This window comes from Callospermophilus lateralis, chromosome 7, assembly GCF_048772815.1.
Source record: "Callospermophilus lateralis isolate mCalLat2 chromosome 7, mCalLat2.hap1, whole genome shotgun sequence".
In the NCBI taxonomy this organism is placed as follows: Eukaryota; Metazoa; Chordata; class Mammalia; order Rodentia; family Sciuridae; genus Callospermophilus; species Callospermophilus lateralis.
In genome coordinates, this window is record NC_135311.1 from 38,294,348 (window position 1) to 38,355,295 (window position 60,948).

The window sequence follows — 60,948 nt, forward strand, 5'->3', positions numbered from 1 at the left end:
CTCTCTTTTTCTCTCAACATCTCTAGATAAAAATATGATATTTCAGGTAATTTTTTGTTTGTTTTTACAAGAAACTGTTACTCTGTACAATAGGGGAACCAATTCCTGTTATAGAAATAGCGAAAAGTTAAAAGGAGCCATTTAATATGTTTTTTTTAAAAAACTATTTAATGAATGAAAACAATTCTCTGTTTAACCCATTATGTCCCTTCTTCCTATACAGAATTGAAAACTTAGGATTAATAGATTAAGAACAATTAGCTTCAATAAGCAAATTAAAAAATTAAATTGTTTTTCTTGTCCTGTATGGTTCTCCAGTGTTCTTGCATGTCCAGGCTCCTAGCACGATGATTTCTTTTCCTTCTATCTCAACCCATTTAGTTATCCCTGGAGTACCATGACTCCAGTCCTGAGCTTGGAAGCTAGAAGATTGGAGTTGGAATCTTTCCTTGATCAGTTAGATCCATAAAGTTCAGTGTGATTGGTTTTTGCCATTTGTAAAACATAAATAATAATACAGTCTCATAAAGAAGATAATTAAAGTAAGTAAAATGCTTGAAACAGTGCTTCACATATAGTAATCACAGTCCCTTTCTTAAACATTTTTACCTTTATCTTGCACACCCATTACCAAAATATTTGAGAAGAAAACATCTGATCTTTGCCATCTCAATGCTAGAAAATCCTTGATCTCTGAATCAGAACAAAGTAGTCCTGCATTTGACTCATGTTTTCTATATTTTTGCACTTCCTTGTTTTATTTTAATTAAGTGAAGAAATTTAAATATGTAGGGTTAAAAGATTATCATTTTTCATATTTGTTAAAATAAGCTTTATTTTATTTTTAATGGTAAATCATAATTTTATGTATGTATGGACTTCAGTGTGATTTTTTCTATCTTTCTTTTTGTGTGTGTGTGTGTGTGTGTGTGTGTGTGTGACACTGGGGATTGAACCTAGGGCCTGACACTTGCTAGGTAAGTGCTACACCACTGAGCTAATACCCAGTCTTTTAAAAATTTTATCTTGAGTCAAAATTTGTGATCCTTCTGTCTCAGTCTCCTGAGTCAATAGGATTACAGGCATGTGCCACCTTGTCAGGCTTAGCATGTAATATTTTGGAATAGGTAGACTTTTTAGAATTGGTCAAATCAATGGCTCTTCAACGTTTCTCTCTGTTTCTCATCCAAAGAGTTCTCGGTTCTCCAGATTTTGACTTTTCTTTCACGATTTGACTACAGCTGTGCTCTGTGTTTATGGAGTTGGGAAGCAGAGCAGGCATAACATATGGGTCCCAGGGTTAGGGCATTCCTCCCTGTGAAACAAAAGGCCTTGAGGATCTTTGGGATGGGGGCAGAGCAGGAAATACTAGGCTAGGATAATACAAGAAGAGGAAATAGAATGCAATTTGAATTTATGGCAATTAATAGCCAGAAAATGTTAGTGTTCAGGAAACAAAAACAGATTATCTCAGAAACCTCCTATTATCTTACTGTCTAGGACTTCCCTCCCTACAGAGTCCTAAGCATTGTTACTCTCACAATTAGTATAAGAGATTCAGTAGAAATCAGGTGTAGTATTGGTTCTACTCAATATCTCCCAACTTGTTGGCTACTTTATTTTATGTTATTTAATTTTTTTGAGTTTTAATTTTATGTTAACTCATACATAAATTGTACATGTACATAAGTTGCATGTATACATTGTATCTGTTTATGGGGCACCTTGTGATGATTTGATGCATAGCTAAAAAATGGAAAGAGCTGTCCCACAGGACACACTTGTGCGTGCTCACTGTCATCATGCCTGGCATAGTTCATTTGCTTACAAAGCTCCCCACACCTGCCTCAATACTCTTTCCCTTATATCAGACTTTGCAGAAAATAAAATGCTTTCATGTAAGCTACCTCGTTTTGATCCAAACAATCTGGTTGATGCCACAAGTGTTTTTGTCTTTATTTCTCAGGTAAGGCAAGTATACTATGACCTCTCTCCTGAGCATGGGAACCTAAGAGCATCCTCATTGTTTTATTTAACATGTTAAATTGAATTCATGTCTGCTAAGAGCCACAGCCAATTAATATGATGCATGGCATTTTTGATTGAAAGGTGATGCCAGCTAGCCATTGAGATGATATGATTATGTTAAAAATCACATTCATATGGATACCGGACTCCTGCTGCTTTCCTGACTTTCTCTTCATTCTCTCCACCTTTGACCAAACTCTGTTCTGCTGTTCTCTCCCTGATGCTTCCTGGGTGGTGGGGTGTGGGGTGCTTCCCTTCTTCATGTGGGAACTGTGAGTAATAAACCACCTGTCAATGGCAGTCTTTTTCTGACCTGTTGGTCTCAGCATTCCTTCATAAATATAAATAAAAAAGGTTGTATGCAGTAAGGTAGGAGTTCAAATAGGTAAGAAAATTCCAATACAGTTATCAACATAGTCAAAACATGGATAATAAAAAAAAACTAATAAAACTGGTTAATCTACAATGACACTGATTAGAGAGAGAACCCCAAAAAACATCAAAAATAATAAAGGGGATATAACAATTCATTCACAGTCCAACTCATACCATTACTCTAACCACGGATGCCACAGAGTAACCAGTTAATAAGGACAGACTGAGAAGAATATCTGTATAGATATGTGAAATTTAGATGACAGTCAATAAATGCCAAGTAAAATAAACCTTAACATGATTCATTCTAAAATAAATTGAGTATTTATATGAACATTAAGCAACTTAATAATTCACCGCCATGTCATTCAGCAAAGAAACATGCGGGTCCCAATAGCTTCAACAAAAATACTGTACATTCAATAATTCATAAGTTGTTCAAAGACCATAAAGAAAGGAAAAATCCCCAGCTCTTTCTTGAGAAAAATAGTGAGATCAAATCTTAATAAGAATTGTGAGAGAAAAGAAAATTTCATATCATTTCCACTGAGAACACACACACAAATATTAGCTTATAGCAAATATTAGCACATATGGCAAAAAGATAACAGAAAATGGAGTAAATTAAGTTCAATTCCCAAAATGAAAGTGATTATTTGTTTGGCATTATAAAAATTTTACTGTAATTCTTTACCTTAACTGATTAAAGAAGGGCATTCTTGATCATGCATATATGTATATATTTTTAACCAATGAAGAATAGAAAGCTACTTTATTAATCAGAGGACATTTGCTTACAAAGAAGCTGGAACAAATATTAAACCTAAAAGTAAAATATTGAAAGTTTTTCCTTTGAGATATAAACAATAGCTCATTAATACTCCTTCTTTTCAATATTTTACTTAAGGTCCTGGGTACATCATAAGTTGATTTTAAAAATAAACATTTTGAAAGACAAATCAAATTTTTTTATGTTATTGTATTTGTAGGAGATGGAAATAATTTTTAAAAATGTATTTGAATTAATCAGTGTTTAGTAATTTTACTAGATAAAAAATTTGTAGTAGAGATTGTTTTTCTAAATATCACAAGAAAAAATTTTAAAAAATATAAAATATACTACTACAAAAGCATTTAAATAGAAATGAATCTTAAAAAAATATATAGCTGAACTCTGTTGGAAAAATTTCAAAATTTATTGAAATAATAAAGAAGACTTACTTGAATGAAGACATAGATCTACATATATTACAATACAGAATTAAGTTGAAGTTGTATTTCATATTAGTTGATGAAAGGAGAGATGTTGAGGGCAAATGGCTAAGATTTATAGAGTAACACTAGTTATATTTGCATAAAATATATTCAAGGCACTATTGTCACACAAATTGCAGTGCAAATATTAGATCAGTACAATTCTCACTTTTACTTATTATTTACATAATAATTTATTACAATTTAAATGATGATATAAGTGATAGACAAAGAAATTAAGTAATCTACCCAAGGTCACACCACTAAATTAGAGTTTAATCCAGGCAGAAAGTTTACAGAACTCATACTCTTTTACTATGCACTATTTGTGTAAGTTATGAAAAGTATACTAGAAATATAAACTAAAATAAGGTACTTATATTTTATTTGATTGGTTCAAAAAATAACAATCTTTTTTTATGTTTGGCAAGAACTGAGAAATATACTATTATTTTATGTTACTGGGAGTGGACAAAACTGATACTTTTAAAAAATTATTTTGAAAATTATTTAAAACATGATCTTATTCTTATGTTTATTAATTCCACTTCTATCATTTAATTCCACGAAATCACTTATGTATTTTGTAGAAGGTATATGTGCAAAAATTTCTTCATTACTGTTATATTTATATTGACAAAATGCCCTTAAAGAGTTAGATAATCAACTTGTATATTTATTTAGTAACTCTGGAGTCATATACTTTTGATGTTATTATTGGCTCTATTTCTTTCTATTATTTAATCATGGACAATTTATTACTCTGTTCCTTAATTTCTTTATCAATAAAACAGAGGTAATAGAAATACCAGAGAAAAGGGATATAATGTGGGGATAAAGATATATCTTGTAAAAAGTGCTCAAAATACATTATCTACTCCTATTTTTCCTATTATTATCATTCTAGGTGTTATACAGGGGTTTAAAGAATTAAGTTCATACCGAGTATGGAGGCACATGCCTGTAATCCCAGCTACTGAGAAGCTGAGAAGGATGAGTTAGAAGGACCCCAAGTTCTATAGTTGCTAGCCTAAGTAATTCAGTGATATCCTTTTTCAAAATGAAATATAAAAGGCTGGGGATGTAGCTCAGGGATAGAGTTCCCCGGTTCAATCCTCAGTACTGCAGGAAAAAAAAAATAAAGTCAGGTTCCTAAAAAGAACCTAAAAAGAAAATAGATAAATTAAACGTAATAGTTAAAACTATATGCTTCAAAAGATACTATTAAGAAATGAAAAGACAACCCAGAAAATGAGAGAACATATTTGTAACAAATGTCTGATAAGAATCTAGGATTCAGAATATACAAAAAATTTTTACAACTCTACAATTATCATCACATAGACAGGACAAATGTTAAAGATGATTGATATGCTAATTACTTTGATTTAATCATTATACATTGTGTTGAAACCATTGTACAACAGGTTGTAACCATTATACAGGTGTTGAAACCATTAACATGTGATATGGGTCAATTGAAAATGAAAAAAAAAAAAAGCAGTTAAAAAACAAACATCCCAGTTTAAGAAGTGGGCAAAGGATTTAAACAGACAATTTTCACACAAATTACCAATAAATGTGGGAAAATATGGTTAATATTATTGGTCATTAGGGAAATGCAAATTAAAACCACAATAACATATGGCAACACATTTACAAGGTTAATACTACTACTACTATTAAGAATAGTAACAATATGGGGAAATATGTTGCCAAGAATGAGGGAGAATCAGAATTCTTATATCTTGCTGGTGGCAGATTCTGGGGACAGCAATTTGATATTTTCTCAAGACCCATTAGAGATTCAGGGCTGAGGGTGAGAAATGTAGGTTTGTTTGAGGGAACAGGAGACTGGCCATAATTGAAGAAAGATTTGGGAAAAGATACATGAAAGTGATATTTGGAGTAGAATGTGACATATTTCATGATATATGTCACTTTTATATCTCTTTAATTCTTAGTAAATTAGTAATTTTTTTAAAAATTAGAGCATTATAGTTACCCAGAGTAGCTGAGTTCATACCTAAATGACTTTTTTAAAAGTAATGATTTCTTTGAGGGTCAGTCAATATGTTGGTCAGCTTTGTGTTGCCATGACCACAATACCTGAAGAGAACAATTTAGAGGAGGGCAAGTTTATTTTGGCTCACAGTTGAAGAGTTTTGCCCATGGTTGGCCAACTCCGTTGCTCTGGGCCAAGGAACATCATGGTAGAAGGGCTTGGTGGAGGAGTGCTGCTCACCTCTTGGTGGGCCAAGAAGCAGAGAGGGCAAGGAGGAGGGGCTACAGGAAGAACAGCCCTTGCTGTCCCAGACTCCTCCAGGCATACCCCCACCTTTCTATAGTTATCACCAAGTAAATCCATTCAAGCAAAGATGGCTGATTGGGTTGTAGCTGTCACAATCCAAACATGCCTCCAAACACTCCTGATTCAGCACAGGAGCTTTTGCGGGGCACCTGGTATCCAAACCTTAACAGTGTAGATACTGAGTTAAATAGGGAGCTAGAAACAACTAACGTGCGGGGGGGGGGGGCTTCCTTCTCCCAGGTACAAGTTGGACTTGCTAATTTACATCAAGCAATTGATGAGCACTGTGCCCTTACTTCAGTTGTGATGGGTCTGCTTAAAGGTGAACTTCCTAGGAAATGTGTCCTAATATACAAAGTCAGTCTGGTGGGCTAATAGTATTTGTGGCTAGGTAACAGAATTGTCATAATCCTGCCTTGGTTGAACCTTTTCTCTTTACCACTATGCATTCAAAATACATAATACATATGATGAATGGAAAAGCAAACTAGCAATTTATTATTATTGATTGAGTTTATGCCTGAAGCTCAAGTGCAGATTTCCCTGTGAACCTGGCTGCACTATGTGGCCTAAAGGACTTCGCTGTCTTGGTCAAGCCAACTCCAAATCTCCAAATCTTATCACTCTTCTACAGGTTACATTTAGAGAGGAGAGATGAAATTAACCAAAGTGTGTGGGGTGTGTGTGTGTGTGTGTGTGTGTGTGTGCGCGCCTGTGCGTGTGTGTGCATTTATGTAAGGAAAGAGGAACAGAGTGAGTAGGAAGTCCAGTTTTAACCAATAGGAGAGTGTGTCTGAGGTCAACTTAGTTTTTCAGTCATGACATTAATAACAGGAAGGATAAAATGTCAGGAGAGTCATTCTGACATTCATGACCTTTCCACACACAGTGATCTCGCCCACTTGCATGTACTCTAGCATGTGACCCCAAAATAATAGCATCCGCAACTCTGAAAAAGAAACAATTTGAAGGCCATTTGTCTAATGTTAAGAGTACATCTTTTCCACTGGTGTCACATGGCTTAGTCTTGCATTATTAAAGATGAATACTTACATGTTGTGCTCTTGCAAAGTCCCAGTCTTTGCAAGGGGTCATATGTGGGTATCGTAGGCGTTAACTAAGGAAGCAACTCCTGTGTGCTCAGTATCGGTTCTGTTTTTCAGTAGGAAAGTCATTTCATTCTTCGAGTTTCAGTTTCTCACGTACACATTTGGATCATAATATGTACTAGCCAAGGCTGCTCTCAAGTGTAAATGAAGTAGCATTTTTAAATAACAGCACAGTGCAGGTGTAAACAACTAACACATTAAACGGATTCGTGTTAGAGGTTATCAGTTAATTTCCCTTTCATGAGACAATTTGATAGGCTAGGGGCCTGAAATAAGCAAGGAAGCCAAAACAAGTGAGAATTTGGTGACTACATAAATGATCTTGCTTTAGTTTTCTTTATCTCCACGACCTATCCTCCGCAAGTCTCAAGTTTCATAAAAGAAAGGCAGTTGACTAACCTCACTGGGAGATATTTTTGTCATCAACCAAAAACAGGGCCTCTGAATGAGAGGTCCAGCTTTATTCCTTCTTGCTTCATTGGTGAGGAGATTTGCGAAAGAAAAGGAAAACATGGAAAATCAAAGTTAATCAATCAGGAGACCTTTATTTATAAGTGGATCTTGAAAAGAAATGTAATGTGAGGAGGCATCTCTTGCAGAGCTTCCTATTTGCTCTCACTCCTGCAGGCAGAAGGGTTCCTAAAATGTTTCACTAAAGTTCTACACACACACACACACACACACACACACACACACACACACACACAGTCTCCTAAGGTGCATGAATAACAACAGAAGACTGGTTTCTCTTTACACAGTTTACCATTCGGTGAATGTCTGAAGAAATGGATTTCAGTTTAGCTTGCCTTTCTTGGCCAATCTTTGTGATTTTAGATTTTTTTGCTTCAACATATGTGGCTGGAATATCTCCAAGGTATGCCCACCAAATTTAGATATGTTCTAGTGTATAAAAAAATTAGAAAAATATCATCTCCTGTTAATCCATTAGAAATAGAGAAAGTGTATAATTTTCTTACTTGACAATTAATTGAATATATCTTATGCACCAAACTTTGTAACATGCATTTGAAAAATATTACGTCATTTAAGGACTGAGATGCAGAAAATATTCAGAAAGAGTGCAAGGGAGAGGCGGGGATTTCCTGGGTTCCTAGAACAGAGTTAGGTATCTGCTTATATTTTCCAGGGTTGGTTTCTAGTTTGGTTGAGATTGTGATAGTATTTGCCAGGCCTAGAATTCTGAATGAATGTATGTTTTCTTATAGTTTCCATCTATTATTTTTCATTCAATTGAGAAGAAAAACTTGACATTGGAAATAATTCATGTGATCAAGTCAAGATGTTACTTTTTTTAGAACTTTGTATTTGGAAACAAGGGAGTAATATTCTCTGTCCCTGAACATGGTGCTCAATTGCTTGATCAATTTCACTTTGGGGATTATTTCCCCCTGAATGAGAGGTCCACCTTAATTCTAACCTTGTGCTTCACTGTTTAGAAAGGAAGGATCCACATTAATGTGGCAGAGAAATTGTTCTTCCCACAACTCTATGAAGCACTGATTTGAACTCTTTATTTCTTAAGCTGTAAATCATTGGGTTGAATAATGGAGTTAGGATAGTGTAGGATACTGATATCAGAGCATCCTGGCTTGATGAGTAGTGGACTTAGGCCTTAGGTAGATAAAAGAGGCACAGCCATAGTGGACAATGACAATCATAAGCCATAGTGGACAATGACAATGAAGCACAGGTGGAGAAAGCTTTGTACCTGCCCAGGGTGGAAGGAAACTGGACTATGGCTGAGATGATACGAATGTAGGACACCAAGATTAACAACAGAGGAGCAACCAAGACCAAAGCACAGAGCATGAAGATGATAATTTGACTGAAGTGGGTATGGTAGGATGCCAGTTTGAGGACAGGAGAGATGTCACAGAAGAAGTGATGCAGTTGGTTGGAGGAGTGGAAGGGCAGGTGGAATACCAATGATGTGATGATCTGAGCCACAGTGAAGCCACAGGCGCAGGCAGCAGCCACTAATCCCAAGCACACCCCGTGGCCCATGAGCACAGTGTAGCATAGCGGGTTGCAGATGGCCACGTAGCGGTCATAACCCATGGCTGCCAGCAGGAAGGAGTGAGAGCAGCCCAGGAAGAGGACGGTGAACATCTGGATGGCACAGCCCAGGAAGGAGATGGTCTTCTTCTGAGCCAGCAGGTCCACCAGCATCTTGGGCACAATGACAAAGGTGTAGCAGGTCTCAGAGCAGGAGAGGACTGAGAGGAAGAAGTACATGGGGGTATGAAGGGCTCTGTCCAGCACAATGGTGGACATGATGATGGCATTGGTGCCCAGTGTGAAGAGGTAGAGGAGCAGGAAGACCACGAAGAGCAGCTGCTACAGCCCAGCCAGAGCAGAGAAGCCCAGGAAGACAAACTTTCTCACCACGGTGTCATTGGTCCACTCCATGGAGGGTACATCCTCAGAAAACAGTCCAGGAGAGAGGAAGAGAAAGTGGCAAAAGAGCTCCCTGAAAATTAGTAGAATCACTGGAAATTAATCATGGCGGAGCAGGTATTCTCATATTTGGGGTTCAAAATACATCATTCCTTCTCCCTTCTAATTTTTCAATAAATGAAATACCTAAAATTGAGTCAGTGTACATTTGCTTTTAGGTCTAACAACCACAGCCAAGAAGTTCTTGCCGTTTCAGATTCAACCATGTCTCCATCCCCACAAGGAGGCTGACATTTCAATTTTTCCACTTGTTCATTTGACACTTGTTCATTTGGCTTTCTTGCATCCACACTATTTTAGGGAAAGATTTCCCACAGTTGCAAAGAAAATAGACCATCTGAAATTTATATATATATATATCTATATATATCTTCATATTCTTTTTGTTTGTATTTCCTTATATCAAAACTCCTACTCTTAAACTCTTAAATTTAATCTCTCCGTATCCTCAAACTATATTCTCTTCTACACTCCTCACCTTACTTCTTGGCAGGAATCATTATTTCTATTTTCTCATATTCTCTTTATGCTGACTGTTGCCTCTGTATTCTTATTCTGCTCCAACAGCTGGAAACATTCACTTCTTATTTACGTGCCTCTAGCCCAAGATGGAGGAGGCCATACACCCTCCAGTGCAGGTCTGAGAGCCTTTTCTACCACAGCAGAACCACAATCTTTTTTCAGGACTTTTTTGCATGTCCCTCACTCCCCTTAACCACTACAGAAATTATGTTGTGTCTCTCCTGCCCACTATTACTCACATCTCTTTGATTTATCTTTCCCCTGAAGCCAGATAAAACTTCTGGTATATAAATTGCATGACAGTTCTCCCATCCTCAAAAATTTTACTCTTGCCTGTTGAATAAAGTTTAAACCCTACAGTTTTTCAAAGTCTTTCATCCGGGAAACCAAACTATATTTCTAATCTTCTTCTGTACCATTATATGTTAGTATTAGGAAAAGAAGTTTTGGCCTTCTTTTCTTTATTTCTTCTCAAAATTGTTTATTACCCATTTATACTTGTAGATATTATATAGTCCACACTTTCTGGAAGTTTCCATGGCTCTAGTAAGAGAAGTTCTTTCTTCTTCAGAACTCACATAAGACATCAAAAGATAATTTAATAAGACATTCACTTAATTTTAAAGTATTAGATTGAATTGTTCTCATCTCTCTCTTCTCCACTAGATTTTGTATTGTTGATGGAAAGATGGGAATTTTATGTGTCTTCACCTGATTTCTATTTAGTCACTAGTATTTAATAACCTCTCAATAAATAATTACTAGATAAATTTAAAAAAAACTAACTTGTTAAGCTATTACTGATCTCATTGATGGCATCAAATTCATGAAGAAAGAGAATCCTGAGTGTTACCCTGGGAATGAAGATTGCTCAATATCAAGAATTTTTAAGGATTTATGTACCACATGTCCTAGTGATAATTCATTCAAACCTAAAAAAAATATTTTTGGTTTAAAATAAGAAAATAGTTCTGAATAGGATAGCTGGTCATTGGAACTCCATCCACCTAATATTATTCCCAATTTCTAGTACATTTGCAGCTCTCTAAAGCATATTGGAATACAGATATTATAGAAATAACACTTTATTCATCCCCTTTAAAAATATCACTAATTATTACCTTAATTGATAGTAATAACAAAAACTTTGGCAATGTGTTCTACCTTAACACAGAACAATTGTCTCAAGAATATCAGTCAGTACACAATGAATATTAAGCAGTATGATTATAATCATGTGTGAGGAGCTGTATGTGATAATGATACACATATAAATAAGTCCCAGCCCAAGGCTTCATGTTGACTTTGGTTCAAGAATCAGACATATTCAGAAGAGATTATTATTTAAAATATATTGATTTACATGATTGATATTCATTTGGAATTATATGAGTACTATTAAGACAACTCTTGTATATATCCATAGAAAAGAATTTTTAATGTTTTTATTAATGCTTTATAGCTATATAGAATGACAGTGTTCATTTTGACCTATTCAGATATTTCTCAAAATAAGAAATAAAATGCCCCACAAATATAAGAAAAAATGTCCACTATTTCTATCCCCAGCAATCAGGGAAATTCCAATTCAAATTGCATTTAGATTTCTTTTCACTCAAATTAGAATAACAATCATCAAGAATACAAATACTAATAAATGCTGGTGATGATATGAGGGAAAAGATACAATCATATATTGCAAATTAGTACAACCACTTTGGAAAACTGTATGGAGATTCCTCAAAAAACTACCCCACTCTTCAACATTTAGAAAAAGAACAAAAATCAGCATTTTATATGTGATACAGACACATCAATATATATCACAGTGCAATTCACAATAGCCAAGTTATTATGGAACCAGCCCAGGTGCCCATCAATAGATGAATGGAATTTTTAAAACTTATTCCTGGGTTTCTTTACATCTGTTACAGACAGGGTGAACTAAATAATGCTTGGCACAATATCACGAGAATGGTAGTATTGCGTTTCTGTGAATTTAAATTCAGATATAAGCACCAATATAGGCAAGCACCATTGCTTCTCCTAAAGGAGTGCTGCCTTATCTCTGATGTTTCTATTTCCATAATTATATTTAGACTTCCCCAGCTCTGTGAAAGGGACAAATATACTCTTCTTGCTCCATGTTGTTTCTCTGGTTATTTGCCAAAAACTAACATAAGACTTTTTATTGCCTAGTAAGTTCATAGATTTATCTCAGACACACTGTTATCTTTCTCTAATTTTAGATTCCATAATTCTCAATACTACTAATGAGTTTCTACACATGTGATCTGAAATTTTCCCCTAAGAAGCCGGGTAATGCAGGGATCAAATGGGTTTTGAGTTGAGACAGATGTAGGTTTTAATCTGAATCTGGCATCTTATAGTGGTAAGGCCTTACAACTTCATGGCCCATTTCCTCCCTTGTATGATGAGAAGAGTAATTTCTGCTTCCCAGGGCTATTGGAGGGGATTCATTGGGATCAACTATATGAAAGAGATCATTTTGATAATCAGGAAGTGCTTACTAAATACTGCCCTTTTATTACTTTATTATTATGTTTTATGTACTTTCCCAGATAGGGGAAACTTAAGAGGGATCCTTGTTCTCTGAGGTTCTCCACCCTAAGTGTAAATAACTTCGTTTTCCATGAAGTTCTGGTCTGCATTTGTAAGATGCAAGCATTACCAACCTTGAAATACCACACAAATAATTTGGTACCTGGTTGTTCTGTAGGTAAAGTCCTATATGTAGGATATTTAGACTCTGGTCGAAGGGAAAGGAATTCTCCCGTTTTCGACTTTGGGGGCAGGATGGGAGAAACCACAGAAGTCTAATTATAAGTATTCTTAGTCACATACATCAGTTTCCCCTTACAGATGTTTTGTAATTATTGAGCATGCATATTATACAAAGCTGGTTTTATCTACATTTGTAGACATCAACTTCAACTGTTTATTGAGCTCCCAAAGACTGGAGCAGTTTGTCTAATAATTCACATGTTTTATGATTTCTCTTATGTTCTAAGTACTACAGATATAAAAATAAAATTATTATTCATTTTGCAGGGAAAACAGAAGCAAATGGCTGTCCAGAGTATAAGAAAATTATCATGAATCTTATTTAATATGGTTCAAAGCTAACAAAATGTCCTGAAAATCTTGAGGAAAAAAAACCAGAAAACTTCAGGGAAGGCTTTGAACAACGAGTGATATTTTAATACCACATGTGAGCATTTTGACAAAGATATAGACTGAGTCTAAATGACATCACGGATGTAGACAATTTGATTGAATTGATTAATTTTTTTATTAATATTGATTGGTCCTTTGGAATTGAAAAGAAAAAAACACCCCATTGTTTTACTGCATGTGCACATTTATAAAGGAAAAGCATTACTTCACAGAGGCCTGTGAAAGACACCCACTTTCTCCCTTTCCCTCTTCTCTTTCCTTACAAATAAACTTCATGATGAGGTCACAGATTCACAGATAGTGATGATGTATAAAATACAGTAAATCAATACATTGTATTCTTGGAAAATTCTAAGACCGTGGGTGTTAAATATTCTCACCACAGAAAATGATAACTATATGAGTTAGTGCATGTATGGATTAGGGAGCTGTAACCATTCCACATAATATTTATACTTCAAAACATCATGTTTCAAACGATGAATATGAAAAGTTTTATCTGTTAATATAAAAATAAATAAAGAAAAATACTTCAGCAAGCAAATGAACAAAACAAACCATAAGTAAATTTAACCAAGTTCTCCGAGGAACATCATTCCAGTCTACTGGCTATTGATATTGTTTTTGATGTTTCCAGAAAGAAGAAAAAATAGGGCAAATTTTGTACCATATTTTTCAATCGATTTAGATTTATTTTATAGAAAGGTAACATAAGCTAATATTTATTATAAGTTCTTTATATTCTGAGTAGGGTGAAAATACTGTTATGTATGTTGTCTTAGTTGGTTCTCTCAATGACCTTGTGAGGCAGTTATTTATTTAGCTTTTTCAGACTCTCCATCATTAAGATGAAAAACTTGAGATTCAAAGACATTGGGGACGCCCTTTAGGTTTCCAGAGCTGATGGAACCTGCACTAGACTAAGGTGCAATCTGTGTGTGTGAACACATGTGCTTACACACGAGAAAGGAAAAGAAGCATCTGCCACCCTCCTTCCACACAAAAGTACTTAAAGGATAAGATTCCAATGCAATTTGTTAAGAGTTCAGGTCCCAGCTCCATCATGTTTTAACTTCCCAAAATTCTTTAAAATGGACAAGACAATGTTTTTTGCAATGGTTAAATCTCAACACAGATATTAGTTCTGAAATGATAACCTAGAGTTGAAAGGGGCTGGGAGAGCTGAGGTTTTGAGATGAGGACTTTCACACTGTCTCCTGCATCTCCATTGGTTTGGAGAAGGATTTAATTAGATAAAGATGGTTTCCCTTTGCAGGACGGGAAAGGTGTGGTGTGGTGGTCCTCATCACTCACCCGGGTGGAGCTGCAGAAAGCCAGTGTGGCAAATGTTACAGCTGTAGATGATCTTAAAGATCTAGCCTAGTAGTCTCCATTGACAGATGAAAAACTGGGGCTCTAAGAATTCTAGGAAGATCCAAGACCAGCAAGCAACTGAATGGATGTTTAGTAACAAAAAAGAGAGAGATTTCTTGTCTTTCAGATGAATGTGGTTCCATGACATGATGCTGCCTGAAAAAACAACTTTCCCTTTTTGCATAGCACTCACACCTGTGTTTCTCCCAGTACCTACCTACTTTCTGTCTGCTTTTGCTAGTGGTTTTGCCAGATTCTGATTTTTTTGTTCCCACAAGGCAGGGTTTCTTTGTGTCTTTATACCCATTTGCAAAGCAATCACTAAGTTCTCAGCCCTGCATTGGGTAGTATAACTTTGTCTACTTTGCATCCAATAGAGCTCTTTCTAAAAAAAAGGTCATTATTTAAGATTTTTGTAATTAAAATATCTTTGAATGCCCTGTTAAGTTAGAACCAAAAGCATCTATGTAAGTTTAGGAGAAGCAATGAGTTAGTTAATTTATAATATGTATAAAGTTTATATGTACCATTTTGTGGAAGTTCACATTAAAAGTTAACTGATACTTGCTTGGATTCCAGATCTTTAACTGTGGCCCTCTTGTTATTGGTTCTGCACCAGCATGGGCCCCTCACCTTCTCTCCTTATTACCTGAGATGTGCAGACCTAAGTCCTGCTGGGTGTTTGCAGTTATACTCTGTCCATTGTCCGGTTTCACAGTGTAGGAGGTGCTAGTCCGAGACACTTGTCCGCTATTCATGAACAGGCTCCCATTTTCCTCTCCCTCTTCCTGAGAGAAGCCAGGGGCAGAGGCTATCAGACAGGAAACAGTAGAAGTACTGAAATGGGTCAGGGCTGATGATACCTACTCAGGGGTAGAGATGGAATGATGGTCTGGAGTCTCAGACCCAGACCAAAGCAACTGTCATCAGTCTCCCCCTGCCATTTTGAGACAATTGACCAAAGACTACACAAGTCACTGCTAATGATGGTGATAAAGCCATTGGCACTTTCATTTTATTTATTGGGAGAATAGAGTTCTTCCGTGGGTCTCTTGATGCCAAAGCCATTATTATAGAGATGTCACACTGGGTTTAATTAACAGGTGAGTTGATTGTGGAAAATAGAGTCAAGTCACCGAACATCCAATTGCTGAAAATTGGGCCCAACATTAGGGCTTAGGGAGCAGAATGCTCTTAGCCACTCTCAGATACAGCAATTTTAGAAAACTGGATTAACTTTAGGTTCTCAATTTATTATATTATTAGAGGGATAAAAAGGAACATTTACACAGATAATTAATTCATTTCAGTTGTACACTGCAAAATTGTTTATCCTTAAATTGGTTTCTCTACTTACAATTGGGTGGCGGGTTGTTGTCAGGCTGAGAGGGTAGATTGAGCAGTGGCTTTTTACAGGTTCTCGTCAGGAAAATGAGCTCACCCATCTCACCATCCCAAGTTAATGTTTCTCGCTCGACTCCATTGTCCAGAACCTCACGTGGTGTTTTCAACATCACTTCCTATCCCTACGTCAATGGATGTTTAAGACCTCTGACAGTGACTTGATGCCCTATAAGAACACATCAAGTATTGAATTAATGAAGAAATAATGACACTGAGAACAAAAGTGCCACTGGGAACAAGACATGATGCCCCTGAAGAAGTAAAAAACCAGAACAGTGGAATTTAACATATTTGAGTCCATATGTTGAACATGTTAGTGGTTATGCCCAGCTCTTGCTCCCATTGAGTACCCCAATTTTACTTGGTTTGTTTTCCCACTAATCTCATCCAATCACTCACCCCCACGTTCCAGGATGGAGTGGGTGCTATGCACTAAAGCTGTCGGCATGTTGCATTTTCTCTGGCTCTAATGTTTGGTTCCAGAAGGGTAAATGATCTAACTCTGGATAATGAAGTAAGATTCAAATTTGTCCCGTGACATTTGGTTTCCCTTCAGAATGAATTTGTTCTTCTTCTGGACTGGACTTGGTGAGCTGAAAGTGTCAGAGACTATCATGTTTAGACTAAAAATGGAACAAAGAGAACTGGGGTTATGGCTCAGTGGTAGAGCACTTGCCTAGCACCTGTGAAGTACTGGGTTCAATCCTCAGTACCACATAAAAATAAATAATATAAAGATATTGTGTCAGTCTACAATTTTTAAAAAAATTAAAAAAATGAAACAAAGGCAGAAATAGCAGAAATATGAGATGTCTGCAGGTAATTGTTTCAACTCTGGATCAACCTGTACCTGAAGCCATTTTATCCCTAGACTTTTCAGCTTACATAGGTCAATAGATTTGATTTTTGCTAGTGACAATTTGAGTTGAATTATCTGTTATTTACAGAACAAGGAATTCTGAATGATAAGATCCTGTCTCACTCAAGAATGGATCTGAGATGATCTGTTAAGGCAAGTGTAAACATATTATCTCAATATATTAAGGAATTAGAGGAAATGTAAAGTAATTTTATATTATCAAGGTAAATTCAGGAGGAATCATGATATAGAAATATATTCCATGAGGCCCAATATATTTATTAAATTTGGGCTAAAAGTTAAGCACCAAAGTTCATATTCACTATTTAAAGAGCCAACATAAATAATTAAGAGTCATATTGTTTACAGATATAAAATAATACTAGTGATGTGAGTCCCAATATATAAGTGATAATTATTTTTAATGCATCTCTAAGTAATTGTTGGTTATTTGGACAAAGTGTCTCTAAAACAAAGTGACTGCTTCATTCTTTAGAACATCAGACTTATAGCCTAAGAGAAATAGGTAGGTTTATTTATCTATGCTTAGCCCACCCAGCTCTCTGGTTTATATGGCTACTACACTGGATTAAGATTGTTCAGACTGTCCTAAATTAAAATTTCCTCTCTACAACATTTTCAGGTCTTCAGGAATTGGAGATGACACACAACAGGCCATGAGAGGTTGCCATGGCCCCTTTCTTAAGCAACCCAGACCACTGACTTAGATTTATTCTCCATCCCATACAATAGATACCAAAGGGTAGCTTCAAAGTCCTGGATATTTTACTTCAGTTTCAATTATCTTGCTCCAAAGAGCATTTCAAAATCACCTGCTGTTGCCACACCACCCGGCTTACCTCTCCCTTGTCTTTCCCATAGTTCCCTCTTTTGCCTTTCTCTCACTATTCCTCCACCTCTTTGGAGTTTCCTCCCTCTCAAGGTCTGAGTTTTAGATGTACATCTCACTTCCTTGGTCTCCAGGCATCTCTCAAGAGGAACTGAAATGACAGGCCAACTGTGCCCTTGTAGTGAGCTGTCCTCCTTCCCCATCCTCCAGATTCTTTCTCCTGTGTGTTCCGTAGAACAAACCTCCATCTATGGTTTAAAGGAAGGGAGAGAGGGAAGTGGGCCTGGCAGTTGGTTCTCAGTGTCAGACCTCCTAAGTCCTATGCTGACTCTGACGTGCAGCCAAGGTGGCCTAGAGCCAGAACCACAGGGCGGTTTTAGGTGGCAGACAGTGAAAATAACAAGGAAAAACTGCTTACCAACAACACACACCTGGATATTGATATAAATTAGCTTCTTAAACCAGGAAGTAACTGATACATGGAAACAGGTTACAAAGAAACAAACCGTCATTAGTAATTTTTATGGTTTAGATGTGGTGTCTCCCCAAAGCTCACATGTGAGACAATGCAAAAAGGTTTGGAGGAGAAATGATTGGGTGATAGTCTTAACCTGATCAGTGAAGTAATCCCTGATGGAATGAACTGGGTGGTGACTGGAGGCAGTGGGGTGTGGCTGGAGGGGGCGGGAATTGGGGGCATAGCTTTGGGCTATGTATTTGTATCTGGCAAGTGGAGACCTCTCTCTTTCTCTCTCTGCCTCCTGATCATCATGTGAGCTGGTTCCCTCTGCCACACTCTTCCACCATGGTGTCCTGCCTCACCTTGAGCCCCAAGGAATGGAACCTGCTGTCTATGGACTCAGATCTCTGAATCCATGAGCCCCTAAGTCAACCTTTCCTTCTCTATGATTGTTCTTGTCAGGTCTTTCAGTTGCAGCAGTGCAAAAACTGAATAAAATAGTAATATATCTAAAAATGATATAAAGAAAACAATCTCATCTATAGTAACTGTAAATACCTAGGAATACATTCAAGAAGGTAAAAGGTCTATTCAATAAAATCTATAAAATGGGGGCTGGGGCTGTGGCTCAGAGGTAGAGCACTCACCTCGCATGTGTGAGGCCCTGGGTTTGAACCTCAGCACCACATAAAAATAAAAAAATTTAAAAAAACTATAAAATATTGATGAAAGAAATTGAAGAGGGCAGAGATCAATGGAAAGACATAGAGTGTTTATTGATTGGAAGGATTCATTGCTAAAATGTCTATACTATACAAAGTAATCTACATATTTATTACAATCCTTATAAAAATGCTAATATCATATGTCAGTTGCTGAGGCTGGCCTCAAACTTGCAATCCTCTTGCCTCAGCCTCAGGTGGATGCTATTATATTTTATATTTAAATTTTTAAAAAAATCATAAAATTTGTATGGAAGAACAACAGACACTGAATGTCCAAAGCATTCTTGAATATGAGGAACAAAGCTAGAGGCACCATGCTGACCTGAATTCACAATATAATACAAACCTTCAGTAATCAAAACAGCATGGTAATGGAATAAGAAAAAATATATAGACCAATGGAGCAGAAATAAATCCACACACTTTTAGCCAAATGATTTTTAGAAAGAGCCATATGATTTTTAGAAAGGAGCCAAGAATGTGGGCAAGGATATTCCCTTTAATAAATGTTCCTAGGAAACCTGAATGTCTACTTGAATTAAACTAGATTCCTATATCTCACCATAATAAAATGCATCAACTCAAAATGGATTGAAAATTTAAATACAAATGTAGTTATATAGAGTTATGCACTCCTGTAATCCCAGGAATATGGGAGGCTGAGGCAGGAGGTTTGTAAGTTTAAGGCCAACCTCAACAACTTAGCAAGGCCCTGTCTTAAAATATAATAAATAAATAAATAAATAAATAAATAAATAAATAAATAAATAAATAAATAAAAAGGAATAGGGATGTAGTTCAGTGGTAAAACCCCCTTGTGTTCAATTCCCATGCAAAACAAACAAAACACTTCAAAGTTAAACCCAAAACTATAAAATTACTAGAAGAAAACACTCTATGACATTCATCTAAATGAGGACTTTCTTGAAAAGAAAGTAAATACATCAGCAAAAATAGAAAAAAAAATAGATAAACAAGATTACATTACATTACAAGGGTTTTGCATAACTACATGAAGAGACAGTCTATGGAAGGGAAGAAAATATTTTCAAACTATTCATCCAAAAAAAATTAATATCCAGAATATATAAGGAATTTAAAAAACTAAAACAGTAAACAATCTAATTACAACATGGGTAAATAATCTGGATACACATTTCTCAAAAGAAAATATACAAATGGGCAACATATATAAACATATTCTACAATACAAATCGCCAGAGAATTGCAAAAGAGAACCACAATAAAATAACATTTTCCCTCAATTATAAATTATAATGACATAATCAAAGTGAGATAAAATGACCAGTGTTGGTAAGGTGTGAAGAAAGGATAATTTCTTGTAAACTATTGATAGAAATGTAAATTAGGATAACCACTATGGAAAATAGTAAAGTTTGTAAATACAAGAAATAAAACTATCACATGATTTAGCAATTCCATTATCAGGAATTTTTTTTAAGGAATGCAATGAAAATATCAGAGATGCCTACACTCCCAATTTTTAAGGCACTGATGATAAAAAACAAAATTTACAATCAACCAAGGTGTCCACTGACAGACGGATTAAGAAGATGTATTTATGCATAATGTAATAATATTCAGTAACAAAAGGACAAAGTCCTGTCCTTTGTAGCAATGTGGATGAAGTGGAGATCATAATGTTAAGTGACAGATGCAGAAGACACACACCACAGGATTTGACTAAGATGAGGAATTTCATGTGTGTGTGTGTAGTTTACAGTCTAGATCCAGCCAATATTTTTTCTATGTATCTCTCTACCTTTTTGTCAGAAACAATAGTTTTGAAATATAAAAAAGAAATGCTGTTTGTATTATTATGTCAAAATAAACCCCAGTAGCCGGGCTCCAAGGTGAGCACCTGTAATCCCAGCAGCTCCAGAAGCTAAATCAGGAGCATCACAAGTTCAAAGCCAGCCTCAGCAAAAGCTAGTTACTGAGCAACTGAGTGAGACCCTTTCTCTAAATACAGCTGAGGATGTGGCTCTCTGCCCTGAATTCAATCCCTGGTACCCCCCCAATAAATTAATAAATCACAATGGTATGTATAAGTTTAATATACTAAGGGAAAAAATCAGTTCAAATATGTTAAGCCAAACCACAGTTGACTAAACCCCACTTGCTTATAGCGTGGGATTCATTCTGACTTATTTAATCTACAAAGTCCTTAATGAGATCATGCTTTTTGCCTTTATCAATTTCTATCACCCTGTAGATCTATTTTTAAACACATAGGACACTTAATTTAGTCACTGAAGCTGTGTATTCTTGTGTGTGTGTGTGTGTGTGTGTGTGTGTGTGTGTGTGTGTGTGTGTGTTCTTTCTGGATATCCATGACAGTAGTGTGTGTTTTGACATACATGGAATATAATTTATTCTTATTTCTCTAAGCTTTCCCAAGACACTTTTTGCTTCTCTTTTTCTTCTTAATTTTACTTATCTTTCCAGATTTCATGTAAACATTATTTACTCTAGGAAATATTTCTTGATTTCTGCAAAATTTGGTTAGGACATTAATTTAAATCTCTATATAATCTATATATAGATAGATAGATATAGATATCTCCAATGTCTCTCAATTAACTTTTTATCATACTGTATTGTAATTGTCTTTTCTACACTGCATTTCACCTCTCTCTGTGCCCAGTGAGTGACAAATGCTAAATAATTATCTGTTAGATAAATGCATTAAAGTAAAACACATTCTGGATTGATAATATAAAATACCTTTAATCAACATTTAGTTAAATGAATATTAAAAGGACCCCTGGAGATCCAGAAGAAAAACTTTTGTGGTCATTTATAACTACAAATAAATTAGAAGACTTCGGATGGTCCAAATTTCATCATCATTTGTAATTCTAAAAAAATTTTTGAAACCCAAATATATGCGAGGTCTAGTCTTTGCTGCTATTGCCGTCTCCATCATGGTCATTCCAAAGTGTCAATTCAGTGCCAGTCCATGCCAGTCTGTAAAAAGAGTAGAAATCCAGTGGACCCTTTCTAATCTGTAGCAAGTAGAGAAGTATGTGTGCCCATATACAAATAAGAGGGAAATGCCTTCTATAGATGTAAATGTGTGTGTTGAGTAGATGGAGTTGGGGAAGGTAGTGTTCTGGAGATTCTGAGACCACAGAGAATGAAACTGAAGGTGACCTCTAACTCCCAAACACCTGTCACCTGTAGGTGGTGTCCACTTCGTCACAACAAATATAGCTTAAACCTGGAACAAAATAATACTTTAAATATATGTACATGATGACTCATTCGGCACCTTAACGAAATATGTTTTGAGGGTGTTCTGGACACTATTCTGATGAATACCTTAGCAATCTAACTTTATCCTAGTGACACTTGTTGCCAAACCATTGGGTGTAACCTTTAAAAAATAGAACTCCACATATTAAAAGAAAATCACTGTTGGCAGAAAACAAATTCAACTCAGCCTTCTGTCACTTTTTTTTTTTTTTCCGGGGAGAGTAGTTTCTGTTCTTCTAATCTTAGTTTTTCTTTCTCTTTTCATCTCTTTGTATTCTGTTCTCTTCTTTTAGCCTATCGGTATTATTTATATTATAACATAAAAATAATATTATCTACAGATCCTGTAGGTTTGAGAAGCCAATCAGGATCTATCTTTAAATTTGTCCAATGCTCATTATGTTTCAAAACAAGGTGCTAGATACTCTTAGGTGTTTTCTCATTTAATCATTAAAACAAACACATTTTAATCACTTCCAATTTATGGTGTTTAAGCTGTTGGTTTATGCTTACACAGTAAGTATGTGAGAAAACTTACTGGTGTTGATATAGGTTATAATTCTCCTGAAGATTAATTGAACTGCCTGTCACTAAAAGTAAAAGACTGAGGAGTAAATACTTATATAAGTGCCATCTAATTCTGATTTATTGAAACAATTTTAACAAAATCCACCATATATTCAGTCAAAAGCATATGATGCACTTGAATAGGTAACTGTCCTGAATTATTTATGAATCAACTATTATGCAAATTATTAAACTAAGTACAGAGAGTATAGTGAAGAGAGAAGTTCCTTCATGTCTCAGTGTAAAAATATCTTCTAGCAGACAAGCATGATATTGTTGTATATCTATTAATCTACGTAGTTCTTGTAATGACCCATGAGGAGGTGTTAAAAGTCCATGTTCCATAAAACATAACTGAAAATAAGAGTGCTTAAATCTCGCCCAAAGCACTTAACTAGGAACTGTTCTGAATCAACAGTCAAACCTAGCTCTCTCTCTCTCTCTCTCTCTCTCTCTCTCTCTTTTTAAGTTTATACTTTAATTGGACATTATCTTGTGTTATTTGTTGTTCTTTACAAATTTCACCAATTAGTTCAGAAACTTTGACATCAGCCAACATGTTGTCTCTTTGTTTTGAATCTCCCACAGTGCCCAACTGTAGTTCATGTTCAAATAGTATTGACAAAAAGATCATGAGCATGTTACACACTCACCCCTTGCCATTGCAGTAGAGATAAGAAGGAGAGAAATTCAACTGGATGCTCAGTGAGCAGGCCTAAATCATTCAGATACTTTTTATTGATTAACAAGGTAAACAATAAACAAAGCTAGACATAATCTTACTTATGGGATGTCTCTGCCTCAAAATAAAAATATTCAATGGTGATATAAATGTCTCCCTTCACCATTTTAGTTAAAATCACATCTTGAAACTTTGAAGTCTGTTTTTTACTCTACCTTTAACCTCTTAAAATTTTAATCTCCCCATCTCTTTTATTTCCAAAGTGAAATCATGTTCTTTTTTTTTATTTAGAAATAATTTATGGTAAGTAATCCAGAGACTTAGACAATGTTGTCTACTCTCTATTGTTTCTTTCCGTCTCAGCATTGGGAACATTCACAAAGATATAAGGCAGCATTTGCAGTGTTGATCCTAGAAAACTGACATTTCAGTGCTTGGAAACAGCCTGGCTTCACTCTTTGAGAGTTTCCATGTTCACATGACATCTGGAGACTGACTGGTATAACGCCCACACCAGGAACAGTTAACCAGGAAGAAAGAATCTCCAATAAAAAAGAATCAAGATGATCTGAGTCCTTATATTTCCCCTTTTGGGACAAGGAGTCCTAGAACAACAACAACAAAAAAAAGGACAGGTATCCCCAGGACACTTGGGCGAACTCGGTTTCCTGATGCATCGGCCCATTCACACAGCTTTGGGAAATGAGTATCTGCTCAGAACCTTTCTCACGGCCGTCTTCACTTCCTTATTTCTCAGTGTGTAGACGACAGGGTTGAGCAGTGGGGTGATGACGGTATAAGTCACTGCCACAAGCGAGTCCTGGTCTGAGGAGTACAGGGAGTTGGGCCTCAGGTAGATAAAGGATGTACAGCCATAGTGGATGACCACCACCGTGAGGTGAGAGGCGCAGGTGGCGAAGGCTTTGCGCTGCCCCTCCACCGAGGAGATCCTGAGGATGGTGGAGACGATGAAGACGTAGGAGACGAAGATCAAGACGAAGGGGACCAGCAGCACCAGGATGCTGAGGAAGAAGATCGCCATCTCCTTCAGCTTGGTGTCTGTGCAGCCCAGTTTTAGGACGGGGAAGATGTCACAGAAGAAGTGGTCGATCTGATTGGAGGCACAGAAGGGCACGCTGAACACCAGGAGGTTGATGACCACCGAGATCAGGAAGCCACAAAGGCTGGAGGCCAGCACTAGGTGCACGCAGGTGTCCCGGCTCATGATGAGGGTGTAGTTGAGAGGGTTTCAGATGGCGACATAGCGGTTGTAGCCCATCACGGCAATGAGGAAACAGTTGGTGCAAGCCAAGCCCACAAAGAAATAGAGCTGGGCGGCACAGCCCAAGAAGGAAATACTGGGAACGGTGGCCAGCAGGTTGCTTAGCATTTGAGGTACGATGACCAAGGTATAGCAGGTTTCAGAGCAAGAAAGGACAAAGAGAAAGAAATACATGGCGGTGTGCAAAGTCCTGTCCAGGCGAATGATGGTCATGATGGTGGCATTGGCCATCAGAGTGCTCAGGTAGACTATTAAGAAGATAAAGAAAAGCAGGATCTGCAGGTCCCTCAGGTTGGAGAAGCCTATCAGGATGAACTCGGTGATCATGCTGTGGTTCTGTCTCTTCATCAGTCAATGGAGATCAGATTCAGACCCCTGCAATTAAGGCCAGAGAGAATTTGCAAAAGTGAAATGCCCTCAAAGAAACCAGGTCTGCATGTCTGTATAAGGCTGATAATACCGATCTGAAACAATGAGTAATCACTTTAAAAACACGAAGGGGGGATCAGGAGATGTGGGTAGCAATCATATAACACCCCAATATTTGAACGCCGGAAGAGATCTTTTTTTAAAAAAATTTTATATTGCTTCTGTTACTTATGTTCATAGGTCCAAGGAAGGTTCATACCATTAAAATTGTCCACATTGTTAAACCAAGAAATGGTTTAGAGCTCATCTTATTAAATTCTAACATTTTATAGAACAATAAATTGAGGCTCAAAGAGATTAAAGACTTGCTTAACCCACTTTAATGTAGCAGTGGTTAGACATGGGTTCTCTCCAAAGTCTTCTTATTAAAATTTGATTCAGAAAACTAAAGCAAAAACAAGTGAAAACTGACATAAACTCTACCTCATATGCTTGACTGAAACTTATTATTTAGGTGGAATTAATTACTTTCATTTATTCAAAAGTTCTTTTTACACCTGGACAATTGTGAAGTCTCTGAAATGGCTCAGGCATTAATTAGGGTTTCTCTCGTCATGAGTGCATGGGGACCTGGCACTAAGAACCAACTTAAAAAACAATATTGATTAAATTACAGTGTTGGATTTTGAGCACATACAAGTATGTATCAATGAATCCCACTATTATGTATAACTATAATGTATCAATAAAAATATGGAAAAGAGCATTAACTATAAAATATATCTGCTTAAATCTCAATTTACCTTCAGAATGTATTGAGGATTGGGCTGAGACCTCTACTTTGCTGGCCTCTATCTCAACTTCCATTACTCTCATAATATTCTCAGAATGATCCTTATCATTTTATCTGGGGAGATCCATAGTTTGGTCTGAAGATCACATAATGCTAAAATTACCAATCAAAATCTAGAGAGGAGGGAGAAATAAGCAAAATTACAAAGTAATAATTTTCTCAGGTGTTATTAGACAACATTCAGGCACTTGAGCCTTTGAAGGTGAAAGATAAATCTGTCTAGTTGCTAGGATGCGACTAACTGGACACCCCTTCTCTTAGCAGCTGTGTCCCTGTGAAATACATTCTGGCAAAATCCCTCAGCTTTATAATAGCTGGGGCACTCAGGGGATTGAGGCTTTGGAAGGAGATCCTTCTTTGAAGTCTAGGAACTAAAAAATGTCTATTCAACCCCATTGAAATTTTAAAAAAAATGCATTATCTGTTTATTTGATCTGTATAAGATAGATAACTATGAATGTTATGATTTTTTGGCATGGATTATTAATTTTGAATCAAGGTTATTCTGGCTAAAATGAATTATATTACTTCCTCAATTATTAGAAAGAAAGAAAAAAAAACCCAGATAAATTAGCTATAGATCCTGCATATAGATGAAATATTTTGAGGGATTAAATAAATGACATCCTTGTCAAATTACCTAGGTTTTAGTTCATTTAGATATTTTTTTCTTTAACTCTCCTGTTTTATATATTTTATATATTTAAGTCATGCTTGCATTCACTAATGTTTCCTATATTCATCTACTTTTTGATGTTTAGAGAGAGAAATAGTTGAAAAATTACAAAATGCGAAGAAGGCTAAGGTAGGCCCAGGCACAGGGCACAACAGTGTCACCAGGAAGGAGCACAGTTCCCCTAATCAGCATTAAGACAGGAGAGTCACCCCCTCAAATTCCCCATAGAACTTCCCCTTTCTGAGAAATAAAAGGTTCTTAACTGAGAGATGCTTGATGTCACGACCTAGCATGGTCTCATCAATCCAGTGTTAATTTGATTTCTGAAGAGGAAGAGACAGACATTTAGGAGTAAGGATCCTTTAACTCAATGAGTCATTTTAGAAAGCAGAGGACTGAAGGACTGTAACAGCAAGCTGTCCTTCCTACCCATTTTTGATGTCACAGCTTTAATATTAATAGCAGTTTGTAGAACACTGATTCAGCAGCCATCATAATCCACCCATTAGCTCATATCCTCTGCCCCCGATGACCTTATCAGGTCAGTGTTATTCATGGAAATCAAGGAGAGTACAGTAGTCCTGCTTAGCAGAGGAGATTGAAATCAGAGGTTTGAGGAGACTGAAGCAACAATAATTTACTGAGTGAAATTCCAGAGAGGAGAGCTGATTTAGACTCATAGAAACATTCATGGAGATGCTTTTACATGATCCACTGGGTGTTAAGATGTCTAGGTACAAGACGACACTCAGGGAGACTGGAGAGAACTACTAGGAGGCTCTTCATAGCCCCGATCCTAGAACTCTCACAGCAGAGGGAGATGTCTGAGTTTCAACTAGCCAGGATAGAAAAATGTCACAGAACACCGGAGACAGTCAGTAGAGATCTCAAAAATTCACACCTAAATAATACAGATTCACAAGGGCTCCAAAAAGCCATCCTTAAACTGCCCTAACAAAGTTTAAGAGCTCCAGTCTTCCTGCAGAAAAAACAACAACAACAAAAAAAAACTGCTGCTGTACCAAAAAATATAAATAAAGTAAAAAATCACATGCTGAGTGAAAGCATTTAGATAAGAAATTATAGGTACTATATTATTCCATGTATATACATCTTAAAGGCAGAGGAAAACAGTTAACAAATATCCTAGACATTTCAGGAAAAAAGAGAAAGTTTTTTTGGCCAAGAAAAATGTTTAGAATTTGATATTTAGTGACACCATCGCTCAAAAATAAATGTGTAAAATTTCAGGGGTTTTAAGATCTCTTTCAGACACATAGAAGCTGAGAAAATGTTTGCTAATCATAATTCACTAAAGTAATATAAAAAGAAGTTATTTAAGTGCAATAAAATAATTGGAGGTAAAAATCTCCTTGAAGTGATGCAAAGTTCTGGAAATGGTAAACATTTTGATAATAACTAACATATTTCATTATCATGAAGATATTTTTCAAACATAATGCTTTTAAAAATAAATAATAGCTTTGAAACTTCAAAAACTTTATTCAAAACCATTACTCTGCTGAAGAAAAAAAAAGTAAGAAACTAAGGTAAGCCAAAATATATGAGGAAGTATGCTGTGTTTACCAAATGAAAGACACAAAATTATTAATATGTTCATTATCCAAACACATTAAAATACAAATCCCAGCATGTTTTTCTCTAGAAATTGACAAATTGACTGTAAGATTTGAATAGACTTTCAAAGCTCATAGAATAAACAAAACATTTTAGAAACAGATGAAAACTTTCAAAATACATTAGTATGACAGATTTCAAGACATACTGTTGAATGATGTTGACTTCATGACATTTGCATGAAGAAAGACTAGTGACCAATGGACCTATGCAATAAAAAAACAGAATCATGTATGTGTGGTTAATTGTTTTCAGCCAAGGTATTTTAGTGAGAAAAATACAGTTCTATTAATGTATAGTGCTGGTAACATTAGATATACATAGGAAAAAAATATAAATAAAAAGAAGGGAATCTTTCCAAACTCATTCTGTGAAATTAGTATCACCATAATTGTAAAACCTGACAAAAACACATCAAGGAAATAAAACTTCAGACCAATAACCTTGATGAATATAGAAGCAAAAATTATTAATAAAATACTAGTAAATCACATACAAAAACATATTAAAAAGTTTCTGCACTGTGATCAAGTGGGTTTCATTCCAGGAATGCAAGGTTGATTTAACATATGGTAATCAATAAATGCAGATCACCACATTAATAGACTTAAAGACAAGAATCACATCATTATCTTAATAGATGCAGAAAAAGCATTTGACAAAATTTATCATCCATTCACGTTCGAAACACTAGAAAAACTAGGGATGGTAGGAACATACCTTAACATTGTAAAAGCTATATATATGTTAAACCTATGGCCAACATCATTCTAAATGGAGAAAAATTATAAGGATTTCATCTAAAAACTGGAACAAGTCATAGATGCCCTCTTTCACCAACTGCCATTCAACATAGTCCTTGCAGTCCTCCCGCTAAGGCCACAGCAATGAGACAAAAGAAAGAAATTAAAGGGACATAAATAGGAAAAGAAGAGCTACCCCTCTTTGCTGATGATATGATTCTGTATTTAGAAGATCCCCAAAACTGCACAGAAAGCTTCTAGAATTCATGAACAAATTAGAAAATGTAGCAGGCTATAAAATTAACATCCATAAATCAATTGTGTTCCAATGCACCAATAATGAATCCAGTGAAAGAGAAAATAGGAAAACTATGCTATCCCAATACCTCAAAAAGAAAAAAAATACTTGGGAATCCATCTCACATAACAGTTGAAATCTTGTACAATGAAAACTGCAGAATACTAAAAAAATAAATTGATGAAGACCTTAGAAGATGGAGAAATCTCCCGTGCACTTAGATAGGCAGATTGGATATTGTCAAAACAGACATCCTACTAAAAGTGAGATGCAGATTTAATTCAATTCCTAGTAAAATTACGATGACATTCTTTATAGAAATAGAAGAAACTGTTATGAAGTTCATTTGGAAAAACAAGAGGTCCGTAGCAAGAAAAGTGAAGCAGAAGTCATCATAATACCATAACTTAAATTATACCACAGAGCTATCATAACAAAAACAGCATGGCATGGAGCAAAATCAGACATGAAGACCAATGGAACAGAAGACACAGAGAAAAACCCACATGAATATAGTTATCTCATACTAGACAAAGGCAACATGAACATATATTGGAGAAAAGATAGCCTCTTCAGGGGTACTTGGGAAACTGGAAATCTATATGTAGCAGAATGAAATTGAATTCCTATCTCTCACCCTGCACAAAACTCAAAGTGGATCAATGACCTAGGCATCAGACCAGAGACCCTGTGCCTACTAGAAGAAAAGGTAGGCCCCACTCTCCATCATGTTGGCTTAGGAAACAACTGCCTCATCAAAACCCCTAAGGCACAAGAATCAGTAAGTGGGATGGCATCAAACTACTAAAAACCTTCTTCACAGGATGTGAAACAATCAAGAACATGAAGAATGAGAGGAAATCTTTGTCACTTGGGCTAATCTCCAGGATATATAAAGAACTCAATCAACATCAAAAAACAATCCAATCAATAAATGGGCAAACCCCCCCCCCCAAAACTGAACAGACACTTCACAGAAGAAGAAATACAAACGGTCAACAAATATATGAAAAAAAATGTTCATATAATAATATGAATAATAGCAATTAGACAAATGCAAATCAAAGGACAGTGGAATTTCACCTCACTCCAGTCAGAATGGCAATTATCAAAATACAACAAATAACAAATACTGGTGAGGTTGTCAGAAAAAAGGGTATACTCATACATTGCTGTTGGGACTGCAAATTGGAGCAACCATTCTGGAAAACAGTGTGGTGATTCCTCAGAAAACTTGGAATGGAGCCACCATTCAACCCAATTATCCAATTCCTTGGTATATACCCAAAGAACTTAAAGAAAGCATACTATAGTGGCACGGCTACATCAATGTTTACAGCAGCTCAATTTTCAATATCTATGCTATTAAACCAACTTAGGTACCCTTCAATAGATGATTGGATAAAGAAAATATTGTATCTATAGACAGTGGAATATTGCTCAGCCATAAAGAAGAGTGAAAATATGGTATTTGCTGGTAAATGGATGCCATTGGAGAATATCATGCTAAATGAAATAAGGCAGTCCCAAAAAGACAAATGTTCTAACACGTGGATACTAACACACAATAAGGGTCATGGAGGGAAGAATAGAAGTTCATTGGATTACACAAAGTGAAATGAAGGAAAAGAAGAGTGGCATGGGAATAGGAAGGACAATAGAATGAATCAGACATAACTTTCCTATATTCCTATATGAATACACAACCAGTGAAACTCCACTTAATGAACAACCACAAAACTGGGATGCTAATTAGAATAAGTTATATTCTATGCATGTATAATATGTGATAATATGCTTTGATGTCATGTTTATCTAAAAAACAATTAAACAAAAGGAAAAAATATATAAATCTTGATTCAGATTTCACCATATACACAATTACACATTGTATACACACATGATTTAAAATGGTCAAAATATACAAATTTTAAGGAAAACATAAGAGAAAAATCTTTGCAACTTGGAATAGACAAAAATATATTAGGCAGGACATAGAAAACACAGACCAGAAAAAAAGAATATTAGGCAAATTGAATGGTTGGACAATTAAAAACTTCTGCTAAAATTAGAAAATGTTGATAGATAATTACATAACTATATACTAAAAAAATTACATGAAAACAGCAACAACACAAAACTATGTATTTCTAAAGTGTATATGTTATGACATGCAAATTATAAATCAATAAAACAACCATAAAAGGATGGCTAATCATATGAAAATGTAATCTACACAATGAGAACATATTTGCAAAATATATTTCTGATAAGGGATTTGTATCCAGAGTATAAAAATACCTACTACAAAAATAAAGGTAAACCACTTAATTAAAACAAGGTTAAAAATTTGAACACACTGCACAATTCAAGATGTACACATGTAGCCAACACGAATATGAAATAATGCTGAACATACTTTGTCTTCAAGGAAATACATGATAAATCTATAATGAAATCTAGTGGCACATATAATTATTCAAAAAGACTGATACCTGCAAGAGTTGGTTAGGATTTGAAACCAATGAAATTCTCATAGCATTATTCTTGAGAATGATGTTTGATATGACTTTTTTTTCAAAAAAGTTTAGTATTCATGTATAGCTAAATTTAAATCTTAGATATGGCACAGCCCTTCTATCCTTGGGTGTTTACAAAGATAACATGCAGCCTACACAGTGATTTAGAAGTTAATGTTCATAACAGTTTTATTATTCCTAGCTTTCAATTGGAAATAATCCAAATGTTCTTTAATAGCTCAACAGAAGAATAAATATTAGCATATTTATAAAATGGAATAAAATGAATCCAGGCAATAAATGAACATATAAATGTCACAACAGGAGTGAATATCAAAGATATAATAAAACAAAAGTGAGTGTGCTATATGAATCTATGTATATAAAAGTCTGAAAAAAAATTCAAGAATTACTTACACAAAACCAATTCGGGTTTTCTGGGGCCAGAGATGGGGAGGATTGGAGAAAAGAATAGGAAGACATTCAGCAACATTATGTGACTCAGTTAGTGTAGGTGTTGCTTGGATGTGCGAATTTGTCAAAACTGGCCAGCTGTACATTTCAATTCTGAATGTTGTACAGTGTGTAATTTAAATATTCATTTAAATCATTAAATCATAAAATATCATTTTAAATGCAAAAGAATCTTTTAATAGAAACAAAAGACATAATTTATACCTTTTAAAATCCAAGACCAAATACAGCATTAGAACTAATTAATCTTGCAAATCTATAAAGAAAAATGGAAAACAAGAAAAGACAAATCCAATGAGAATTTCTGAGGGCAAAAAGATAAATTTGTGATCAAGCATATTTTGAATTTTTGCAAACCCTAAAGTTGAGAGCCACTGTGCCAATGTTCCAGTCTCTTGGCTTAAAATTCAATGAGTATTTTCTACTTGGTCAACTACTTTACAGTCTTCCTGTGGTGGACTCTCCTTAAATCCCCTGACAGATGGACTCAACTTCCTTTGCATGTATGGACTAATGATACCCATGCCTCCTTGTCCCCAGACCCTCCAACTAAGCCCATCTTTGAGAAACTGGTGACATTATTTTTCCAAAATAAGCCTGACTTCAAATTAACCCCAAGACAATGTCTCCGGGGCAGTGGAACTAGCCTCAGGAGCCCAGTGATCACAGTACATGCCTCTAATGACGCTTGCTGGTCAACAGCTCTGAACATAGTGACTTATCTGGAGGAGCTGAGAGTCCCGATGGATGGAGGAGCCTCACTCCTCTGATGCACCTGAGAGCCTCTATCCTAGGGCAGATTCTCTCCTTCTGCTCTTCTCTCAGGCTGTATTCCATGACTTAAATTTTACTTTCCAGAGAATCCCTGATGCTGAATAGCGGCGTGTCTTTGAATTGGGAAGAAAGAGAGCAATGTGGATCCCTGCCAGGCAGTCGGAACACTGGAGGGACTTTGTGAGGCCTGGACACGAGTGATGGGTTGGACATGAGAACACTTTTCCTCTTCCCCTTAAAGAAATTTGTGGTGAGTGACGGGGATGAAAAGGAAAATCCGTGCCCACTTTTCATCCTAGGTACCAAGAATGATTGGGAATGGGCTGCGCATTTCTGTGATTTTTTTTCTAGATGATTGTGCTGGACCATTTTGCTCCCAACTAGATTTCTTTCATCCCTTTCCTCTTCTATCCTTTCTTTTTTCTCTTCAATGAGTTGAATCAAGGATTAAAGGGAACAGATGCCCTGACTCTCTCTGTCTCTTTCACTTTTCTCTGCTGTCTACTCACAGATGTATGTGTTCAGCTATAATTTAAGTATGATACTTCAACTCCATTTTAATTAAGCAATTTGGAGAAATTAAAATTTTTCATGTGAATTTTAAAAGACAAAAATTGTATTTCATTACTCCTTGAGGCTATCTGAATGATTTCTTTTGGTTAATTACTTGGTGGTTTCCCTAACAAAAATGTTAGAATTTCTCAAATTTTCCACATGTGAAAGCTCTGTAGATGACTCCTTTTTTGAAGACACACAACACCCTTATGTATTGAGTTTTTATTTAAATCCAGATTATATAGAATCACAATGGAACATCTGAGGAGTAGGAAATACGGACATGGAATTATCATCTGCAAGGATCGAAGTCTGAATTCTATACAGGTGTTCTAGAACATCATAATAAGGGGAATTTTAAGAGCATCTAAACAGAGAATCTTAGAATGTCTGAATCAAAAAATCTCAAGGGTCTTGTATACTTACCTACTACCCTATGTCAAAATATATCTGCAAACTATTATTCATGGACCCTCTGCTTTATACCTTCCATTAATCTAACATTTTATTTCAGTTCTTGCTTCTCTTGTTCACTTTAGCTTTAAAATAAGGAGATTGAATATCTACATTAGTGCTTCTTCCTGAGTTTCACAAAAAGAAATCTAAAAATCTGGATATTCTCATTCTACATTGAGGAATTTTTTTTCCATATTGAGTGTATAAACTGTTGGTGTTTGGCTGGAAGAGAACTCTAACTTTTATTCTTGTTATTCTATCTTTCTATCATAGTACTGATGATAAAATACCATGTGTGGTCCCTGATGTCACCTTGAGTGAATGGGGCTGACTTCTCAGATGAACTGTGATGACAGGGATCTATACATCATGAAAAGGTATAATAAATCAATTACACAATTCATTCAAGCTAGGGGGCTGTATTAATAAATATGTAAAACTCCATATTGCTGGGACCAACTGACTGTATGAGCCTGAGTGACAAATAATCAAACCTGATTTTTTTTTTGGTATTGGTAGATACAGGTACTCTTTCAGAACCATAGAATTTCAACTTTTGCACTCTACTTATTTACATCATATTCAACAAAGAATACAGTGAGAATTAGAAGCAAATTAGTGCTAAGGAGATTAGAGCAAAATCTTCTAGGGACAGCAGTGAGCCAAGAATAGAAAGAATCCCAAGTTTACGTTTTCCTCAATGTTTTGAGGAAATCCATTGAACAGAAATCCATTGTCCTAGGGGGTGAGTGTTATATGGGGAACCTTTTGGTTTTCTTGGTGTAGAAAATATATAACTAGTATACACACACACAAACACATCTCACTCTTTCCCTGACTCTTTTTCTCTCATAAACATGCTTATTTTGGAGTTATAAATTTTATAGACCTTTTAAGACCTTTTTATATTAATATGTAATACTAATAATGATAGGTATTAATACTAATAGTAGTAGATGGGAAATAATAAATTGTAATAGTAACTAGTAAGTTTTAGTTATGTTATTCTAGATAGAGTTCATAACTATGTTTTCATAGCTATGGAGTTCATAACTATGTTACTACCAGGTTGTAGTAAGAAAGAAAAAACATATTATATGTTAAAGAGAATGGTTTTGCATCATGGTGACTATAGCTAATAATGCCATACTGCTTATTTGTAAATTGCTAAGTGTAGATTTCAGGTGTTTTTATCACATGTAAAAAAAATGAGTTACTACATATGCTAATTGTATTAATTTATCCACTACATACTTAGATTAAAACTTCACGTCATACACAATGAATACACATATCTTTTAAAACTTTCAATTGAAAAAAAAGTATTTAAAAGTTATATCCTTTGCCTACCTCTAAATCATCCAGATCTTTATTTTTTAGGGCTTATGCATATGTGGTCCCCTCTGAAGTGATCTCCCAAAGTGATCCCCTTTACTGGTGACTCCCACTTACACTTCAGGATATAGGTGAAATGTCAGCTCTTACAGGACAGCAATAGAGCAGAGAGAGCAAGGGTTTCGGGGGAGTGAGGGGGAAGGAAAAGGGGGGCACTGGGGACTGAAATAGACCAAATTATGTTATGTGCATCTATTAACATGTCACAATGAATCCCAATATTATGTATAATATTAAAGCATCAATAAAAATTTAAAGGTCTATACCTCTTGTAAACCCGTCCCATATTCAATGTAAATTAGATTTCTTATAGTCTTCCCTCTTCCAGATCCTGCATGCACTCTTTTATAAATTTTATAGAATTACACTGCTTCTCAACAGTTTTTTCCTGACTTTATCTGCTTATTGCAACTGGTTTGAAACAGAGCATAAGGTTTATAATGGCAGACATCCATATGTTGTTTTCATCATACATTTCCCATAGCTAAGATAGCATCTGGTGTATATTAAGGAAGTAATATGTAAGTTATTGAAAAGATGAGAAATACAACCAAATAGTCCTGTATGTCATAAAATCATAAAGAAAGTGGAGCTTAATCCAATGGTTGGGGTGTGGGAGGTAAAAGGGAAGATTTAGAAAGAAAGGGATGGCGGAGATTGTCTTGAAATATAAGATTTTATGTACAAATTAAACAAAGAAGAGGAGCTTTTCTGAAGAGAGTCAACAGCACTTGAGAGTACACAGCTATGTCAAGTTGGGGTCCAGCAATGTTTTGGTTGGCTTTAGAATGTACAACTAGGCACTTATGGAAACAGATAATGATAATTTCAGAAATATTAATATTAAAGAGGTAGGGAGAAACTACATAATACATTCAGGCTCAGGAAGGATGCTTGGTTTTATCTCATCTGATTAGGGAAATTATTAAAATTGTTTTCCATGGATTTTCTGGCCATTCGGGGACCCTGACCTTTTTCTGCATTAACATTAATTCAAAGCCTTTGCTTGGAATTACTTGAGAAATTTTAGCAACTGATGCAATGCTAGTAGCTCCTTTGAACAGAAGGGGGATTCCATCAGGATATTCCAGTCCCAAAGGAAAGATAATACACAGGTAAAGACAGGTCAATGTGTCGTTTGAGGTGGTGAATACAGCAGCAAAAGAGTCACTAAGGTTTGTTGCAGAATTGATGGGGCCAAGGTTGTGCATTGTCTTCAAGAAAGGGAGGAGTCAACTAGACAGCCTCTTTAGTGGAGCAAGACACTTTTACATACATCTTTTCTGTGCTCACTACTCTCATCTGCTTGAATGTACATTTGCTCTGAAATCAGTTTCAAATAATATGTTGTGCAGTTACATGTGATCAACTTTTCTTGTAGCTGAGTAAACCCTTTTCATATATTATTAAACTTTTAAAGAAGAATGAAAGGGAGAAAGCCATGATGTCTTAGCTTTATTGAATAAAGTGTAAATGTTCTTTTCACATGAAAAATATTCTTATGTTATAGTGTGTTCGGGTAATTGAATGAGAAAATAGAAACAAGCACACATTTTCCTGGCAGTTAATAACCAGGAAGAGTTTAAAATTGATTCTTTAGCTAAGAGGAAACCAAGTCTTGCTCATTGTTCTTTGAAGGGCTGATTTGAATTCCTTATTTCTCAGACTATAGATGATTGGATTGAACAATGGAGTGAGGATGGTATAGACACAGATATCAGGGTGTCTTGGCTGGAAGAATAGTTGGACTTGGGCCTCAAGTAGATGAAGGAGGCACAGCCGTAGTGGACAGTTACCACAATGAGATGGGAGGCACAGGTGGAGAAGGCTTTGCATCTCCCAACAGAGGATGGGATCTTTAGAATGGCAGAGATGATGCGGACATAGGACACCAGGATGAGTAGCAGTGGGATAACTAAGACCAATACACCCAGCATGAAGATGACCAACTGACTGAGGCGGGAGTGCTGAGATGCCAGTTTGAGGACAGGGGAGATGTCACAGAAGAAGTGATGCAGTTGGTTGGAGGAGTGGAAGGACAGGTGGAATACCAATGATGTGATGATCTGAGCTACAGTGAAGCCACAGGTGCAGGCAGCAGCCACTAATCCCAAGCACACCCCGTGGCCCATGAGCACAGTGTAGCATAGCGGGTTGCAGATGGCCACGTAGCGGTCATAACCCATGGCTGCCAGCAGGAAGGAGTGAGAGCAGCCCAGGAAGAGGACGGTGAACATCTGGATGGCACAGCCCAGGAAGGAGATGGTCTTCTTCTGAGCCAGCAGGTCCACCAGCATCTTGGGCACAATGACAAAGGTGTAGCAGGTCTCAGAGCAGGAGAGGACTGAGAGGAAGAAGTACATGGGGGTACGAAGGGCTCTATCCAGCACAATGGTGGACATGATGATGGCATTGGTGCCCAGTGTGAAGAGGTAGAGGAACAGGAAGACCATGAACAGCATCCTCTGGAGGCTGGCCAGAGCTGAGAAGCCCAGGAAGACAAATTCTGTCACCCAGGTCTCGTTGCCCCACTCCATAGACAGCAGTTCTACACAGGAGCGCCAGGGACAGAGGTGGAGGCCAGGACTCAGGAAGAAGAGCAGAAAAGTACAGGATCCTCAGCATGAAGCTGACATGTGACTGGTATTTCTGGATATTTGGTAGAATTCTTTCATTTTCTCTTTAAAACGTCTGCTAAAAGAAGAATTGATGCTAAATATTCCAAAGAATAAGTGACTCCATTTGGGAGGCTATTTGTAAGTGAAAGACAGATCATCTTTTGAGCCCAGGATGATGAAAATGTCTAAAAGATTTCCCTTTTTTCTTTCATATGTACTATTTTATTTTTCTTGCTCATTGTAAACCCACAGAAAGCAGCTCTCTGTCAGTAAGAAAACATTGTTAACTTGAGTAATCTGGTCCCCATCAGAATGTAGAATGAAAGAATTATGAAGCTGATCAGATAATGCTACATTAATTATTCCATGAATATTTCAGAAGGAATCTTATTTTTGTCTAAGTATAATGCACACATTTATCTGACTAAATAATTAATTAGAAAAAAAAGAAACAGAAGAAACATCAGAGGAATAGAGCAGGACGGAGGAAGAGAAGAATGTGGGAAATGCTGGGGATTGAAAGGGAACAAATTGTTGCATGAGGTTCTGAATATGCTACAATGTATGGTAAGGATATGATATACTTTATCTCATATTTACTACCATTATCTTAGCACAATCCAAAAAACAATAAGAGAAAAGAAATTAGCTTTATTTCCAATAGACTAATGAGAAGCCAATAAGGAATGCTGCTGGAATTTCCAGAAACTCATACATCAAATCAAAGAAACCATTAAAGAGTCAGAAGATAACATTAATTCAAGTCTGTTAGATTAATTTTTATTAAATTGAATTTTTTTATAACAAAAACAACCATACCAAAAGCCTCTGGAATGCAAGAGGCTGTGACACTGTTGCATCACAGTAAGCTTTGCACAACTACCATTGAAAGAACAAAAAGACACCATCTCTTATGCTCATGAAATTATATCTTTAATAACAAGAAAATATCATGAGTTTTCACTTTAAAAATGTTTATAATTTTCCTGGCACCTTAAAAAATAGATTTTTTTCGTTTAATTATTGATCTAACTTCCATGAATAGATAATTAAGATTCCTAAGGTGAAAAAAATCTTCCCTTCATTTATATTCTTAGGTGTATTACTTACTATTTCCAGTTACATAAAATTATTATCACGTGTTTCCATTGGCACATGTCACTGTTGCAATAGGTTCATAAGCCTCAGCAAAACAGAATTTTGCAAGATATCAAAACTATGATGATTACCTTGCTGTTGTTCTTAATTTGCATATTATAGAAATTTTATATTTTTTTTACTGGCTAATAAATGCAGTTTCATCTACCCATACCTATATTAATTTCATCTTAATCACAATATTATTGAAGATTATGAATGATCAACTGATGTTTCTGAAAAGGCATTCATTGATCTTTTATGGTAACCAGATAAGTCATTCTATTGGTCAGAAAAAAAAAACTATGACTTTTCATTCTAATATCACTTTTTAAAATGTTGTACATTGTGGAAAAAAATGTCAAAATTGATTTCTTGAAAGATAATACTATATTTTAAAATATATGTCATAATAATAAAATTATACTATATTAGCTTTTCAAATAATGTAATATGTGTAATATGATCCTTACAAATATTTTTTTAGCATTTTGTTCTGATTATAAAAAAAATATTTATCTTAGGAAATGTAAAAGCTTCAGAAAGACATCACCAGAAAACAAAAATCTCCCCAATTACAGTCAAATATAAAATCAAGTTTATAATTTTTTTATAAAATGATTTTAACCCCTATTCTATTTATGTTTTTATATACACATATGACAAAAATAAATGTCATAAACATGTATAATATGTAATGATTATATCTTTACTCTTTAAATTTGATATTAAATATTTCCTCCTTACATTTTGGCAAATGTGTTTATTTCTGAGATGGTACCCACTAACCCCCAGGTTGCCCATACTGTGAGTACTGCGGAATGGGTTATGTTATGGAACAGCCAAATGTGGTGCCACCTTTCCCTGTAGGGACTATCAAAGCGTCAGGGGTTGGGAGAAAAGGCATCATCCAAACCAAGTAACTACTTTGGTAATGATAGCATGGTTGTGCCTCTTTGTTTCTTTACCTTGTTACTTTGCAACTTATCCACTTTCAGGGATAGCACATGACCTAGCTTAGCACTTTCAATGAAACAGTCTTCTTCTTAAGCCTTGTGAATATCACAAAATGATTTTTACTGGATCTTCATGCATTAACCTAAGCATTTAAAGAGTGAATATGACTTTTGACAGAACAGTAAAACATTGGTTGGCTGGTTATAAATTAAACTTTAGTCACTACAGCAGTGTTATAATTCCAGGAGCATTGTGATCTAGTAGAAGTTAATACTTATTTCCCATGCACATTGAGACAAATAGTTTAATTATAGTCAGTTTCCTCCTCTGGAAAATATTACTTTCAACATGTAGAATTCACTTTTAAAAATTAAAAAAAAAATTGGCCAGGCATGTTTGTTGACAACTATAATCCCTCTAATTTAGGAGGCTGAGGCAGGAGAATAACAAGTTCAAGGCCAACCTCAGCAACTTAGAGAAACTCTAAGCAATTAAATGAGATCCTGACTCAAAAAATATATAAATAAATAAAAAGAATTAGAAAAATTGTAAGTAAATTCTTGCAGAATATTAAGCACAGTCTATACCAGGTCATCAGCTGTTGTTATCCTTGTTGCTACTGGTATTAGCTCTGAAGCACATTGAGCTATGTGGGTAAAGTAAAAGTAATCAATACATATTTCATAGACTAGTCTCTGGAGTCTATAGAACTTGTATTTTTACTTGAAACAAGGGTTAATCAAAGTATAAATTTAGGAATATAAGATCCAATATTGTATGGTGCTCCTTTTTCTTTCTTATATGTCATTTGTGCAGCTAACATCAAAGTATTTTCTTAACAAGCATCCCATGTATGCTCCTATCAGCCACAACAAGTATGCAGGGAAGTCATCCTCAGGAATTTATGATGCTTTATGGTGCAAGACACTGCAGGAACTTTGAGACAAGTAGCCTAAGAGAGATCTTTAGATACCCCATGTTTAATTGGGTATCTAATTGGTATAATATATCCATAAGTGTATTGATAAATTAAGAAAAAATAAGTGGAATATCTTGTCTGTGTGTGTGTGTTTGTTTCTGTGTGTGTGTGTGTGTGTGTGTGTTATGTGTGTTTGTGTGTGTGTGTGTGTGTGTGTGTGTGTGTTTTGCCTTGCTCCTCATTTTTTCTCCCTGGGGGTCAAAAAGAAGAAATGAAAGATTTTTATTATATAATTCTGCAATTTTGAAATTGAAATTTGAAATGACTATGAAAAGTAAAGAGAAAATGTTAATACATTAAAACAACAACTATCATCCAACAATATTAGGAAATCAAGTATAGGACAGCCATTTTAGATCTAATCACATTACTGCACACAGGAAATAGCATCAGTTTATTATGTAGCACATGGGAAAAGTGCATGAGGCTGCTCTGCCCTGAAGCCTTGACCTGTTTCTTAGAAGATTCTGAACTAATCATGTTTCTAGTAAATGTAATCACTTTGAACCACACCAGACAATTACTTTTGTATTAGTATTATCATATACATATACAAATAATCAAATGAGCATTTGTAAATCCAACAAGATATATTAAGAATGGACCATTTTCAATACTTTAGTAACCCATATTCTGCTGACTGATTGCATGAAACCTGATAGCTTTTTAAATTTTTATGTTTACCTTTTCTTCTTCTCTCTTACCTTCCTCTCTCCCTTCCTTGCTCTCCCTTCGTTAGCTCTACTGGGCATTGAAACTTGAACTCAGGGACACTCTACCTCACTGAGTTTTGTTCCTGGTTCTTTTTTTATTCTTCAGTTTTGTAACAGGTCTCCCTCAGTTTCCCAGGCTTGTGTTTCTGAGAAATATCTGAATTGAGTACCAGCTCCAAACCACTGAAAGCTCAATAAAGTGACCATGTATTTGCTTTTCATTCTTCTACTGGTTCCCAAAAGTTGAGAGAATATCTTCTTCTTATCACTATGGACTTTACATTTCCTATGGAACAGAAATGACAGAAGATGAAACAAAGAAGGTCTCATTAAGACTCATTAAGACTAATGACAGTGTCTGAACTCATGTGACTTACCCTGATGATTTTATGACATCATCAGCAGTGACAATATTAGAGATGATTTCTGTCTGATCTGTAACACCAGGGATCACTTTGTTATTCATTGCAGTACACCTGAGGAAGCCCAGTATAAGTTGTGCAAAGTGAGAAAGATCTTTGTAGGCAAAAAAGAAATCCCTCATCTGGTGACCCACAATACTCACATCATTTGCACCCTGATCTCCTCATGGAAGAAAATGGCACTGTTCAGACTGATTTGGAGTACTGACAAGAATACTAACTCCAAAAAGTTTGACACTGGTTATCTGTCTATAGTGCCTGGAGATGCTGACCCTGGAAGTCCTGATGTGATCACAACAGAGATACGTCCTGGTTCTTTTGATATGGATCATGTGAGTGATGCCATCTGACTTGCCAACATTTTGTTATTGACAAAGGCAACAAACCATAAAATGTTTTACCCTAAGGAACAGCAACCCTTCTGCCCATTCCTAAAAAAAAGAGACTGATGGCCAAATAAAGCATTGAGTAAAACGATTTCTATGTGGAATGTTGGAGAACTTGCAATACTTAAATATAATACAGTATGATTAACTGCAATGATAAAAAAATATATTGCTGAGAACAAGTCAAAACCATTCTAAAACCAAGCCCAAAGCAAAACATAATGCATGTGTGTGCGTGTGTGTGTGTGTGTGTGTGTGTGTGTGAGAGAGAGAGAGAGAGAGAGAGAGAGAGAGAAAGAGAGAGGAGAGAGGGAGAAACTGTAAAATCACATAGCTTTATATTAGCTAAAAATGATCATGGTTTTTACTGTAAAGTGGCACCATCACTTAAGGCAAAAACTATAGAAGAAAAACAGAACATTTCACTACACAGCCACCCTAATGCACATATGGAACCTGCTATCATAGCTTCATTCAAAGAATTTTATGCTAATGCTCAAAACTACATAAGTAATAATAAAATAAATATAGATGATTCTTTATTAAACTTTACAACAGAACTTTAAAATAAATTGTTCAAAAAATTTTATGCTTGTGAAGTTTCTTATTGAATAGTTTGGCATCTGCCAATATTGGCTTTTCTCTACCAAGGACAACTCTGCCACTCCTGAGAACAGTGCCCCATCCAGAGCCAGAGCAACCTATTTTCTATGTTCGATCAGGTCATAATACTTTGCCCTTGAGTCCTTTGATTCTCATTTTCCCATCTTGAAAGTGTATTAGTGAGCAATCCACCCACACAAAGAACAGTGCTTCACTAAACACAGTTTCTCAAAAGAGGAAGTTTCAGATCCATAACCATAAGGGATGACTGTGCTTATTAATTACCCCACAGACCATCTTCAGAGGTCTCTGTTGCAAGAATCAACTAAGAACTGTAGATGGTATTCTTTGTTCATTAATTGATTACATGATTTGTAACACATTTTGGTCAACAAATCAATGGCTTTATAAATGTTTGAGGAGACCATTATTATTTTAATAATAGCTAAACATTAATTGGGTGGGCACTTCTTATATGCCAGGTGTTGAGTTCCTTGACTTTTTAGTCCTGAAAGCATGACCTGAAAGCAAGGTTGCTGAGGCACTATCTCCTTCAAGTTGACAATAGGCTTCCAGAATCCTCCTTTGCTTATGGAGTTAACTAGGGCATTCTTTGTTAGGCAAAAGCTACTGGCCTCAAAAAGTTCATAATTCCTCTTCACCCAAAGGTTGAAAGCTTCTCTAAAATATCTTAGCTTAATTACCTATTTGAATGCCATTAATTTTGTCACTGAGAGTACATTTCTAACCTGCACCATACCAGCTAACAGGCCAATATTTTTACAAATTAAAGTCTATTCCCAACATTTACCATGCTATTTATGATACTGAGTGCAGTAATTTAGTTTTTCTTCAATCAAGACACTGAAAATTGTTCTAAGGGGCTGGCAATATAGCTCACAGGGCTTGGCACCTCCAACTCTTAGTAGTGCTTGCCTAAGTTGAAGGCCTTAGTTCCCCATGCAGCATAACTCTGCACTGCCTGTGTCTCCCCAGTTGCATTGTGCTGGTCATCCCAAAATGTCACACCTCTGGCATACTTAATACAGCTTGTGTAGTGTCAGCCACTTCCTATGCCACAATATTATTCACTGCAGAAAGACAAAATTCCAATTAGCAAATGGTACTGTGTTACCTTGTTCTGAGGCGCAGAGGATTTTTGATTGATTATTACTTTATTTGTCCCTCATTCTCACTAAAGTTTTTTGAATAAGAAGAGCAGAGTTCAACCTCACTCGGGTGTGAAGCAGGATTATTATGACCTCTGCAACACTCAGAGCTCCTTCACATCATGGAAAGAAAGAGAGAGAGAAAGGATGAAGGAAGGGAGGGAAGGTAGAAAAGAAGACAAGAATGTATATAAGTGTAAGAAACAGCAATTTATTTTTATTGTTTACTTCTAGCTAATTTGTTTCATGAAATACAAAAAGTTTCTTTTATTTACTTTTTAAGAAAACTTTAATTCTTTTTTTTAATACTGTTACAAAATCGACATCAATTTTCTATGATATAGGTATTCAGTAGCATCAGCTGTGATTGATACTTTTCCAAATACCAATAAATATATGAAGGGCAATATGTACATAGTTGAGAAGTTTCTGAAAAGAATGTTCTTACTTTGCCTTATTTGAGACTCTGATATTAACCTAACCTGGGTTTCAGTCTTCTGCTGTATAGACATGTTTTCTAGTAAGGGCTTAACACTATTTTGATATGTTAAAAGATCACTTCACTTTCATCTGTTTAGAAATCTATCTGATAGCATTGGGATTGTTCTGCTTATGAAAACTGTGTTTCCTTTTTTCCTATATATCCATTATTTTGGTCTAAACTTTGTGGCTTGTGAATAATTTATGTTTTGTACAATTCATGATAAATTGGAATAGAGAACAAATTAAAAACCATTATGTCATACTCAAAATTCCAAAATTAATTTTTGAACAAAAACTTTTAATTGCTACTCTAAAAAGTAAGCATTGTGTCTCTTCATAATTACAGAAGCTAAATATTCTGTTTTTCCTTACTGTGGCTGTGTTCAGATGTACCTAAAATGTGGTCTTTATTTTGCATTCACAATCTTTAGTTAAAAGGTCAATCTTGGTCATTGTAACATGAGCATACAAGGAAAGAAGATAAAAATATTATAGAAAATCATATATACTTTCCTATCAAATTTTTTAAATTAAAAATGTGGATGGTTCTTTCAGAAAAAAAACACTAAAGAAAGAAATTGAGGGCTGAATGACAGAGGAGAGTTTCTTACCTCTGAAGCTATTGATATGTGCAGGATTCCAGTGATGTGCCCTAAAGTGAGCTCTGGACTCATTGCCTGGATCATTTGCATCTGCAACACCTCAGTCTAATAAATATAACAAAAATTTCTACTTGGGTTTAATTGGATATACATTTTATTCTACCCTCCTAAGGATATAAGAATTGTTGATATTTTTCTAAACTTAATTTATATGAAAATCGAATTTTCCCCTTCTTCTCTGATATTACCTAGTTTCTAATATTATTGAATGTCATTTTCTCTGTCTCTCTCTGTCTCTCTGTCCTCTCTCTCTCTCTCTCTACCTATCTGTCTCTATCTATCTATCTATCTATCTATCTATCTATCTATCTATCTATCTATATCTCTCTCTCTTTCTCTCTCTCTCTTTCTCACTAGACCTCGGGAAATACAAAGATCCTGTGTACTTTAAAGAAAGCAGAAAGTTCAGCATTTGGGACTTTAGTCCACAGAAGTCACCAATGATATAGTCATTGTTTTCTTAAAGGAAATGTTTCTTTGATCAGAAGCTTTGATGATCTCTGCTCTTTGAGAGGATCTAATATAGAATTGAATCTATGATCCTATGTGTTCTCAGGCAAGCTTCTGCTCTGAGTTATGCCTATACCTAGGGTGTACTGTGGTAGAACAGAAAGTTTCTTCTGTCATGTATTATTCTTCACCTTTAAAAGCCTTTGGAGAACAATAGAACATAAGTTTCCTAAGAAAAAAAGAAGTTGCTTAGGGCCCTATTAACGTCTGGCTCACTTTAGTATTGGAATGCTCCTGCCTCTGTATCTGAAGCAGCTGGGGATTACAGGTTTGTCCCACTGCACCTAGCTTGCATGAATTTCTAAAATTTTCAGAGAAAAGGCTGGGACTAGGGCTCATTGGTAGAGAACTGGTGTAATCTAGGGAGCTCTGGATTGTAGTGTGACTGAGGTGAATTCATTCCCAACACCACTAAAAAAAAAAAAATAAAATAAAATAAATAAAAGCCTCATAACATTTCTATGTGAATATGAGTCCTAACTATCGATAGCCTAAGGTTCATTTTACTGGAAGAGTTGATAAGAATTAAGGAAATAATTGTATGCTTATCATTCCTAGTAAAACTGTATGTGTGTGTTTGAGTGTGTGTGTGTGTGTGTGTGTGTGTGTGTGTGTGTATATATATATATATATATATATATATATATATATAGAGAGAGAGAGAGAGAGAGAGAGAGAGAGAGAGATAAAGTAATTTTTTCATGGCATAGAATGACTCCTCAATGAAAAGTAATGTTTTGTTCTAGTTGGAAGCATGACATTTTCTTTATCTAATCATAAATTGGAGATCATGTTTTCATTGTCATCCCCTACCATTTTTTAAATCATTATAAAATTAAATTGTTGGCACTGTTTTTTTTTAATGTGCTTATAAAGCACTCAAAGTGTAGTTTCCATGTGCATTACTTCTGACAATCATAAAGTTCACATAAATTTTTGATCTGTTGGGAAAAGAATTCTGCTGACAGGTGATCAAAAATAAAAATGAGATCAGCAATTCAAAAGTCAAGGTATCCAGGTGCCCACTAGTGTTTTGTTACCACAACTGCAAAAGATACTTTTTCAAAATTGCTATTCCATCCTGGGTTCTACAATCAGTCCCCTTTGTGCATATGAATACATACATATCCATATTATCACTATGTTTCTGGCAATCAAATGTGATCATGAAAGAAATGATCATGACCTACAATTCAGCATATATATCTCCACATTTAGAGCACAACTGTGGCCAATTTCAGGACATTCCAAAGGGTGGCCCTGTGTATGCCATCAGACTTTAGCTTCCTCTTGGAAGTCTTCTGAAGGGCAAAGACTCTTCTTTATGGGTATTGCCAGATACCATCCACTCTGATGCCCAAGCTGTGCAAGCAAATCAATTTCCTCCTGAATAATACACTTAACTTCTTCAGGGCAACCCTCCAGACATGTTCCTGGTCATCACTCTTTTGCCCCCTGGTTGGATGGCCTGAGCCTCCTCTAGGTGGTCCTGTTGGTACAGAAGCTCAGATTCCTTCTCAGTCTTACCCATGATTCTATTTGAACCTCTATTTTCTGAACAAGGTGCAGGAAAATCACTTGAATGAGAGGGGCTCCAGAAGCGAAGGAGGGAGTAAATATGAGGTGTTGTGGCCTTCTCTTTTCTAAGCAATCGCAATCACATTAAAGTGGTATGTTTCTTCATTGGATGTGGATTTTTTAAAAACACAAAAGTGCACAGATGAACCCAGGTGAGGAGGGCTCAGGGATCCAACTCACTGCCACGATAAAAATCTGTGTCTATGCACAGTGCTGGGAAACCCACGTGGGGAACCTTTTTTCACCATTCATATCATACAAGTTGTATACCTGATGAACCCACAGCTCATCTCAGGAAGAAGCCTTTAAACATGTGGCCCTTGCAGGGACATTCAGATCCCACCTATAGCAGATTGTGAACCTGGAAATCAAACAATTACTGTCTATTGTTGACATTACTCATTGGCATTTTCTGCCCTTACGTGTTAGCTGCAATTTGGGGAGCATTCTAGTGCTTTAATAGTGTTTGTTGCTGATAACTTTTATTGGTTTATTAATCCTTTCTTTCACTCCATTTGTATCATGTACTATCTTCTAAACATTGCATTTTAGATAAAGGGAATATGCTAGTAAACATGACAAACACTACCTTCTGATCATGGAATTTAGAGTCTAATAGTAATAAATATCTATCATTTGATGAGAATTTTTTGGAAATTAGGAGATGGTATAATATGCTTGGAGTGTGTAATAAGAGGAACTTCCATGGTCCAGGGAGGTAGGAATGCCTTCCCTGAAAAAGTTTTGAGCTGAGATTTGATGAATGACTAGGAATTGAAGAGATGATAATCTGTTAAATACCAAGATATACCCAGCTACTTCAGACTTCAGAGAAATCCAAGCACCTTTAGGAGCTTTCTGTTATTTAGTTAATAAGTCATAAGTCACTTCATCTTTCTGCAAGTGCTTGCCTCAAATATGTAGATAAAAAAATTAGTTTGCAATGTGGGTGAACATTGACAGTTTTATACTAAATGATACAAAGAAGACACAAACAGTGACAGATATAATTCCATTTTCATGGAGTTTCTAGAATACAAATACATAAAGACCTAAATAGTTAAGAGATTTCTGAGTAATGAGGAGGGGGAAATGAATGGGAAGTAAACATAAATAGGTATGGAAATTCTTTGAAGGGACTAAAAACAAGCTCCAATCCCATAGTGGTACTTTCACAACTCTTTATTAAAATAAAAGGTAGAGGGGCACAGCTGCCCCACGAGCCTGCTAGGTAGGCACAACCGTGACCACCAACAGAACAGGCCCAATGGCCGGCCAGACACACTGCCCCGCCCCGGTTGGGGGAGGGGCAGAGCCGCCGGGTGCCTGCAAGGTAGGCAGACCTGCGACTCACCAGCAGATTAGGCCCAGCAACCCGCGGAGCGGCAGAGCCACCCCTGGGCCTGCAAGGTAGGCAGACTTGCCACCCACCGGCAGGTCAGGCCCAGCAAATCTCGGAGGGACACAGCTGCTCCACGCGTGTGCAAGGTAGGTGGAACCGTGACCACTGACAAAACAGGCCCAGCGGCCGGCCAGACACATCGCCCCGCCCCAGTTGGGGGAGGGGCAGAGCTGCCGGGCACCTGCAAGGTAGGTGGACCCGCGACCCACCAGCAGAACAGGCACAGCAATCCGCAGAGTGGCAGAGCCACCCCCTGAGCCTGCAAGGTAGGCAGACCTGCGACCCACAGGCCCAGCGGTCTACTGGTGTGGTAGACACGTCACACCAATTGGAGGAGGGGCAGAGCAGAGCCACCTCCCGAGTCCGCAAGGTAGGCAGACCTGCGACCTACCGGCGGATCAGGCCCAGCAGCCTGCTGGTGTGGTAGACACGTCACCCGTCACCCCAATTGGAGTAGGGGCAGAGCAGATCCTCCACCCGCGCCCGCAAGGTAGGCAGGCCTGTGACAGACTGGCAGAACAGGCCCAGCGGCCTGCCGGGGTGATAGACACGTCACACCATTTGGGGGAGGGGCAGAGCAGAGCCACTTCCTGAGCCCGGATCAGGCCCAGCGGCCCACCAGCGTGGCAGTCACATCACCCCAATTGGAGAAGGGGCAGAGCAGAGCCGCCGCCCGCGCCTGCAAGGTAGTCAGATCCGCGACTGACTGGCAGAACAGGCCCAGGGGTTCGCGGACGTAGTAGACACGTCACACCAATTGGAGGAGGGGCAGAGCAGAGCCGCTGCCTGCGCCTCCAAGGTAGGCAGACCTGCGACCGACCAGCAGAACAGTCCCAGCGGCCCACCAGCGTGGTAGACAGATCACCCCAATTGGAGGAGGAGCAGAGCTGCCGCCCGCCCCTGCAAGGGAGACTTTTCAACTATACAAGAGCAATATAAATATATAGGGGAAAAATTTCAAAAACACAACAGTTTCACCAAGCAGAAAGAAACACGAGCAATATGAAAAGACAAGGAAAGAAAGGACCAAAAGCAATGCAGGTCAACTCAACTTTAGAAGAGGTAATAGCTGCAGCAGATGGAATGTCAGACAAAGAATTCAGGATATACATGCTGCAGATGATCTGGAGTCTCAAGGAAGACATTAGACAGCAAAATCAGACAATGAAAGATCACTTCGAACACTTCGACAATGTATTACATAAAAAATCGAAGAAGCAAAAGATCAACTATACAGGCAGATAGAGGTAATAAAAAACAAACAAACAGAAATCCTAGAAATGCAGGAAGCAATAAACCAACTTAAAAACTCAATTGAGAATACTACCAGCAGAGTAGAACACTTAGAAGATAGAACATCAGACAATGAAGACAAAGTATTTCAACTTGAAAAGAACATAGACAGCTCAGCAAAACTACTAAGAAACCATGAGCAGAACATCCAAGAAATATGAGATAATATAAAGAGACCAAACTTAAGAGTCATTGGGATACAGGAAGGTATAGAGGTCCAAACCAAAGGAATGAGCAACCTATTCAATGAAATAATACGAGAAAACTTCCCAGACTTGAAGAATGAGACAGAATCCCAAATCCTAGAAGCCTACAGGACGCCGAATGTGCAAAATCATAAGAGATCCACACCTAGACACATTATAATGAAGATGCCCAACATACAGAATAAGGAGAGAATTTTAAAAGCAACAAGAGAAACGAAGCAGATTACATTTAGGGGTAAACCAATCAGGATAACAGCTGATCTTTCAACACAGATTCTGAAAGCTAGAAGATCCTGGAATACCATATTTCAAACACTGAAAGAAATGGGTTCCAACCAAGAATCATATATCCAGCGAAATTAAGCTTCAGGATGGAAGATGAAATTAAAATCTTCCACGATAAACAAAAGTTAAAAGAATTTGCAGCTAGAAAACCATGTCTTCAAAACATCCTCGGCAAAACATTACAGGAAGAGGAAATGGAAAATAACAATGAAAACCAACAGTGGGAGGTAGGACAGTAAGGGGGGAAAATAATCAAAAAGGAAAACAAACCATGTTTAGTAACATAAATAAACAAATATGTCTGGAAGAACAACCCATATCTCAATAATAACCCTAAATGTTAATAGCTTAAACTCACCAATCAAGAGACACAGGCTAGTAGAATGGATCACAAAACAAGACCCAACAATATGCTGCCTACAGGAGACGCATTTGATAGGAAAAGACATACATAGACTGAAGGTGAAAGGTTGGGAAAAATCATATCACTCATATGGACTTCGGAAACAAGCAGGAGTGTCCATACTCATATCAAATAAAATAGATTTCAAGCCAAAGTTAATCAAAAGGGATAAAGAGGGACACTACATACTGCTCAAGGGAACCATACACCAACAAGACATAACTATCATAAATATATATGCCCCAAACAATGGTGCAGCTATGTTCATCAAACAAACTCTTCTCAAGTTTAAGAGTCTAATAGACCACCATACAATAATCATGGGAGACTTCAACACACCTCTCTCACCACTAGACAGATCTTCCAAACAAAAGTTGAATAAGGAAACTATAGAACTCAATAACACAATTAATAACCTAGACTTAATTGATATATATAGAATATACCACCCAACATCAAGCAGTTACACTTTTTTCTCAGCAGCACATGGATCCTTCTCAAAAATAGATCATATATTATGTCACAGGGCAACTCTTAGACAATATAAAGGAGTAGAGATAATACCATGCATCTTATCTGATCATAATGGAATGAAACTGAAAATCAACGATAAAAGAAGGAAGGAAAAAACATGCATCACTTGGAGAATGAACAATAGGTTACTAAATGATCAATGGGTTATAGAAGACATCAAGGAGGAAATTAAAAAATTCTTAGAGATAAATGAAAGCACAGACACAACATATCGGAATCTATGGGACACATTGAAAGCAGTTCTAAGAGGAAAATTCATTGCTTGGAGTTCATTCCTTTAAAAAAGAAAAAAACAACAAATAAATGATCTCATACTTCATCTCAAAATCCTAGAAAAAGAAGAGCAAAACAACAGCAAAAGAAGTAGAAGGCAAGAAATAATTAAAATCAGAGCTGAAATTAATGAAATCGAAACAAAAGAAACAATTGAAAAGATTGACAAAACTAAAAGTTGGTTCTTTGAAAAAATAAATAAAATCGACAGACCCTTAGCCATGCTAACGAAGAGAAGAAGAGAGAGAACTCAAATTACCAGCATACGGGATGAAAAAGGCAATATCACAACAGACACTTCAGAAATACAGAAGATTATCAGAAATTATTTTGAATCCTTATACTCCAATAAAATAGAAGATAGTGAAGGCATCGATAAATTTCTTAAGTCATATGATTTGCCCAGATTGAGTCAGGAGGATATTGACAACCTAAACAGACCAATATCAATTGAGGAAATAGAAGAAACCATCAAAAGACTACCAACTAAGAAAAGCCCAGGACCGGATGGGTATACAGCAGAGTTTTACAAAACCTTTAAAGAGGAACTAATACCAATACTTTTCAAGCTATTTCAGGAAATAGAAAAAGAGGGAGAACTTCCAAATTCATTCTATGAGGCCAACATCACCCTGATTCCTAAACCAGACAAAGACACTTCAAAGAAAGAAAACTACAGACCAATATCTCTAATGAACCTAGATGCAAAAATCCTCAATAAACTTCTGGCGAACCGGATACAAAAACATATCAAAAAAATTGTGCACCATGATCAGGTGGGATTTATCCCTGGGATGCAAGGTTGGTTCAACATACGGAAATCAATAAATGTTATTCACCACATCAATAGGCTTAAAAATAAGAACCATATGATCATCTCGGTAGATGTGGAAAAAGCATTTGACAAAGTACAGCATCCCTTTATGTTCAAAACTCTAGAAAAACTAGGGATAACAGGAACATACCTCAATATTGTAAAAGCAATATTGTAAAAGCAATCTATGCTAAGCCATTATGAAGTCAAACAACAACAAGTGCTGGCGAGGATGTGGGGAAAAGGGTACTCTTGTACATTGCTGGTGGGACTGCAAATTGGTGCGGCCAATTTGGAAAGCAGTATGGAGACTTCTTGGAAAGCTCGGAATGGAACCACCATTTGATCCAGCTATTCCCCTACTCGGTCTATTCCCTAAAGACCTAAAAAGAGCACACTATAGGGACACTGCTACATCCATGTTCATAGCAGCACAATTCACAATAGCAAGACTGTGGAACCAACCTAGATGCCCTTCAATAGACGAATGGATAAAAAAAATGTGGCATTTATACACAATGGAGTATTACTCTGCATTAAGAAATGACAAAATCATAGAATTTGGAGGGAAATGGATGGCATTAGAGCAGATTATGCTAAGTGAAGCTAGCCAATCCCTTAAAAACAAATGCCAAATGTCTTCTTTGATATAAGGAGAGTAACTAAGAACAGAGTAGGGACGAAGAGCATGAGAAGAAGATTAACATTAAACAGGGATGAGAGGTGGGAGGGAAAGGGAGAGAGAAGGGAAATTGCATGTAAATGGAAGGAGACCCTCAGGGGTATACAAAATTACATACAAGAGGAAGTGAGGGGAAAGAAGGAAATATATAAGGGGGAGAAATGAACTACAGTAGAGGGGGTAGAGAGAGAAGAGGGGAGGGGAGGGGGGAGGGGGGAGAGTAGAGGATAGGAAAGGCAGCAGAATACAACAGACACCAGAATGGCAATATGTAAATCAATGGTTGTGCAATGGATGTGATTCTGCAATCTGTATATGGGGTAAAAATGGGAGCTCATATCCCACTTGAATCAAAGTGTGAAATATGATATATCAAGAACTATGTAATGTTTTGAACAACCTACAATAAAAATTAATTTAAAAAAAAAAGTATGTGATATCCACATAGTCTGTGTATTAAAAAAAGTTCATTGGTTTTAACAAATGTATCATTCTGACTAGGGATGTTGGAAACGAGTGAAGCTACACACTTGTATTTAGAAAGAGGGGGCAGTTAATACATGTATTTTTTTTTATTTCCTCTCAGTTTTGCTGTTAACATAAAACTCTTTAAAAATAGTTTAGGAAATATAAGGGAAAGAGGAAGGTCCCACTTTACTGGCTTCAATAAAAAATGAGTCCTTGTCCTGAGTATGAGAAAGAACTTCATTTGTTTTTATTTCCCAAGGAAAAATAAATTATATTTTCTTAGATCAATAGAAAGATGAAAACTTCAAAATAATGTTTATTGCAGACAATGATATAAAAATTCATCCTACAAAATGTCATTCAGCTTAAATCATAAAATTATGCAATCTTAAATCTGACAAATTCACAAAACATGTAAGCAATCATAGTATGTAGTGCATCTGGAACACATAGTTTGCCAATCATTTTATGTTCCACAAAATATGATCATCATTAAAAGAAAAAAAAATGGAGTCAACACAATTTTTAATTTACACTGTCTTTTTATTTAAAAAGAAAGTTATATTCAACAAAATGCCATTTTTATTTTTTCATTGGGTATTAAACCCAGGAGTATTCTACCAAAGAACTACACTCCCAGCCCTTTTTTTTCTTCTTATTATTATTTTTAATTATTTTGAGACAGGGTCTTGCTAAGTTGCCCAGGCTGGCCTCAAACTTGAAGTCCTTCTACATCAGACTCCCAAATTAACCAAATTGTGTAAATTAATAGGCATGTGCCACCATGTCTGGATCAAGTACAAATTACTTAAAAAGCACTAAAGAACAGTATTGTAAACTTCAACTAGGAAGGGCTGCCCGAAATGTAAATTCCCCAGGCATAGACTTCCTGACTTATCCCTGTTCACTTGTGGCCAGTGTGAACAAAAGGCCTGACTGGGAAATGCAAAGAGCCAGAAGGGTACCGCCATATAAGAGAACTCTTGACAACGTTCACAAAACTCAAACTTTCACTCTCAAAATCAAGAAATACACCAACCTGGCCCTGAGGCTTCTCTATGTAGTGAGAAAGCATTGGGGAGGTTGTCAAGAGACTATGGTCATCATCTTCTTTCACAAAAAGGAGAAGAAACATGTCTTCAGATTCAATCACTGTGCCATTCCTTGTTATCCAGGAATCCTTACAGACTCCTACAGCCCAGTCTAAATGGTCCTTCATATCTAATTCCCAGTACAATTTCCCAGAGTTGAAACTCTCTGTTCCCCATGCAGCAAAACAGTTAATTCCATCAGAATTCAAAGATGAGTCTGGAAGGACGTGCCCAAATCTCAAACTTCTTACATCATCAAATAGCTTGAGGTTATCACTGAACACTCTATTTTCAAAGGATACCTCCACTGTAGAATGAAGAGAATATTCAAATCAAAACCAACTTTTAAATTGCTGTTAGATGAGAAGGTCTACCTGAGTCTTAATGTTGGGGGGATAGGGTGGAAGAAGAAGAGAAGTAATTGTGGCTGAAGTGCATTGCACTCACAGGTTTCTAGAATGCTGCAGAAGAAACAATAGTCCAACCATAATGAAAACACTGCTAAATATATGGACACTGTAATAAAAGGGTGGGCATGTCTACTTCCAGCTTGTTACTTTTCGTTTCATATGAGAAATTGAAGGTCTGCATTCCCATTCAATCCAAAGCAATAATTCCTTGCTATGGTTCCTATTTAGTTCTACCATGGAAATCTAAAAACTGCTTCATCATATACCAACTTTTCTTTTTTTGATGCTTGTGAAATACTGCTCTGTGCATTCAGTTATTTTAAGTTTGTTCATACATGCTATTATATTAAATTTAATGCATTTAGTATATTACGTTTAATAAAATACGTATCACACATTCAATTTCTAAGACATTTTAAGGGTAATGTTTAAATAACCTTCATCACTCAGTGCACTTATTTTAAAATGGGAACATACTGAACTAATTTATAATTGTCTTATTGATTGAAATGGTTTTGTATGTATACCCCGAATCACATTTATTATTATACCAGTGATCACTTATTTCTTTTTTTATTTAATCATGGTGATCAGATTACTAAATATAATTATAAATACCAATTGGCAGACCATTCCCTTTGGGTAAATTAAAGGTTAATAAATGGAAAGTTTTCCCATAGAAAATCATTATTGAAAGTCATTACACTATGCTCCCATCATTGGGCTGACACTCACCTTGGAAACACTTGAACATGTCTATCAGTCCAGTAATGGTCTGGGCAGGAAGTGCTGGCTTTATAGGCCGAGGCAAGTGCAGCTGCACTGATTCACTCCTGAAAGTAGGAAGAGGACATGAATCTTCTGGTGACAAAAAATGACATCACTGTTTTTAAGGAACTAAACAACAATTCTGCTGAAAATGTTTCTTGAAACACTTTCCTCATGAATGTACCTCTGTGAACATGAGAAGGGACTGTTTCTAGGAATCTTTCTTACTTAATTTGCCAGTTAACAACCCATTTCTCAGAGGTACCCATGTCTCTCATTAGTTAACTAGGAAAAACTGTCCCATGAACCTCAATGTTTCTGATTTACAATGTCAAATCATACATGGTTGCATTTATCTTATTTATTTATTTTTTAAGGAAAGAGTGAGAGAGAGTGAGAGAGAGTGATAGAATTTTTTTAATATTTATTTTTTTAGTTTTTGGCATACACAGCATCTTTGTTTTGTATGTGGTGCTGAGGATCGAACCCAAGCCCCACGCATGCCAGGTGAGCACGCTACCGCTTGAGCCACATCCCCAGCCCCACATGGTTGCATTTATGAATGTCAACATTCAGTCCAGGATGACATATATTCCTCAACCAACAGTGGAAATAGAGGCTGACTTCTCATAAAGGGGAACAGGAAATCATATTCAAACAAACACATGAATACACAGTTGATTACTCTCTACATAAACTATGCCTTCACTTTGTTAGAAACAACTTAAACACTTTCATAGCTCTCAATGGTATCCCAGTTTACACTAAAGTCAAAATTTACCTGGTCAATAGGTCTCCCAAGTCCTACAAAGAAAACAAAAAAAAGGCTTATTTTTTTTTAAAGAAATCGAATAGTATTTTGTTTTTGGAAAGATCATGTAGTATCAAATATCATCACATCAATGCTTCTTATGAATTCATTTTCATCTCTCAGAACAGTACCAGCAAAGCATATTTAAAGATTCTGAATTTGTGATTAAATCAGAATCCAGAGGGTCTAAAAAGTGTGAGAATGAAGGATATCAGTAATACACAGTGTTTACTGTCCCCAATTCCATAACTTTTAAACAGAAGAAAGAGAACATAAGCTTTTCCAAGATGTCTGCATATTGTCAAATGGCAAGCAAAAAAATGAAATGTTCATGAATAAATTGTTATTTTCCTGGATCTTAGAGAAGCAAGATACAACAGAAAAATTTAAAAAAAAACTCTAGGAGAGCTACTCACAATGTTTCATAAATCTTGCTTATTTATATTCAGGATAGAAGGTAAACTTTAAGTAGATTTCTATCCAAAGAGGAAAGAACTCAATAATTGATGCAAGAAACATTAAAACTACCAAATAATGTGGTCAAAATTGAGAACCCCAAATCATATAAAATACTTTCATGCACAACTCAGTTCTTACCTGGAGCAGCTCCACATATGGTTTATGGGACATTTTCACCAGCTCCTCATATATTTCTCTTAAGTCTTTCTTCTTTTGAACCATATTGGCTTCACTTTTTTTGAGTTCCTCTAAAAATCTTTTGTTTTCCTTTCTAAGAATGTCTAGATGTCGATTTTCCTCCACATGAAGAACTGGATGTAGTTTCCTGTACTCAGCCCTGATCAACTCTTCCCTGAGATACACATAGTACTGTAGAGATAGATTGTCTAGATCACAATTCCAGTATGATTTTATCCTCCTCCACCTAAACCTCTCTCTTTGACCATTGTCTTTTTACCAGTATGTTACATATGCCATAATTTTATATTCATCCACATTTCAGAAATTAGAAACTCACTAATCTTTTATCTTTATCCTTTCCCTAGTTTTTATAACAATGGCAAGGAAACAAACCCATCCTTCCCTCCAACCACTTTTATCTGCTTCATGAATGCCTGAAATATCTTAAGAAAAGGTTTTGATTGACAATTTATCCTTGAAATATAAATTTCTATATGCAAGCGATTAGAATTTATAGCTGTCACTTAAATCACTATATGCAATATTCTGATCTCTGGTTAGAAAATTAATATTCATCTCAAATCTCTCTTGACACTGCCTGGTCATATGTTTGATCTACAAAGTCAAATTTTACTTTTAGGATTCAAAGCCACCAGAAATGATGTGCCTAATATCCTTATACCATGATGCTATAGTGAATAATGGATGGATTTCTAGTATGTCTGTTTCAAGCTGAGTCTCAAGGAAATAGACTCATACTTACAATCCATGGACTGATTATTTTGTTCTCTTCATTTATATTTCTTTGATTTACTTGGATCTTTTCCTGTAATGATTTTATTTGCTTTAGGAGCTTCTCCTGTAAAAGAAATATAAACTCAAACAATAGAGAAGCAAGCACATTTGGTTTCAATCTCACAATGATAGAGAATAAAAAAAAAAGAGATAAGTACTTCAGTGAGAAAAAAATCATATTGCTTTCCTTTTGCTATTGATGATTGCGAATTTTAGGAGATTCCAGACTGCAAAAGTGCATAATGTAGCCATGTGCCTAGGGATAGTGATAAAGATGAATAGTTTTTAGATAGTGTGGCAATTGGCTTCAGAATTTTGTTTTCTGATGCTCTACCCTGCTAATTCCCCAAAGCCTTTTATCTTATTTATTCCCTAGTGTTAGTAAATATTCATGCTGTATAGAAATATATTGCATTTGTCATTTTGGTAGCCAGTAACTCTTTTCAAAATGAGCAGTTTCTAATGCCTTAACCATAAAAATTAAAATTAAAGTGACCAACTACTTTATCACTACCTCTGTGGAATCAAGCTCCACAAAGGCAGGCATGCTTGCATATTTTATTTATTGCTTACATCTTTGGTTCTTAGCTTCTTCCTTGATGCTTATAAAATTACCTAGCTCAGAAAAGAGTAGGGCAATCATCATCATCCAGATCCTCAGCTCTTTTGTAATCTCTTAGCTCTACTGCTCAGCCTTCACAGTGCTCTCACTGGTGTCACTTACCTGGTATTCCTCAGCAGCCCTTTCCACTGAAGGGTGGTTGTGAGCCCTGTACTCCTGAGGGTTGCAGCAGAGCAAACAGAGCAGGTTCTTGTTCTCCTCACAGAAAATCTTCTTTGTCTGCTGGTGGGTCACACATATATTTTTCTCAGAGTTCAGGAATTGCCTGAGATGAGCCTGCCTTGCAATAGATGTAAGATTCTTCAGGAGAATATTGTTTTTGACATCTCCCTGCTGTGACGGCTCCCTGCACACAGGGCAACAGGCAAGAATTTGGGCTTTTCCCCAGGGAATGAAGAAACAGGGCCAACAAAAGCTGTGCCCACAGCCTATGGTGACTGGGTATATAAGGTACTTCAGGCAGACAGAGCAAGTGAGTTCTTTCTGGAACACTTGTGGTATTTCTGAATCCATTATTCTGAGGGAAGAAAACCATAAGGATTTAATCATCTGCCCTTAAAGACATAAAGACCTGAACCAATTTTTACTCATATTCTCATTGAATAGCACACTACTGTCTAGGGAATAATAAACTTGCTTTTGTACATGACAAAATAGAACAAAATGAGTAAATAAAGTATGCAAATAAATCAAATATTTAAGTGAGTAGCTCTCTATACAAGTCTGAACTATTATCAAGCACCTTTCATACTGTGAAAATATGTGATTATTTTAATCTGCTCCAGAAAACAAAGACTTCTTTACAGTTTTTATTTAGCTAAACATCTGGGTTCTCATTTCTACTACAGTTGAACTTCTAAGAATGGAAGAGATAAAATATTCCTAGAAATATTTTTGGATCTACAGGGAAAAAAATATATACATTATCTGAGAACTAGTTTCAGAGTGCTTATAAAGTATGTAGGAGTACTGGGCATGGTAGCACACACCTGAGACAGAAGCAGTGCAAGTTCCTCACCAGCCTCAGCAAAAGCAAGACTCTAAGCAACTCAGTGAGACCCTGTCTCTAAATAGAATCCAAAATAGAAATGGGGATGTGGCCCAGTGGTCCAGTGCCTCTGAATTCAGTCTCCAGTACAATAAATAAATAAATAAATAAATAAATAAATAAATAAATAAATAAATAAATAAATAAAATAGAAATAAAAAGAAAAGAAAAAAAGTTTAAACTACGAAATTACATTTGATTTTGTTTGGGAAAGTAGTAGCTACAACTCATGTGGCAATTGAATACATACCTTAAGAATTACTCTATGGTTTCAGCAGTTCTTTCTGCAGGATTGAAAATATGAATTAAGCTTCAGGATCAGGCACTCAAGGTGTGGAGGAGGTCGATTTTGATGTCATTCAGCCAGGTGAGCTTCAAACTCTACTCTGGAGAAGAATGAGCTGGTCTCCTGGAGTGCACTTTTATTGAGTCCCTGAAGACCACACCCACTTCTTCCTTGATTGCATTCAGGGTGTTTCCAATCAGTGTTAGGTAATTAGTGTAGGTAATTAGATTAGCATGGGCAATTAGATTAGTGTGAGTGGTTTGGATGTGTGGGTAATTAGTTTTCAGGTAGAATATTTTGATGTAATCCCTTCTCTAATCTTCATAAACCAACATTTAGAGTCTTGCCCACAGTTACTGACTTAAAAAAATTGAATCCCCAAATTCAGATTATA

The 60,948-nt window shown here is 36.2% G+C and overlaps 3 protein-coding genes and 2 pseudogenes across 3 annotated transcripts in view; all 5 read right to left on the reverse strand.

The window, feature by feature from the left end:
- Positions 1–2,766, reverse strand: part of LOC143404201 (olfactory receptor 10T2-like) — a 3,827-nt gene extending 1,061 nt beyond the window's left edge. The window contains exon 1 of the mRNA XM_076862483.1: positions 2,761–2,766. Within this exon, the coding sequence (XP_076718598.1) occupies positions 2,761–2,766 (6 nt within the window). The remainder of the gene's footprint in view (positions 1–2,760) is intronic.
- Positions 2,767–8,550: 5,784 nt separating this feature from the next.
- LOC143404202 (olfactory receptor 10K2-like) lies at positions 8,551–9,507 on the reverse strand (annotated as a pseudogene).
- A 14,653-nt stretch (positions 9,508–24,160) lies between these two features.
- On the reverse strand, positions 24,161–25,084 carry LOC143404203 (olfactory receptor 10T2-like; annotated as a pseudogene).
- A 12,084-nt stretch (positions 25,085–37,168) lies between these two features.
- Positions 37,169–38,044, reverse strand: LOC143405242 (olfactory receptor 10K1-like). Its single transcript, XM_076863668.1, has one exon. It carries the CDS (start codon positions 38,042–38,044, stop codon positions 37,169–37,171), a length of 876 nt encoding a protein of 291 aa, XP_076719783.1.
- A 16,944-nt stretch (positions 38,045–54,988) lies between these two features.
- LOC143403278 (tripartite motif-containing protein 43-like) lies at positions 54,989–59,733 on the reverse strand. The gene is made up of 6 exons (XM_076861225.1): positions 59,323–59,733; positions 58,567–58,662; positions 57,762–57,992; positions 57,135–57,157; positions 56,321–56,418; positions 54,989–55,482 (listed from the first exon to the last, which is right to left on the reverse strand). The coding sequence occupies exons 1-6, from the start codon at positions 59,731–59,733 to the stop codon at positions 54,989–54,991; spliced, it is 1,353 nt and encodes a 450-aa protein (XP_076717340.1).
- Between the last annotated feature and the right edge of the window lie 1,215 nt (positions 59,734–60,948).

What these genes read in the sequence shown, in the direction of transcription:
- LOC143405242 (XM_076863668.1), bottom strand. Translation starts at nt 38,044, where the DNA reads ATGGAGTGGGGCAACGAGACCTGGGTGACAGAATTTGTCTTCCTGGGC.
- LOC143403278 (XM_076861225.1), bottom strand. Translation starts at nt 59,733, where the DNA reads ATGGATTCAGAAATACCACAAGTGTTCCAGAAAGAACTCACTTGCTCT. An exon ending in GGGCTGCTGAGGAATACCAG is followed by an intron (nt 58,663 to 59,322) that starts GTAAGTGACACC and finishes TTTCTTTTACAG; the next exon opens with GAGAAGCTCCTAAAGCAAAT. An exon ending in CATATGTGGAGCTGCTCCAG is followed by an intron (nt 57,158 to 57,761) that starts GTAAGAACTGAG and finishes TTTTCTTTGTAG; the next exon opens with GACTTGGGAGACCTATTGAC.